Consider the following 72,089-nt stretch of genomic DNA (forward strand, 5'->3'; position numbering starts at 1 on the left):
TAATCACAGTCTGAGTATCTACACCTGGATTAATCACAGTCTGAGTATCTAAAACTGGATTAATTCCACGTTCTTTATGTACCAAAAACAGTCATAATTTATTTCACATGACCATTTTTCAACCTTCCTTGACCTCTTAGAACTGAAAAAGATGTGTTTATTTAAGTTGTTAAGACTGATGTATAAGTTCTATTCTGATTGGCTGCCCTGCACTGTGTCTTATTCAAAAAGCACTCAGTGCTATAACACTCCCGAGATTTTACGCATAAATGGGCAGATCTGAGACGTTGTCGACTTCTTAAGACTTCACAGGTACAATGGTTTCAAAACAGGCAGTTGTTGTAGTTTAATATCCACACATGGACTGTCTGCAGTGCTACGTTTAAAACTTTAACAGTGTTTCCACGTTTCTTTAAACTGCTTTATTTCGAAAAAGCAAAGAAAATGCTGTTTCCATGATTTTGACCAAGATTTTCTCAACTCTGTCTTCAAACAACGTCTCAGGCTCATTAAGCAAAGAAAACAGGTAAGGCTCAGTTTTCACAGGCATTAAAGAGAAACAATCAAGAGAATAAATTTTTCTAAATTTCTACATAATTCAAATGTAAACAAAATCAATTTATTTCCTATCCAAAACCAACAGTGAACCTACACGTGTCGGAGTTTTCACGACCCCTTTTCCAAAAGGGTTGGGATGCTGGGCAGATCGTAAATAAAAGCAGCATGCAGCGATGTACAAATCACGGAAATCATTTTTTAAAAGGAAAACACAACAAATGTTGAAACAAAAAGAAATATTGAATGATTTTGAAAAATATATGTCCTTTTTGAATTTGATTTCAGCAACACGTTCCAAAAAGGTTTACCGCTGTGTTTCATCACCTCTTCTTTTAACACTCCGTAAGCGTTTAGGAACGGAGGAGGCACTGCGGCGGTTCTGAGAGCGAAATGTTTTCCCAACATTGCAACACCTCGGGGTCTCCTTTGCCATGTTTTTCATTTCATAAATAAAGTGGAAAGAAAAAGTATGCACATTTTATGCTTTTCTGCTTTAATTTGTCATAAAATGGGATCTGATCCTCATCCAAGTCAAATATAATGTGCCTAAAATAATAACACAAAAAAAATGATAGGTCTTTATTGCACACACTCATTCAACATCCAAAGTGGTAGTGGAAAAAGTAAGTCAACCCTTGGAATTAATAGCTGGTTGAACCCCCCCAATCTTGTTGGTTGAACCCCAAACTGCTTCAAACATCAGACCTGCACTTTGTTCAGGAGGAGGAATTTTAGCCCATTCCTCCTGGCAGAACTGCTTCAGCTCTCAAGTTCCTCGGATGCCTCATGTGTACGACTCTCTTCAAGCCAGTCCATAGCATTTCTATAGGGCTGAGATCTGGGCTCTGCCTTGGCCACTCCAAAAGGCGGGTTTTGTTTCTCATAAGCCGTTCTGTTGTGGACTTGCTCCGGTGTTTTGGGTCATTGTCCTGTTGTATCACCCAGCTTCTACAGAGTTTCAGCTGATCTGCAGACTCTCTCACATTATCCTGTAATATTTTTGGATACACTTGGGAATTCCTCTCCCCCTCAATGATTGTAAGCTGGCCAGGCCCTGATGCAGCAAAGCAGGCCCAAACCATGATGCTCCCTCCACCATGCTTTACGGTTGGGATGATATTTTTCACATGGCTATGTGCAGTGCCTTTTTTCCGCCAGATGTAGTGCTCTTTCCAAATAGTTCAATCTTAGTTTCACCTGTCCACAAAACATTTCGCCAGTACCGTTGTGGAGAGTCAATGTGCTCTTTCACAAACTTCAGGCGTGCAGCAATGTTCCTCGTAGGAAGCAGCGGCTTCCTTCGTGGTGTCCTGCCATAGACACCCTGCTTGTTCAAGGTTTTACGGACTGTAGACTCATGAACACAGACGTTAGCCTGCACCAGTGACGCCTTCAAATCTTTGGCTGTCACTCAGGGTTGTTTCTTTACCTCATTGATTGTCTCTGTTGTGGTCTTGGGGTCCCAAATTGTTTCTATTTGTAGATTGTTTGCCTTAGTGTAGACTGGTGAATTCGTAAAGTCTTTGACATCACTTTGTAACCCTTTCCAGCTTTATGTAAATCAACAATTTTTGATCGTAGATCTTCTGAAAGCTCTTCTTGGTGAGTGGTTTTTATCAGTCTAAGTAGCTCTAGTCCACACCTCCAAACTCATTTTCTTAACAAGACTCCAGGTACGCCAACACCTGACCCCAATTAGCTTCATTGAGATCATTAACTTAAGGGTTCACATACTTTATCCACTAGCACTGTGAGGTTTTTATGGTTGTTCTCAATGAAGTCACGAATGATCAGAACTTTTCTGTGTTATTATTTTAGGCACGTTATATTTGTCAATACGCTTGACTTGGATGAGGATCAGATCACATTTTATGACAATTTAATGTAGAAAACCATAAAATTCCCAAAGGTTAACATACTTTTTCTTGCCACTGTGTATGTTATGTGAGTGACAGATCTGGGCTGCAGGCAGGTCAGTTTAGCACCCGGTTGTTGTAATACATGCAGAATGTGGTTTAACATTCTCCTGCTGAAATAATCAAGACCTTTCCTGAAAAAGACCTTGTCTGGACGGCAGCGTATTTGGCCAAAACATGTAAATATTGTTCAGCATTAATGGTGCCTTCACAGATGTGCACATCACCCATGCCAAGTACACTAATGCCCCCCTATACCATCATGAATACTGGCTTTAGAACTGTGCACTGATATCAAGCTGAGTGGTCTTTAGCCTGGAGGGCACAGTGTCCATGAAATTCAAATGTTGATTCGTCAGATCACAGGCCACTTTTCCACTTCCCGCAGCCCATTTTAAATGAGCTCAGGCCCAGAGAAGGTGGCAGTGTTTCTGGATCCTGTTTTTATTTGTTTTTTTCTTTGTGTTTTAGAGTTTTAATTAGCATTTGTGGATGCAGTGATGAACTGTGTTCACAGTGGGTTTTTTGGAAGTGTTTCTGAGCCCATGCAGTTATTTCACTACAGAATCATGTCTGGTTTTAATGCCATGCCATCTGAGGGCCCAAAGATCATGGCCAGCAAATACTGGTTTTCGGCCTTGTTCCTTACAGACAGAGATTTCTCCAGACTCTCTGAATCATTAAAACCCCTCCTCATCTTTATTTCTGAAAGACTCTCGCCTTTTGTTTCACCCGGTCCAACTTTTTTGGAACATATTGTTGGCATCAAATTCAAAAAATGTAACATTTCTTAGATTCAACATTTGATGCGTTGTCTTTGTACGATTTTCCATGAAATACAGGCTTTAAATGATTTGCATATCATTTAGTTTTGTTTTTATTTACATTTTGCACAGCGTCCCAACTTATTGGAAATATATGTCAACCTAGTGTTGGTAAAATAGTGGTAAACCTGAAAACCTCAAAGTTTTCTTTGGGGACTATTTTGCCTCACAGCACCCTACATGTGTCCCTCCACCACAAACAGATTTTAAGTTATGTTTTACGCCAAAATCTTCTGAAAACTATCATGAAACAATGTCTCACATCAGACAGTGTGCTCATAATTATTTCATGTAGTAACTCTCTGTGAAGAGCTTTTTAGAGCTGGACGTCTGGTTCCTATCACCACCACTGTGAACAGTTCTGACTCTGTAAGTTTCTCTAGAACAGAGCGTTTCACACCAGACCACCGGGGATGACTCTGTTTACATCATCACAATTTAAATATGCTGAAATTTAACAAAAGAAAATCAGTGGAATTCACCTTTGATATGTAATTTATGACCACCTGTTAAGTTCATCATTGGAGTGGTTATTTTAAAATCCAGCAGGCCGGTAAGCGAAACTGAATCCGGCTCTAAACTCCCAGTGTGACCAAGCACACACGCACAAGAGCTCACAATACGGTTTTTGTCTCTTTTGTATGTTCACAGTCTACCTGTACCAGTCTACCTTTTCTTCCCTCGGTGCCGCACCGCAGGGACCACGCATGAGAAATCTGCCTGGCTTTTTGTGTCTGCCTCTCTTTCTCTCCGCCCCAACCAGATCCTGCTAGCCAGAGCTGAGTGGACAATGGCCACCATGTTCCTGCAGAGGTGTGGATGGAGCATTTATCGGGGAGGTAAGTTAACCGTTCCTAAGTGCTGATGCCTGATAAGGGGTAAGGAGGCCCGGCCAAGCCCACAAAGGGTGGCTTTGTCATTCCTGCCTCCCGGAGCAAAAAAAGTGCACTTTCATCCACGGGACAAGAACAGGCTTTCCCCCTCGCGCTAATCCCTGCCTATACATTGGATACCCTGGGTGGATCTGAGAGACTTCTGTTCCCTCATGCCTTACTTACAGGAGGAGCATTACAGCTGAAACACCTCCACAAAGCCACCTGGCTTTCTACTGTATACAATACAGCATTCATTCCACACTTGAGAAGTTTTTTTTCCCTTTTTTATTTTTGATAGTGTCAGAAAAGTAAACCCAGTTTTTGCCAACCAGTATATACAGCACTGACTTACTCCTTTTCTCAAAAGAAACTAAAACTACTGCAAAGCCTACTCTGAGGTGTCCTGCATTCAGTGGTGGACAGTAACTGAGTAACTAAGTAAATGTAATTAGTTTCTGTACTTTAGTATTTTTGGTGTATCTGTACTGAAGTTTCTCCATTCTGGACTTTTTCCTTTCACTCCACTACATTTCAGAGTCTAATATCCGACTTTTTCCTCCTACATTTTGAGAAATCTGTCGTTCCTTTTGGTTTCTGTGTGTATAAAAACATAACATGTCAAAACGAAAGAAGCGCAAAGCCAGAGCACCAATCAGGGCCCAGCGGTCACTTTGTTTAGAGCTGGTTTTGACCTGTTGGTCATACCGACCCAGTGCAGCACGCGGTTCAACGTCAGCGCAGCAGCGTAAAACTTTGGGAGAGTCTGTTCAACATAAATGATGAACTAACCTAACTTTGTGTAAATAGAGCTCAATATAGAAATATGTCCACATATGCAGTCGAGACTGACGCGGCTTTTTTCTGAATTTCTACAAACACCATTTCATTTTATAGTAAATGAGTTTGGGCTGGTTTATGTTTATGAACAGACGCCTACAGATCAACATAGTAAAGGAGCTCATCTGTGATCCTGAGTTTAAAGCCAGTTTTTATTCAACTTAAACTTGGAACTAAGTTGTAAATAAATCTGAAACTGAAACTTTGCTTGTGTGTAAAAAGTGATTTCAGAGCCACTCGGTTCTCCCTGATGGAAACTGTTTACCTTCAGTGTTTTGTGCTTCTGATCATTTTAATAGACGTCAGCGTCACTAATTAATGACCTTCTATTAAAAGACTGGTTTACCAAGAGAGACGCTGGAGGACTTTCACCTGAAATGAGTTCATGAAGCCAGTCTGGTTATAAAAATGATAACAGGACATCAGAGCCAGAATTACTCTTTTAGTACTTTTACTTTATACTTAAGTACATTTGAAGGCAAATACTTTGCTTTGGCCCAGAAAGTCCCCAGTTTGACCTGTTATAGACCATCCTCTCGGGGTTTCTCCTACCATGGCTACATCATTGGTGAATCATATGTAGAACATTTGGCTATGTTCTGTTCCAGATATCATTACAAGATCACTGATAGAACCTTTGACTATGTTCCAGATGTCATTGTTCAGTCACAAATAGAACCTTCGTTTATGCTCTGATTCAGATGTCATTACAAGATCATTGATAGAACCTTTGGCTATGTTCTGTTCCAGATGTGATTACAAGATCATTAATAGAACCTTTGACTATGTTCCAGATGTCATTGTTCATTCAAAAATAGAACCCTCGGTTATGCTCTGATCCAGATGTCGTTGTTCTATCATGAATAGAACCTTCGGTTATGCTCTGTTCCAGATGTCATTGTTCTATCAGGAATAGAACCTTCGGTTATGCTCTGTTCCAGATGTCGTTGTTCTATCAGGAATAGAACCTTTGGTTATGCTCTGTTCCAGATGTTGTTCTATCAGGAATAGAACGTTCGGTTATGGTCTGTTCCAGATGTTGGTGTTCTGTCAGGAATAGAACCTTCGGTTATGCTCTGTTCCAGATGTCATTGTTCTATCATGAGTAGAACCTTCGGTTATGCTCTGTTCCAGATGTCATTGTTCTATCATGAGTAGAACCTTCGGTTATGCTCTGTTCCAGATGTTGTCGTGAATCGTCAGTGTAACCTTTGATTATTTTACATAACGACGCTGGTGAATCAAATCATGAACAGGACTTCTGTGTTCAGTTCCAGGTGTTGTGGTCAAGCAAAAAGGGATCTCTGGTTATTTGCTCTTCCAGATACCACTGCTGAATCATAAACAGGCGTTTGTTATTTATGTTCTACTCCAGATCCCAGATCAGTCAGGGGATCCGTTCCCGCTGTATCCTTTAGGAGGTGCAGGTCTGCTGACCTGGCCCACTGATGACCGTCAGGGAGATGACTGAGGAGCTCAATCCCTGGATTTCTTACCTTCTGACACCAACCACAGTTGCGCTGAGGGAGAATGAGTGAGGTTCTGTTACAGTCAGAGTGCTTGGACAGTTCTAACGGGAGGAAGCAGATTCTTGCGCAAACATCTGAGTGCGATGGATGACCAGTTTGATGAAAGTGCTCAGTGTTCAGGAGTGAGCTGATGTGATGTCATGCCTCCACTATGGGGAAGAGCCAGCTGTAAGAACAGATTAGTGGAATTCCAGGAATAGCAGTTTCTTAGGAGCATTTCCTGGCATGCCTGCGAGTGCGTGGGGGCGCATTTAGGTAACCAAAAGTTACTCACATATGGCTACAACGCCACAAGCAGCTCAAACTGACCTCACATAACGACCCATATTGATAGAGCCAGCCTTCAGTTCTAAAGCAAAGCTATTCATCCAGAACTCCAGCATAAACAAAACTCCCATTTATGATCTAATAATGACATACGGACCAGGGCAGAACCAGAAGTTCCATTTATGATTTAACAGTGACTCCTGGAAGAGAACACAACCTTGATTGACCGCGAAGTCTGGAACAGAACATTACTGAAACCTCCATTAATAATCACATAATGCGTATGGCACAAAACATAATCCAAAGTTATATTCATGACTCAGTGACGAGATCTGGAATAGGACCTAACTAAGGCTCCAGAGCGGACAGTCACACCCAGTCCCGAAACCAGTTTGGAAATGTGTTTTTTGATGATCTGTTAGGAAGTTCAGCCCCTGCCGGATACTCTACCTGCCACCTCACCCACCCACAGAAAACATTCCAGAGATTTCATCAAACATCCTGGCGAGAGATTCACGTATCAGTGTTGTGATTTTCTAACTAGAGGGTCAGATTCAGCGCTCTGGTCCACTCCGTCCACATAGAAGGATAAACAGACAATCAGAGAACGAGTGTGCAGTCTAAAAACAACATGCTCTGTCGATCACTAGACACATCACAGGCTGTGTATACATGCAAAGATTTTTGCCAATCCGATTGAACACATTCTGATTACAGATCAAGTCTGAGGTGTTTATGCTCACTCCACTCAACAATCTGATGGAAGATCTGTTTACATGCTCAGTACAAGTAATCAGGTGCAAAATGATGCGCATGCGTGGAGAACCACTTAGTGTAGATGTTACCATGACAGCGAGCATCACGTGAGTCCAGTCGGAGTGAGATGAGCAGCAGTGAGCAGTGCTTGTGTTTTTAGTGACTTTAAAATGACGTCAGCCTCAGGAAAATGTCCTTACATGTTCTGCATTGTAATCAGATACAGGCATTTACACGGCTATTATTCTTCTATTTAACAGATTGTTTACAGGAGTACCCACCTCGTTCAATCGGATAGAAACTGTGTTCCGAATGGCCTCAATCAGACTAGTCTAATCCGACTGAAATGTATTAATGGACGTATTCTATTCAGATTGAGTTATTAGTCGGATTATTAATGGATTATTAGACTGCATGTAAACGGGGCTGCTGAGTTCAGTTGGAGACGACACATTTTGGGTTAGTTTTAGCAGAGATTGTGTTACATTAGAAAACAATGCGACACAAAAAGTGTTAAAACAGCACCGGTCAGTGTATTGTTGAACACATCAATGTTTAGAGTCTAGAAGAACATCTTTGCCTGATGTCATAAAAATCGGCCCTTATTAGTACCATGTTGTTCATTTGTGGATAGCTTCATGATGAAGTGACCCTTATTAGTCCCACAACGGGGAAATTTCACCTCCGCATTTAACCCCTCCATGAAGTGAAACACCACATACACACTAGTGAATACACACACTAGGGGGCAGTGAGCACACTTGCCCGGAGCGGTGGGCAGCCCAAACCGCGGTGCCCGGGGAGCAGTTGGGGGTTAGGTGTCTTGCTCAAGGACACCTCAGTCATGTGCTGTCGGCTCTGGGGATCGAACTGGCGACCTTCCGGTCATGAGGCTGGTTCCCTAACCTCCAGCCCACGACTGCCCATCTTCATCTAAGTTTTAATAAAAAATAAATGTACATAATTTCTTAATTCATGTTTCATGCTGTTTTCTATAAACAGAATCAGAATCAGAATCAAGCTTTGTTGGGCAGGTATGCTTACACATACAAGGAATTTGGTTTTGGTTACAGGAGCTCACAGAGCTCAGTATCAGACAGACATTCACATGTAGGAAATAACATAAAATAAATATAAAATATAGCAAGATAAAATAAAATAGAATAAAACATGCATTCCTACCATCACACACTCACACCCACACACACACACACACACACACACACACACTCAGACCTGTAAACCTCACATTGTGCAAAGTATGAGTCTAAAGTTAAAGTGCTGAGTGCAGCAGCAGTTAAAGGGTGTATAGTGGCAGGGAAAGGGGTCAGTGAGGTGACAGGCAGATAGGTGGGGTAATATGGCAGGTGAGTAAAAATAGGCAAAGCCAGGCAAGCCCAGTGCTAAATTTTTATTGTCATGTCTAGAAATCACTGAGTCTTCCACAGTTTCAATTATGCTACAAAAAAAACAACAAAAAAAAACCAAACACAAATCCCAATAAAATGCGTATTTCTGTTTTCTCCAATTTGTATTTTGACGTATATTGTATGTTTTTGGCTCCTGTTAAGCTTCCAGGCTGGGTGTCACTGAGGGAAAAGCAGAAATCAGACTCACAGATAAGTTCTTTTTTCTTAAAATAAATGCGTCTATATTTTTGTATGTGATGTTTTTTGCATGTTGTGTAAATGTGGAGAAACACCGATCAGGCAGAACATTATGACCACCTCCTTGTTTCTATGCTCATTGTCCATTTTATGCCTGCAAGACATTCCAAAAAAGTTAGTCAAGAGCTTGTTTACCGCTGGGTTAAATCACCATTCGTTTTACCAACAGTTTGGGGACTGAAGACACAAACTGCTCCTCTTGTGAAAGTGGATTTTTCTTTTTGACATTCCTGTTATAGAAAAGTTTAGCTGTGCGACCCTGTAGGGCCTTCGCTGTCATATTTTGCACTTCATAATGCACCAAATGTTTTTACATTTACATTTACAGCATTTAGTAGACGCTGTTATCCACAGTGTCTTACAAGAAGTGCTTTGTCTATCTAGAGAAAGTATCTTTGTTAGTTACCAATAGGTTAGAGAGAAAGACTGTGTAAAGAGACGGTCTTCAGTCTGCGTTTGAAGAGAGTGAGAGACTCTGCTGTACAGACAGCCAGTGGGAGTTCGTTCCACGACTTGGGTGCCAGTGCAGAGAAAAGTTTGGATGCTTGTGCCCTGAAGGATGGCGGGTCAAGCTGAGCTGTACTCGAAGCTCGAATGGCTCGTGGTACAGTTTGAGATTTCACCATTGCCATCATGTTTTTATTACGAGACAAGCAGGTGAGTCCACCCCCTCACTCTCTGATTAAACTATGCTGTTGTAACACATGCCGAATGTTTCTTGCCTTCGACGTGTTGAGATGAGCATGTAAGTCCCTGAAAAAGACAAAGTCTAGAAGGCTACATATGTTGCTCCAAAATGTCTTTCAGAGTTATTGATGCTTTCAAGTATGTGCAAGTTACCCACCCCCCCCCCCGAATACACACACACACACACACACACACACACTTTTGAACTTTATGCTGGTAACATTCTAGATGGTCCTTCACCCTTTTGACTCAGAGAACACAACATCTATTATTTATATAATCTAAATAAAGGTTGACTTGTCAGAGTCATCAGTCCATGTCAGATGAGCTTGAGCCCAGAGAAGTCGGCAGTGTTTCTGGACTTTGTTGTTGATCTATTACTTCCGCAGTGAATAGTACAGAGTTAACTTTCATTTGTGGATGCTGTAGCTAAAATGTTTACTGACAACAGTTTTTTTTATTTTCCTAAGCCCATGAGGTGATATTCATTACAGAAGCATTCAGTTTTTAACACACTGCTGTCCTGTCTGAGGAGTTGAAGGTCACAAACAGTCTGCCATGCCCTTCACAGACAAACATTTCTCAGAATTCCCTGAATCTTTCAATGATCTTATGCTCCATGGAGGGTGAAATACCCCTAATCCTTGCAAAGGCTTCGTGAGGAACGTTGTTTTTAAACAGCAGAACTATTTGTTTTGGCCTTGACACTTTCACTCATAAAGGCCATTTCTGGATGCTCCTTTTATACCCAATCATGATTAGATTAATGAGAACCTCATTAAAATGTTTTCCATACATCTAACATCATTTATAGATTAAATGTTAAATATCTTGTCTACTGTTTTAATCAAATACAGGTTAGAGTGGATTTACAAATCACTGCTTTCTGTCTCTATTTGCATACGGTCCCAACTTTTTTTGAATTGGGTTTGTATTAAATGAATGCTTCATGATTATTATATTATTGTAATGGAGTGTTTCCGTACTGTTTAGTATAATCATCCATCCATCCATTTTCTAAGCCGCTTCTCCGTCAGGGTCGCGGGGGGGTGCTGGAGCCTATCCCAGCAGTCTTCGGGCGGAAGGCAGGACACACCCTGGACAGGTCGCCAGTCCATCGCAGGGCAGACAGACAAACACAGACAGTCACTCACACCCAGGGGCAATGTAGCATGTTCAATTGGCCTGACTGCATGTCTTTGGACTGTGGGAGGAAACCGGAGAACCCGGAGGAAACCCACGCAGACACGGGGAGAACATGCAAACTCCACACAGAGAGGACCCTGGTCGCCCGGCCGGGGAATCGAACCCAGGCCCTCCTTGCTGTGAGGAGACAGCGCTACCCACCACGCCGCCTTAGTATAATCAATATATCGCAAAATCTCCAATTTTGTCATTTTTCAGTTTTTGAAAAATTTGCAAGTGCCTCTTGTCCTTTACATGGTCCGTAAATTTCATGACGAATGGACCAGAAGAAACGGCCCAAAATGACATGGAAAAATATCTGGTTCCATTCACTTACATTAAAAGTAAAGTAGGTTTTTTCCTTCTCCTGTAAAGTTACCATTTTGTAAACACAAGCTTTTGATCTGAGAGCAGCAATGTTTAAGAATGAAAAATATTTTGTCTCTTAAGACATTAAATGTTGTGCATGAAAGACTGCTACTGTTTTGAGTTAGGCAGCTTGTTTGTCCATGTTTATTCAGTTTTTCATACACTGTCAGAAACAACATAATCAAGTCTGTTGGAGATCACTGACTCTGTGCTTGTGCTGTGGGGAGTTAGCATCCATCACTTGTTAGCCACATTACTCTCATAGCTCCAGTACAAAACTAAATAAGTGAAATTCAGGCTACGTTCACATTACCAGGTTGAAGTGGCACAAATCTGATTTTTTTTCAAATCTGACCTGAGCCACTTTCATATGTGGTCCTTGATCGGATACGTACCCAATTTGTGGCAATGTGACCTTAATGAGACGCTCAGATCAGAATTCATGTGCTTTTTCTCCACTGCGCATGCGCCGTCATTCAGCGTTACCATGGCAACAGCGCCGAACATACGTTAAAGCCCGTAAACGGTGGAAAAGCAGCTCATCTCACCTTTATCTCCTCCGTCTGGCTCTAATAATGAAGCTGAGCGCTGATCAGAGTTAATGATCTTCTCAGCGAAGCTCGTTCTGCTCGTTAGTTTGTACTGATGATGCAGTGATTCAGTCACGTGATGTTACTGAGTAGGACGAGCTCATGAGGGTCATTTCAGGAGCCGGTTCATCGCATTAATGACTGATTTGAGTCACTTACTTAAACAAGTGTGAACTGTTGGGTCAGAGAGATCGGATTTGCACAAATCATCAGATCTGAGCATAAAGGCTTATAACGTGAACGTAGCTTCAAACACTAAACATGTCTTGGCTGGTCTACGTTTGCAGCAAGAGGGGGTGAAACTGTGTAAATTCGATTTTTAAAGCTCCACTGAGGAGCTGCTGTAGCTGAAAGGCCAGTTTTCATTAGTGCTATAGCAAAATTTCGACTGCCAACACAACACCCACTGAAAGCACCAGGGGCCAGTGATGGGCAGCCGTGTTTCAGCAGCTCCAGAATGGGACTTTAACTGCATATTCATGGCAGCAGTGCTGCATTTTCTGGTCGTGAGGTGCTGTAACCCATGGCAGATGGTGGGTTCTAGTGTTTGTGCCATACTCACACCCAGGCTGAGTCATGGAAACTGTTGTGTGTGTATGTGTGTGTTTGTGTGAGACACTCTTAACTCTCTACCAAACAGTCTTCACTCTGTACTCTGTACACTGCACACCACACCTGCAGTGCTGGCCAGCTCTGTTGGCCAAGCTCACAGCTCACCTACACTGAGCCTCGAATGCAAAGTGTTGTGTTCTCATGCTCAAACACACTGGAGACATCCAGCAACAGAAGTACACACGGCGACTGGCCAGGGACTCCAGGGGCCAAAGACTGCATGAAAATACAAATTAAGTACACAGTGCTGTGCGAAAGACGGAGACCACCATTTGAGTTATTTAATCTCCTGCAAAACAGCCGTTATGAACAAGTTTGTCATAAAAAGAAAGCAGAAAACATTTATTTAACAGAAGATTTCACAACTAAATACCTTCATTCCAGCTTCCATTCTCTTCAGGAGACTCACTTTCAGCTCCTCGAAGAACCTGCAGACATGCCTCCAAAGTTCAGTCTTAGAAGCTGGTTGATTTTCTGAAGTAATCAAACCCATTCAGTGGTGTTGAGGTCTGGGCTCTGGGGTGGTCAGTCCATCGTTCAGCTTCTTTGTTTGATGTGTCTGTCTCCTTTTCTCAGTGAGGTTCTTCTTGATCAGCTACACGTCCTTTCAGACCCACAGCGCTGAGTGGTCTTCTCACAGTGGAAGGATGGACAGAAGCACCTGTGGATGTTTTCAGATCTGAAGCAGCTTGATCTTCTCCTCTCTCTCAGAGATCAAAGCTTTAAGTGCTGCTTATGTGATGGGGGGCAGTTTTGGTGTCAACCATGTCTTCCAGGTGGCTGTTAGGAGGCCCATTTTCTCTGCAGCTTTCAATCATTTCTTGAACTTCAGTTTTGGAAACTCCTGTTTTTTTTCCACTTATTTTGCTCCGACTTTCTCCTTCCTTATGCAAGTGGATTATTAGAGTGAGTGAACGGGTGAGTTGCAAGCAAGGTTCCTGAGATGCTTCGCATCTAACAAAACAGTGGTCTAAATATAGAGAAAGGTAAAAGGACAGTGCTCAATGAAAGTAAAAAAAAAGAAAAGGAAAAAGAAGCTTTAAAGAAAAAAAATAGCAATAAAAAAACGAAACACTGTTAAACAATTAATAAAATAAATAAGGGTAATATGTGTAATAAATACCCAACTACACCCACACACCCTGGAACAGGCAGCAGCAGTTATGAGGTCACTGAACCGGACTCTAGTGGTGAAAAGGGAGCTGAATCATAAGGTGAAGCTCTCTGTTTACCGGTCGGTCTACATCCCGACACTCAGCTATGGTCATGAGCTTTGTGTAATGCCCGAAAATGAGCTTTCTTTGCAGGGTGCCAGCTACACCACACCAGTTGAGGTGGTTTGGGCATCTGGTCCAGATGCCCCCTGGATGCCTCCCAGTGGGGGTGTACCAGGCACGGCCTACTGGGACGTGACCCCAGGGTAGTCCTAGGACCCGTTGGAGGGATTATATCTCCAAGTTGGCCTGGGAGTGGCTTGGGGTCCCTGGGAATGAGCTGGAGGAAGTTGTGGGGGACATGGTCGTCTGGGATTCTCTGCTCCCCCAACTGCTACTGCAAACGGCAGGTGCCAAACTGTTGTTGTTGGTGATTATTTTCAGTGCTGTCGAAGCAGCCCTTCAGTCCAGGCTGGGCAGTAAACACTCTTTCTTGGTACATGATGATATCACGTTACGTAATACAGTATTAAAGTAGGTGTGAATTCCGAGTCAAGAAGGGTCACATTCCTGTCTTGCTGAGAGCCCCAAAATCATTAAATCCACCCCTGGAGTTGTCTCATCAGGGATGTTCCACAAATTTCTGAGCTCTGTTCAACACCCCCATTCTCAAATGTTAGAAAACAATTACATCAGCTGTATGTCAAAATGTATGTACCCTTACCATACTCCCTAATCAATCTGCATTCCATGCTTGTATGTTTTCCCAAATGCATCCAGACACCCCCTCTGAAATGCATTGGTCAGGCCACTTCATGTACTCACAGTCAGTGAGGTATATAGAACTTTTAGAAGGCCTAGAGTGATGTTTTTCTCACAAAGTTGGTCCCACCCATTGGAAATGAAAATATGGTTCACCATGGATCACTGTGGTTGAACGTTCCCTGTTACATGGTTAGTTTGGATTTCCCTGTTACTTCCTAATTACTTTGTTAGTTACTCTAATGCTTGAGGCCTTCATTCCAGCTCCTGTAGTCCAAACCAATGGGACAGCACACATGGCTGCACGTACCCAGATACCAAGTTTGAAAGAAATCCTAATTGGATCATTTTTCATTGATCTGAAGCAGTTTTTCCACATATTTTCCTCTGACATTCTCCATCCTCATGCAAGTGGATTATTAGAGTAAGTGAAAGGATGAGTTGCAAGCAAGGTTCCTAAGGTGCTTCACATCTAACATACTTGGTTGCATGTATCCAGATACCAAGTTTGAAAGAAATCCCAACTGGATCATTTTTCATTGAGTGTTTCAAGAATTCCAAAGCTTAATAGTGAAAGTGAAGTATTATCACAATACACAAGAATTATGATTATATTAAACAAAAGTGACCTATAACGTCACACATGTAATTTTTTACATTCACAGAAATGATTAGGCCTTCTCTGAAGACCTAGAAGGCTAGGCTATGGGGATTCTCCACTGGTGTGCACTATAGGGTCAACAGTTTGTAGACACCTGCCTCTCCAGCGTTTCTTCTGAAATGAAAGGTATTAATAGTGAGTTTGTGCTGCAGTAACAGTCTCTACTCTTCTGGGAAGACTTTACACTGGATGTTGGAACATTACTGTGAGGATTTGATTGAGCATTAGTGAGGTCAGGCACTGTTTTGGATTGTCAGATCTGAAACACTCAAACTCATCCCAAAGGTACTGGATGGAGCTCCATCACTCCAGAGAGCACAGCTCCATTGCTCCACAGACCCATGCTGGGGGATTTATACCCCTCTAGCTGATGCGTGGCATTGTTCATGGTGACCTTAGGTCCACGTGCAGCTTCTCCGCAGCATCTCATTCTACTGGTCAATGCTTTTCTGTGGCGATGCATGCACTTGAACAACCGTGTCAGTAATGGGGCGTTGAACAGAGCTCAAAAATTTGTGGAACGCCCCTGATGAGACAACTCCCAGGGTGGATTTAATGATTTTGGGGCCCTCAGCAAAGATGCAATGACCAATGCATTTCAGTTAGAAGGAAAATAGGGGAAGCAGCTCTATGGAGTCACAGTAAAACTGCTACAGGGTAAGATACTTGCATGTCTACATGCTTCGAACAAAGCATTGTTTAATGTATCTGTGTTTAATCCAGAATGGCAATTAGCTTAGTGCTAACACACTACTGTAATCCCATGTAGAGGTGTTTATTCACCTCGTCTTTGACCAAATCTGGACATTTATGGCCCAAACTGAAGGCCTGGCTCTAATAGTCCCACGTGGCTTGTCACTTGTGTACACGAAGGTCCAAGAACCTTGAGGGCCCCCTCCAGCTAGAGAATCTGGATAGTCAGTTACATTATTCCCCCCGGCTGTGCAGCTCCTGCATTTCATGGAAAATAGCTTGAAGGAGAACATTTAGAAAGCTCTGAGTATGAATGATGAGAGCGTTCTAAAACAACGTGAATGAAGGAGAACGTTCTAGATCAGTGTGAATGCAGAACAGCATTCTAGAAACTCTGAACATGAATGAATGATAACATTCCTGAAAGCTCTGAGCGTGAGTGAGGAGTACTTTCTAGAACAGGGTGAATGGGGGAGAACATTTTATAACAGTGTGAATGCAGAACAGCATTCTAGAAAGCTCAGAACATGACTGAGGAGAACATTCTGGAATACGGCGAAACGGAGAACATTTTAGAACAGTGTCAATGAGGGAGGACATTTGTAAACAGGGTGAATGAAGGAGAACATTCTATCAAGCTCTGGGGGTGAATGAGGAGAACATTCTATAACAGCGTGAATGAGGAAGAACATTCTAAATCAGTGTTAACAGGGGAGAACATTGTGGAAAGTCCAGGAACCTTGAAGGCCCCTCCACCTAGGGACTCTGGGTTCCATTATCCACCCCAACTGTGCTGCTCCTGCATTTCATGGAAAAGGGCTTCATGATTACCTGATTGAAGGAGAACATTTAGAGAGCACTGAGCATGAATGAGGAGAACATTCTAAAACATGAGGAGAACATTCTAGATCAATGTGAATGCAGAACAGCATTCTATAAAGTTCTGAACATGAATGAATGAATGAATGAATGAATGAATTATAACATTCTAGAAAGCTTTGAGCATGAGTGAGGAGAACATTCCAGAACAGGGTGAATGGGGACAACGTTCTAGAACACTGTGAATAGGGGAGAACATTTTAGAACAGCATGTGCAGAACAGCATTCTAGAAAGCTCTGAACATGAATGGGAACATTTTAGATCAATGTAATAGGGGGAGAACATTCTAGACCACTGTGAATAGGGGAGAACTTTCAAAAAACAAAGTGAAAAGGGGAGAATGCCGTGGAAAATACAAGAACCTTGAGGGTCCCCTCCACCTAGGGACCCTGGTTAGGCAGTTCTGTCATCCCCTCAACTCTGCTGCTTCTGCATTTCATGGAAAATGGCTTCGTGATTACCTGACTGGGTGTAAACCATTAGATTAGATTAGATTAAGTGACCCTTATTAGTCCCACAACGGGGAAATTTCACCTCCACATTTGAACCCATCCGGCCAGTGAAACACCACATACACACTAGTGGAGACACACACTTGCCCAGAGTGGTGGGCAGCCCAATCCGCAGCACCCGGGGAGCAGTTGGGGGTTAGGTGTCTTGCTCAAGGACACCTCGGCCATGTGTTGTCGGTTCTGGGGATCGAACCGGCGACCTTCTGGTCACAGGGCTGGTTTAGTGGTGCACAGGAACCATAGAACTGAACTAAAGAGCCACCGGCTGTATATGCGTGCCATACACTGAGAGTTCTCTGGCTGTGCCTTAGCATAGATTCCTTAAATCTTCCTTAAGACTTCAACAGTGCATGTTTGCTCCTTATTACATTGGGCGAAAGGCTGGAGGGAAGCGGATTGAGCCTAATACAGCCGAGCTAAAGCAGATGAGTGGAAGATTGAGTTTTTGGAGGATTTTGAAGGGAGCATCAGCCCGGACTGTACTTATCTCTTTATCTCTCAGCCCCCATGTTAGGGCAGTAAATTTCCACCAAAGCTCATCACCCCGTTTGATTTCTCAGATAAGCAGGGACAGGCGGGCTCTAAATCACAGCCTTGTGCCTTTTCGCTTTGCTCAACCTCAGGTCAGAACTCAGGGCAGAACCTGATTCAGAAACATTTTCAATAGAAAGAAGAATAAATCAGAGTAATTTAAGATTATCCGCTTCGAGAAGAATGCCAAACAGAGGCTCCTCCACATTGTCTAAGGCACAAGAATTTCAACATTTATCATTTATTCTTCAGCATTCCCTGTTACGAAGGTACGCTCTGTTCTATGCCCTGACCTGCTGTTTTCTCTCTTGCAGGCTGGGTGCCAGATACATGCTTTCATTCACATCAGGCCACAATCTCAAAGTGCATGGGCAGGAAATTTAGAGAGACAAAGAAAAACCCACCGTTAAAAAAGCTGATGTGAAACACTGTCCCAGCATCAAACAGCATCATCCTGGAGGCCTGGCTTCAAAAACGCCAGCTAAAAGAAAATTACGGCTCAAATAAACAGAGGGGGGGGGGGGGGGGGGGGGGGGGGGGCAATCTAGATCAGTGTGACTGATGAAGAGCATTCTAGAACACTGTGAATGAACCAGAACATTCTAAATCAGAAATAATGTGTGGAATATTCTATAACAGTTAAAATAATGGAGAACATTCTAGATCACTGTGAATGGGGAAGAACATTCTAGAACACTGTGAATGGACCAGAACATTCTAAATCAGAAAGAATGGGTGGATTATTCTATAAGTTTAAATAAAGGGGAACATTCTAGATCACTATGAATGGGGAAGAACATTTTAGAACACTGTGAATGGACCAGAACGTTCTAAATCAGAAAGAATGGGTGGATTATTCTATAACAGTTTAAATAAAGGAAAACATTCTAGATCACTGTGAATGGGGAAGAACATTCTAGAACACTGTGAATGAACCAGAACATTCTAAATCAGAAAGAATGGGTGGAATATTCTATAACAGTTAAATAATGGAGAACATTCTAGATCACTGTGAATGGGGAAGAACATTCTAGAACACTGTGAATGGACCAGAACGTTCTAAATCAGAAAGAATAGGTGGATTATTCTATAACAGTTTAAATAAAGGAAAACATTCTAGATCACTGTGAATGGGGAAGAACATTCTAGAACACTGTGAATGAACCAGAACGTTCTAAATCAGAAAGAATGGGTGGAATATTCTATAACAGTTAAATAATGGAGAACATTCTAGATCACTGTGAAAGGGGAAGAACATTTTAGAACACTGTGAATGGACCAGAACGTTCTAAATCAGAAAGAATGTGTGGATTATTCTATAAGTTTAAATAAAGGGGAACATTCTAGATCACTATGAATGGGGAAGAACATTTTAGAACACTGTGAATGGACCAGAACGTTCTAAATCAGAAAGAATGGGTGGATTATTCTATAACAGTTTAAATAAAGGAAAACATTCTAGATCACTGTGAATGGGGAAGAACATTCTAGAACACTGTGAATGAACCAGAACATTCTAAATCAGAAAGAATGGGTGGAATATTCTATAACAGTTAAATAATGGAGAACATTCTAGATCACTGTGAATGGGGAAGAACATTCTAGAACACTGTGAATGGACCAGAACGTTCTAAATCAGAAAGAATAGGTGGATTATTCTATAACAGTTTAAATAAAGGAAAACATTCTAGATCACTGTGAATGGGGAAGAACATTCTAGAACACTGTGAATGGACCAGAACGTTCTAAATCAGAAAGAATAGGTGGATTATTCTATAACAGTTTAAATAAAGGAAAACATTCTAGATCACTGTGAATGGGGAAGAACATTCTAGAACACTGTGAATGAACCAGAACATTCTAAATCAGAAAGAATGTGTGGAATATTCTATAACAGTTAAATAATGGAGAACATTCTAGATCACTGTGAATGGGGAAGAACATTCTAGAACACTGTGAATGGACCAGAACGTTCTAAATCAGAAAGAATGGGTGGAATATTCTATAACAGTTAAATAATGGAGAACATTCTAGATCACTGTGAAAGGGGAAGAACATTTTAGAACACTGTGAATGGACCAGAACGTTCTAAATCAGAAAGAATGTGTGGATTATTCTATAAGTTTAAATAAAGGGGAACATTCTAGATCACTATGAATGGGGAAGAACATTTTAGAACACTGTGAATGGACCAGAACGTTCTAAATCAGAAAGAATGGGTGGATTATTCTATAAGTTTAAATAAAGGGGAACATTCTAGATCACTATGAATGGGGAAGAACATTTTAGAACACTGTGAATGGACCAGAACGTTCTAAATCAGAAAGAATAGGTGGAATACAGTTTAAATAAAGGAAAACATTCTAGATCAGTCTGAATGAAGGACAGCATTCTAGAAAACTCAGAGCCTGAATAAGGAGAGCATTATAGAACAGTGTGAATGAAGGAGAACATTTTGAAAGCTGTGAGTATGAGCTAGAACACTCAGCACAGAACACTCATTAGAATGTGAAAGAAAGAGAACATCTGTGTGAAGGACAGCATTCCAGAAAGCTCCGAGCATTAAGGGGGAGAAAATTCTAGATCAATGCAAATGAAGGAGAACATTCTAGATCAGTGTGAATGCAGAACAGCATTTAGAAAGCTCTGAACATAAATGAGGAGAACATTCAAGAACACTGTGAATGGGTTAGGACATCCTTGAACAATGTGAATAAAGAGGATCATTCTAGAAAGCTCTGAGCGACAATGAGGAGAACACTGCACATTAGTGTAAATGGGGAAGAACATTCTAGAACCCTGCGAACTGCAGACATTTAGACTTTTATATCGCTGTTTTTCAGTGAAACATATCCAGAATACATTAATTCAAGCCTGTGGAGGTGTTTAGGCTGTTGGCTCTTTTAGCCTGTAAGCCTAGTTCTAGGTAAGAACATACGTTTTCAGTCCCTCAGTTTAAACAAAAACGGGTTCTTACTTCATCAGTACACTCGGTGCTCTGTGCGATCAGCATTAGAGGCAAAGATTAATCCATTAACAGCATAAGGGATGTTGGTGCTTTGGTGCAGTAATGCAGAGCTCAGTTGTTGTGAGGCGGTCACAGTATAGTATGGTATATTGTGGATTTTACCACGGCTTCAAATTCGGCTCAGCCAATCAGATTTTAGGACCGGAACTATCTGTTTTCGAGCCTAAACGGCACTGCACTGCTCCCCCATGCTGGACCTTGTGGGTGGTGGGCCCACATGGTCTCCCCAAGTTGCCTCTTCCGGCTAAGCCCTGCCAGGATACGTGGGCTGCCCCTATCTGGACAAAGTGGTTAACAATGATGATGATGATGATGATGATGATGATGATGATGAAATATTTGTTTATAACAGTGCTAATAACACAGCACATTCGCATTGACTAACAGGAGCTAAGTAAATGCTCCAGTAAAATAACCAGTAGTCCAAATGAGACAGTGTGACTGCGGGGACAGCAATCTAGAGACTTAAAGGGCCCATATTCTAAATTTTTTGTGTAGTTTATTTTTCCCCACATGTCTACTTGTAAAGTTTAGATAGTTTTATGCACCATAAGCCATCCTAAATCATTTCAACATGACCATTTTCTAAACTCTCTGTATTGTTTAGAATTGCATAGACTGTTTTGGTTACTGTCCCTTTAAAACCGATATCTATTCTGATTGGCTGTCTGCTTCGGGCCGCATTCAAAAAGCAGTCCAGGTTGAAACACTCCTTATAACCTCAGTGTGGAACTGAACTGCTGTGGGCTGAATGGGGGGATGGATGCAAATATGTTGGTTTTCATGACATATTAGAAACACCCACCTTTTACGTCCACTCACTGGCCAATTTATTAGAAATACCTACTCTTCCTGTCCACTCACTGGCCACTTTATTAGAAATACCTACCTTTTATACCCACCTTCTGGCCACTTTATTAGAAACACCCACCTTTCACATCCACTCACTGACCACTTTATTAGAAACACCTACCTTAGACCTCTATTCACTGGCTGCTTTATAAGAAACACCAACTTTTTACTTGAACTCCCGGGGCATTGGTTACTGTCCCTTTAAAACTGATCTTTGTTCTGATTGGCTGCCCTGCATTGTGCCTTATTCAAAAAGAGCTCCAGGCTGATACACTCACTTCAGCTTGAGTGGGTGAAACTGCTGTAGGATGCAAATGTGTTGTTTTTCACGACATCAAAAAACACAGAACAGCCGGTTTTGGAAGCATATATTCTAGTTATGGACGGTATGGCCTGGGGAGTGGATGACGACAACAACAACAACAACATCAACGACAACAACAAACCCTCTTATTTTATAAAATTGAGGAAATGATGAAATTATGATTGTGATATGGACCCTTTAATGCTGGTTTCTTGAAAAAAGTTCTGGCCTAGGGCTGTGGACGCAGTCCTCCCGGCAAAGGCCTCACAGAGAAATGTTTATTTAACGCTTTTATTTTATGAAAGCTAATTCAGGTGATATAAAAACAAACTGAGATATTCATAGTCCACTGTGTTGGCCAGCAGGACGATAAGTTAAGAAGAAACACACGTAAGATATTTCAAAACGTTTCATTAATGTAGTTTATCAAACTACAAAAAGTGCCATTACTATTCGCTGGTTGAATTAGTGCTATTAATATCGGGATAAAACCTCGATGCAGATGCTTCATGGTAGTCTGAAGGCTGAGCGCCGGTATGGCAGAAATGTCCACTCTGCTCTGAGGGAGAGAAGACCAGATCCAGTCAGCTCGACTCGTTTCAGACTTTATACTTCAGTTTCCCCGTCTCACTGATCACACAGATATGCTGCACAGAGAGAAAACACACTCAGCCCGACACTCAACTGCTCAAGAGCAACTCTTCTGCTTTAACACGTCTTACTGACATCTGACACCCTGCCTGAGAATACATGTGTACACGGTTCAAAAGCTCAGAAACACTGGGCCTCATTCACCAACATCTTCCCGTTTGTCCTTTAACATGTTCTTAAGAAAGAACAGATTCATGACGTGTTCTTTAACTGCAGAACTGGTCACACCTTTGTGTTCTTGAGTGTGTGGAGATTCTGTTCTTTCCTAAGAACAAACCCCAGATAAGAAATTATTGGTGGAAGTCAGAATCTTCATGAAAACTGCGTAAGAGGGTGTCGAGAGGAAATTTCTTCTCAAGAATGGTTGATGAATGAGGCCCATTGTTCTCTGTAATATGCAGCCAATTTACCAGCGGTGGATGAAGTACTCAAACCATGAACTTGAGTTAAAGTCGAGACACCCAAGGTAAAATATTACTCCAGTAAAAGTAGAAGTTCCTCCCTTTAGACCTCCACTTGAGTAAAAGTACTAAAGTATTTACCTTCAAATGTACTTAAGTATAAAGTAAAAGTACTAAAAGAGTAATTCTGGCTCTGATGTCCTGTTATCATTTTTATAACCAGACTGGCTTCATGAACTCATTTCAGGTGAAAGTCCTCCAGCGTCTCTCTTGGTAAACCAGTCTTTTAATAGAATTGAGAAATCTGTCGCTCCTTTTGGTTTCTGTGTGTATAAAAACGTAACATGTCAAAACGAAAGAAGCGCAAAGCCAGAGCACCAATCAGGGCCCAGCGGTCACTTTGTTTAGAGCTGGTTTTGACCTGTTGGTCATACCGACCCAGTGCAGCACGCGGTTCAACATCAGCGCAGCAGCGTAAAACTTTGGGAGAGTCTGTTCAACATAAATGATGAACTAACCTAACTTTGTGTAAATAGAGCTCAATATAGAAATATGTCCACATATGCAGTCGAGACTGACGCGGCTTTTTTCTGAATTTCTACAAACACCATTTCATTTTATAGTAAATGAGTTTGGGCTGGTTTATGTTTATGAACAGACGCCTACAGATCAACATAGTAAAGGAGCTCATCTGTGATCCTGAGTTTAAAGCCAGTTTTTATTCAACTTAAACTTGGAACTAAGTTGTAAATAAATCTGAAACTGAAACTTTGCTTGTGTGTAAAAAGTGATTTCAGAGCCACTCGGTTCTCCCTGATGGAAACTGTTTACCTTCAGTGTTTTGTGCTTCTGATCATTTTAATAGACGTCAGCGTCACTAATTAATGACGTTCTATTAAAAGACTGGTTTACCAAGAGAGACGCTGGAGGACTTTCACCTGAAATGAGTTCATGAAGCCAGTCTGGTTACAAAAATGATAACAGGACATCAGAGCCAGAATTACTCTTTTAGTACTTTTACTTTATACTTAAGTACATTTGAAGGGAAATACTTTAGTACTTTTACTCAAGTGGAGGTCTAAAGGGAGGAACTTCTACTTTTACTGGAGTGATATTTTACTTTGGGGTCTCTACTTTAACTCCAGTACATGATTTGTACTCGTCCACCGCTGACTATTTCTTTAAATATGCAGAACCCCCCCCCCATCCCCCCCCGTCTGTCTCAGAGTGAAACTACATGCACTAACCAAACGACACAATGAAAGCCGGTCATTTGTATATTGAAACTGCCATTTCATTCAGCCTGTAAAAGCTGGAGCTGCGTGTATTTGCCTATGGAAAGTTGGGTGGCTGAGCTGATGGTTGAGTTATTAGCTGCTTGGTCTGTTCCCTCTAATCCACACTAGTAGCTCCAAGGCTGACCTGCACACTCATTCTAGAGCTCATAGGTCTTACGTTGAGGTCTCTGAAGTATTCGTTGTAGTCCAGCGCATATCCCACAACGAAACGATTCGGGATGACAAATCCGACATCTGCACAGAAAGACAGGAAAAACACAGCGGCTAAAAACCTTACTTACACATCTTTTGCATGTCATGATGTAGTCCAAACTTATTTGAAACACAATTCATTAGCGTCCATTAAATCTAAGATATTTTATTCCTTCCCCTAAAATTGCCCCTTTAGATGTACTTAGTTTTGTTGAAACGGTGACGGCATGTAGCTTAGACTGCTTAAAAGGGCAAAATTAGCTGATCAAGATCTTTTGTTGGTAAAATATCAGTTCAATTCAAAATGTTAATCACTCATGCAGGGTAATTATTATGTATTTCAGTGTGCACAAATAGTGAACATTGTTTAATGAAGTGCCCTGCTCAGGGCCGGGGGGGGGCTGCTATCGCCATTCATAAAAACATCATGTTTGAACCAAGAAATTCCGGTCTAGACTCTAACAGGAGTTACATCATAGTTTCAGGCTTACTTAATAACGTGCCAGTGATCCTGGCCTGTTCGCATGCTCCCACTTGGGATGATGAGGAATTTTTTAATAGGTTTTTCTCCAATCTGTGGATAGTCACTACATAATCATAGGTGGTGACTTTAACCTCGTCTAGGATGCGAGTCTTGATAGGTTGTGACTTAAGCAGGCCGCCTTGTCCAAATTGGCCAGCGCTGTGTTAAATCATCAATCTCGATTAGGTCTGTCAGACCCTTGGAGATTTAAAAATCCGCAGGACAAAGTCTTCTGTTTTTTCTCTCATGTGCACCACTCTTTCTCAAGGATGGATTTTTTTCTGCTAGATAACAGACTACTCCAACATGTTAACTCGTGTGATTATCACACCATTGTCATTTCAGACCACGCCCTGAAACAGTTGATATTAGTCTTTCTTCTGCCCCAACCTTTGCCAAACAATGGAGATTCAGTTCATTTATCTAAGTCAATAATGAGTTCAAGAACTTTTTTGACACTCAGATTAGCTTCTATTTTTCAGTTAATGATACCCCCGAGGTTGGTAGTGACATTTTATGGGACGCCTTTAAGGCTTTTATCCGTGGCCAGGTGATTTCCTATTCCTCTCAGGTGAGATGGGCGGAGAGAGCTAGGTTCTTAGAGATAACACACAAACTTTTCAAACTTGACATGGTCTATGCCTCCGCACCCTCTCCCACTCTTTACAAGAAACGCCTTCAATTACACTCGGAACATGACATCTTGACGACGTACAAAATAGTGAGACAACTGCGACAATCTAAACAATTGTTCTTTGAACAGGGAGATAAAGCAGGGAAGTTGCTTGTACACCAGGCCCATGAGGCCTATGCCTCCAGGTTGATTTCTAAGATCCTCAGACCCATCTGAAATTGAAACTTCTACAAGTCAGAATGGCCTTCCAACCCTTCAGAGTTACATGCGGTCTCGACGCACTAAATTACCCCAAAGTTAACAAGACTCTGGCCGCAGACATGGGTCCACCCTGGAGATACAGGAGACAATAGGATCACACCAAAATGGAAAATCCCCTGGACCTGATGGTTTTACAGTAGAATTCTACAAAGCATTCTCTACACAGCTTCTCCCAGTCTTGACAAGGTTATACAATGACTCGTTTGATAAAGGAAGGCTTCCAGCAACCGTATCTGCACCTATTTCTTTATTACTCAAAAAGGATAAATACTCAACCCTTTGCAGCAGTTATAGACCAAAATTCTGGCCCAAGTTCTATCTTGTCGGCTTTAGCAAATTATGCCAGACCTTATTGCCCCTGACCAAACAGGTTTTATACAGGGCAGACACTCATTCTTCAACACCAGGACATTACTTAATATTCTACAGTCCCCTTCTTCTAACTCTCCTGAAATCGTAGTGTCCCTTGATGCTGAAAAAGCCTTTGATAGGATGAAATGGGATTGCCTGTTCTTCATTTTAGACAAATTTGGTTTTGACGCTAATTTTATTTGTTGGATCCGTTTTTTATACACCGCCCCAACCGCTTCCATCTATACTAACCCTTATGAAGTCACCACCTTTTCCTTTATACCGTGGGACATGCCGGGTATGCCCGCTATCTCCCACGCTTTTCAATTTGGCAATAGAGCCTTTAGCGATTTGGCATTGTAGCCAGGAAAGATTTGAGAGCATTACATGTTACAAAGTAGTACATAAACTCTCCCTTTACGCAGACGATCTTCTTCTTTACATTTCTAAGTCCACCTCATGCCTTCCATCAATATTGGAAATTTCGGACATGTTTAGCCAGCTCTCTGGTTATAAACTGAACTTGCAAAAAAGTGAGCTATTTTTTGTTAACTCTCTGGCAAAGTCCCATCCGTAGTCAATCGTTCCCTTTAAAATAGCAGCAGGGAGATTTAAGTACTTGGGGGTATTCTTTACCAACTCATTTAATGACCTTAAAGATTTTCAGCCTCTCCTGGACGAATTTCAATTGGACATAACCAGGTGGGCCTCCCTTCCATTGTCCCTTACGGGCCGTGTCAGCTTGATTAAAATGATCACACTTCCTAGATTCTTATATACTTTTCAACATATCCCTGTGGGTCATTAGAAATTCCTTTTTGTCAACCTTGATCATCTGCTGAATATATTTTAATGGGACAACAAACCTGCACGTCTCAAAAGGTCAGTTCTTCAGCTCTCAAAGGAAGGAAGGAGGCTTGGCACTCCCTAACTTTCGTCACTACTATTGGGCTTGTAACATCCATAAATTATTCTAATGGGCCTATTGGAGAGCACCAAATGGCCTTCCACCTTGGGCTCATACTGAGATCTCGTCCTCTCGTAGCTCCCTATTTACTGTACTTTGCTCCCAGCTGCCCATATCTGTTAACAAAGCTTCTACTAATCCAGTTGTTACCAGTGCTATTAAAATTTAGGAAACATTTTGGTTTTCATAATGCCTCAATCCATTTGCCCATCCTAAAAAACCACTTGTTTCCTTTATCCTGCACTGACCTAGCTTTCCGCTTATGGTCAAGTAATGGGCTTACTACAGTCTTTGAGTTCTATAAGGATGGTGTCTTTTCATCCTTTTCAGACTTATCTACTAAATTTAACTTACCCAATAGTCACCTCTTTTGATTTTTCAGGCCCGACATTTTGTTCAAAAACTATTCGCCCACTTCCCTAATCACCTATATCGATCAATTTCTTACTCCTGATCATTCCAAAATGACTCATATCTGATATTTATAATTTAAATCAAATCACAACAGGTAAAACCTACTCAATCTCTTAGAAAATCCTGGGAGGAGAACTTAGGAATTACTATCTTAGACGACCACTGTGCTCGCATCCTGGATGGGGTACATTCTTCATCCATATGTGCTAGACATGGCCTACTGCAGTGTAAGGTGCTCCACAGAGCTCACTTTACCAAAGCTAGGCTGGCAAAGATATTTATGAATCGATGTGATGCTTGTGAGAGATGTAAGCAATCTCCAGCTGACCAAGAACATATGTTCTGGACATGCCCCCGACTTACTAGTTTCTGGTCCAATATACTTGACACTCTCAATCAAGTCCTCAACTGTAATTTAGGCCTTAATCCTTTAACAGCCCTATTTGGCATCACCCCTGATTTGTGCCTGCCTGCAACCTCACAGTGTGTTATTGCCTTCACAATCTTGCTGGCCGGACGTGCCATTCTTCTTAAATGGAAACAGGCCTCTCCACCATCACATGGTAGTTGGATCCGGGATGTCCTATTATGCATCAAGCTCGAAAAGCTAAGATTCTCCCTGAAGGGCTACTTGAGATCCTTTCACAGGACGTGGGATCCTATGCTTGATTTTATCAACAACTCTGTTTTACTTGAAGATAGCGATGCCTAAATATGTGAATTGAGAGGTATGTGTAGCCCTTATTTATCAAATTAATTTTAAAAAATCTCCTCTCTTTTTATTTAATCTCTCCCTCTAATTTTATTCATATGTTTGTACATATTGTCATTTATTATTTACATATTGATTTAGACCACTCTTGTTCTGGTAGATATTCTGTTTATATCTGTCAGATTCCCAGGAGCAGCTTTAGTGGAAATAGGTGTTCTAAGGGGGTGGGTGGGTTAAGGTTAAAGGGTAAGGGGTTGATGCAGAAACACACTTTTTGTTGTTTCACTTGAACAGTGTAATATGTCTGTGATTCTCCAAAAGGCAATAAAAAGATCTGGGGAAAAAATAAATAAAATAAAGTGCCCTGCACGCTCATTACTCACAGTCTGGAAGTGTTCCAGGTCCGTTTGGGACGCGCTTTACCAGCAGTCTGTGGAGAGAGAGAGAAAAGGCCAAACTGCTTTAATCTTACGGCACAAGCTGCTCTTTCTTAATTAGTTGTGACTCATAGCTCATTCAAACAAGTGGAGAAAATACATTTCAATCTTTACCATATTTGCATTTGCAACTTTAACAGGTGATGTTTTATGATCTGCAGCTCACGACTCCAGCTGTACACATATGTACACTCACTGAGCACATATTAGGAACAGTTGGACGCCATCTCATTCATGCAATTATGTAATCAGTCAATTGTGTGGCAGCATTTGCAGATAAAATCATGCAGGTATGGACCAGCTGCTTCAGGTAATGTTCACATCAAGCATCAGATTGAGGAAAATGTGATCTCAGTGATTTTGACTGTGGCATGATTGTTGGTGCCTGACGGGCTGGGACCTGATGGCAGTGTCATTAGCTGCTTTGTCTGTTATATATATTCAATTTCTTTAACTGCTGGTATTTTCACACACAGTAGTCTCTAGAGATACTCAGAATGATGCGTTAAAGAAAAAAAACATCCAGTGAGCATCAGTTCTGCCAATGAAACTACCTTGTTGATGACAGACATCAGCGGAGAATGGCTAGACTTGTTCAAGCTGACAAAAAGTTCTACAATAACTCAGATAACCACTCTGCATAATACATCGAACCTTGAGGTGGATGGGCTACAAGAGCAGAAGACCATGTTGGGTTCCACTTCTGCCAACCAAGAACAGAAAGCTGAGGCGGCTTGCCTGGTTTGATGAGTCTAATATCAGAGTGTACGTTGAGAATTTAGCATCAACATGAATCCATGGACCCAACTTACCTTGTGTCAGTCCAGGCTGGTGGAGGTGGTGTAACGGGTCAGGGAATTGGTTTGTTGGCACACTTTGGGCCAGTTAATGGCAATGGCTGGAGGTTAGGGAACCAGCCTTGTGACCAGAACATCACTGGTTCGATCCCCTTGGCCGACAGCACGTGACGGAAGTGCCCTTGAGCGAGGCACCTAACCCCCAACTGCTCCTTGGGCGCCATTTCGATGTTACTGCATCATTAAATTCCTACAGATTTTTCAGGTGCATTTTCCTGCTGCCAATCTACCACATCCCAAAGGTGTTCTACTGAATTCTGATCCATCACATGGTGCATTTCAAAAGTCATTAAAAAAAAGTCAGTTCATGCGTGGCTTGCCGAAACTGGACTGAAGCCTGGTTTGATTAATCTCGTCTTCTGCTGAGGCACAAAGAGTCTAGGGTCAGAATTTAGTGCCAACATGAATCCATGGACCTAACCTGCCTTGTGTCAGTCCAGACTGGTGGAGGTGGTGTAATGGGTTGGGGAAATGGTTTGTTGGCACACTTTGGGCCAGTTAATACCAATCAATCACTGCTTAAACACCACAGCCTTTTTGAGTATTGTTGCTGACCATGCGCTTCCCTTCAAGGCCACGATTTCCCATGTTCCACTACTTACAGCGTAATAATGCACCATGTCACAAAGCAAAAATCATTTCAAACTAGTTTCATGAACACGACAGTGAGTTCAGTGAGAAAAAATTTGCAGGAATTGCATGATGCAGTAACATCAACATGGCCCAGAGTTTCAAAAGAACGTTTCCAACATCTTGTGGAATCCATGCCATGAAGAGTTGAGGCTGTCTTGAGAGCAAAGGGAGGCCCTACACAGTATATCAATATAGTGTTCATAATAAAGTGCTAGGTAAGTGTACAGTACTGTGTCTTAGGCATCTGAGAAAGTGATGTGTAGAGCCTGGCTGTTCTGCATATGAGTGTGCTCCAAGGCTGTCCTTGAGGGAGTCCAGTATTTACAGTTACTGTGCAGTCCCTAGTTTATCTAATCAGTCCTTCATTAAGTTAAATCAGGTGCTGCAGATGGAATTGAACAAATCCATGTGATGGCTGAAGAGCAGCGAGAAGTCAGGAGACAAAGTTGAGTACTTCTAACTGCATCTTCTAAACATCATATTCATAACCTTACTGACAAACAATGCAGTCCTCTTACTTTTCACTGAATTGATTTTTGTTTTTATTCTATGATTCTTACATTATTTAAATAAGTACTTGAGATTAAACGCATTATATTGTGTTGTTAAGTGTGATCAATCACATTTGTCTTATTTGATGGACTGATCGCTTGAATGATTTTTTTACAGTATTCAGTCAAATATATAATTTTTTTTTCATAGGAAATGGGTGGCAGAATATGAGAAAATTCTAATCTAACTACTCAAATGATGCTACAAATGATATTTTTCACACTACCCATTGTAGACATTACATACAGACTAGCACATACTGTACATACTAGCACATATTAGCAACCACCTGAGATAGCATAAAAATGGCCTAGCAACACCTTAGCAACCACCTGGGATAACATGGCACCGGCCAAGCGACACCTTAGCAACCACCTGGGATAACATGGCACTGGCCAAGCGACACCTTAGCAACCACCTGGGATACCATAGCAGTGGCCTAGCAACACCTTAGCAAGCACTTGGGATAACGTCTTAGCAACCACCTGAGATACCATAGCAGTGGCCTGGGATACCAGAGCAACAGCCTAGCAACACCGTAGCGAGTACCTGGGATACCACATGTTCATGAACTTACCCCCATCTTTAATTATATTCTTTACTGTCTATTTGAAGAGCTTATTTCCAATATGATGCATATGACAACTTTTACCAATTTTGTTACATAATGTGTTTTACTGCATTAGGTTGCAGGTAGTTGAGTGGGTTATGGGTCTCCCATTAGGGAGAGTTGTATGGTTAGAAGTGATCTGCCTGTTTCCCGGTCCTGTTTGCTTGTTCAATAAAAGAGCATTATCCTTTAAAGTGTGTCTACTTCTTCGTTGGCACTACAACAGCAAAACAACTACAACACCTCTAGACTCCTCAGGGTTAAACAGAAACATCTGAGCCCACACACAGTCAGCAGCCTCACTATAAAGCTATTACAGTTCCTTCAATAAGCACAACAACATCGTAAACAGGAACAACAACAACAATGACCAAAGGAACAAAGACAAAAACAACAGCATGGCTTTCAGTCAGAGCCAGATCAGAGGAGAAGTGACAGTAGCAGGGTTTCTGTGCCTCATGCTAATACAGTGAACTCAGCTGCACTCACCCTGCCACTTTAACGGCCTTGGGCTGGAACATCTCCACGTGCTGCAGCAGGGCCTTCATGGTCTTCCCCGTATCCACTATAGCCTGTGCACATAGACAGGACAACATAGCATGCAGAAGCATAGCCATGCACTGCATGTGGCATTAATATAGATGCTGATCTCTTAAAGGGAAATTCAACTGATTTTTTTTTTTTTTGCGTTATTAAATGGTTAACCCCTTAAATAGCCTGTCGGTGCAGCCAAAGTTTTACGACACACTTCTATAACCAACGAGCCTTGGTATGTAATAAGCCTGCAATTCAAAGGGTTTAAGATGTAAACAAAGTCATTCAGAGTGGTTTGATGTGAGATAATCCATTCTAGAGAAACTTACTGAGTTGTTCACAGTGGTCATGATGGGAACCAGATGTCTGAAGTCTCCCTCACAGAAAGTTGCTACATTAAGTGGTTACAAATCTGCTGCCTGATGTCTGAGACACTGATTTACAATAGTTTTGAGATGAGTGTTTTGGGCTAAAATTGATCATTTAAACTTTGTAATGGTGGAGAGATACATGCAAGGCAAAAAAACAACAAGGCATAAGCAATTAGACTAAGTAGGCATAAGAATCACCAAAGAAATGTTATTTTTTAAGATTTACCACATTTGACCATCATGAATATTACATAGACAAACTCAGAAGACATGTATAGGTTCACAGTGGTGGTAAAAATGGCAATGGTTTGCATTGTATGCCCTAACAACACCTGGGATACCATAGCAATGGCCTAGGAATACTTCAGCAGTCACCTGGGGTAGCATAGCAATGCCCTAGCAACACTTTAGTAACCACCTGGGATACCATAGCAATGGACTAGCAACACTTTAGCAAGTGCCTGGGATACCATAACAATGGCCTATGAATACCTCAGCAATCACCTGGGGTACCATGGCAATGCCCTAGCAACACTTTAGCAACCACCTGGGATACCATAGCAATGGCCTAGCAACACTTTAGCAGTGCCCTGCGATATCATAGCAATGGCCTAGGAATACCTCAGCAAACACCTGGGATACTGTAGCAATGGCCTAGGAATACTTCAGCAATCACCTGAGGTACCATAGCAATGCTCTAGCAACACCTGAAGAACCACATGGGACACCAAAACATGGCCTAGCAACACTTTAGCAGCCAACTGGGAAAACTAGCAATACTTCAGCAACCAAATGGGTTTAGAAAGCAATGGCCTAACAAATATCTGTGATACCATAGCTTTATTTGCCCTTTAGACATTGTGACCCCTGGTTCCTATCACCACCACTGTAAAGAAATCGTAGTCTGTAAGTTTCTCTACAGTGAGCCATTTCACACCAAACCACTCTTGATTGAATTAGGTTAGATTCTTTGGGAAAAGCGGCTTAAGAAAGGAAAAAGAAATTGGTGCAAACATAAAGGAAGAAAATCACTTATAACAGTAAAAAAGCAGCACTGCCACCACCATGTTACTGTTTACTGGGGTAATAACTGCTTTAACATCTTCATATCTTTATGCTTCATCACTAATAAGTGATATTCGTGTGATTAACGACCCAGATGCCATTAAAAAAGTGACTGGAGGGATCCTCATCTGTGACTCCCTCATTGGTCAGAGGCCAATTGGTCCATCAGCTGTTCAGCTGGGTTAGCCTCGTTTTTAAGGCAGTCTGCTGCAGTTGCTTCACATCAAGCAGTCTGTGTGTCTTTGAACATGCCAGTGATTTCTCTAACATTCTCTTTTCAAAAGAAAGAAGAGCTTTTATAAGCAGTATGAATTTTATAGACGGCCTGGCTAACATAGAGCAGCTTTCTGCTTTTTTCAGACGTCACAGCAGAACCGCAAGGCTAAGGCACAAGTTAGCTCGGAGCCGCGTTTTTGACTGGCCGGCCCAAAGTGGATGTTACCCGAAGTACTGCTTCAAAAATCGCCACGAAACTATAAGAGCGATGCTGTTTGGCAGATCACTAACACAGCTAGCCAGCTAGCTTTAAAGTCTGCTACTCATATGAAGCTGGTGTTCCTCAAACTGCTAACGGTAGGCCAGCTACTTAGCAGCTGTAGCCTGCTAGCCTACCATAAGCTAAAAGAGAGTTTAAAGGAGGTGTCAAATAAACTTTACACATAAAAGTTTTGCGTCTATTTGCGTTTGTGTCACAGAGGTCGGCTAGTGCCGGCTGCTAATGAATGCTGGCTTCTTTGTTTGGGAATACAGTTAGAGCTAGAAATGGCTTCTAGCGAAGCTAGCTAGCTACAGCTAAACAGCGTCTACCAAATTCATGCGACACAGAAGAACTTTTATTTCTTCTGAAAACAGAAATAACGCAGAGATCGCTGCACAGAGGGAGCAGCTGCGGCAGAGGTAAGCAGGGCTACATCACATACACAGCATTTTAGCCGTGTTTACAGTCAAATCTTTTTGTCATGATAGTGCACGAAAACTAACATATGACTGCTGTAGCTCAGTGTTCGGGCATCATAGTTCACTACTAGACTACTTCACTACTTGGGATAGTGTAGTGGTTAACACCTCTGCCTTCTACGCTGTAGACTGGGGTTCAACCCCCACCAGGGCAAACACCCCACACTATACCAATAAGAGTCCTTGGGCAAGACTCCCAACACCTCCTGGCCTACCTGTGTAAAATGATCAAATTGTAAGTCGCTCTGGATAAGAGCGTCTGCCAAATGTCGGAAATGTACTACAACAGTTTGTGATCATTTCTGCAGTAGTTGTATGGAGCAGTTGTTTTACCCTGCTAACGCTTAAACTGCAAGTAATCGCGACTCTGTAAAAAAGGCCCATAACCAGTTAAACTACCTCTCCAGCTCCACTCATAGGTTAGCATGGTCCTTTTTCAGCAGGGTGCTTAAACCTCCCAACACTGCTGCATATTTTAGCGCTAATATGTCAGCGTCTGGCATTTAAGTTCATGTGTGTTCAGTTTTAATCTGTTTTTTCTTCCTGTTTAACTCACTCCGTCTCTTTTCTCTGGAACCCGTCAGTACGGCTGCAGCGCCAGGCTCTGGGAGATGTATGAAGTGTGGGTGTCTGCTAATCAGGGGAAGAAGTGTTTAAGAGCCCTGAGTGAGAGAACAGTACGCCGCTCACATGGATAGAGGAATGGAGGGGTTTCACACCACGGACCTCAGACTGAAAACAGGTCAGAGAGGAAACCTCGACAGACACCTCACAGTTTCACATCAGCATGAGTTAAACAACAAAGAGAGGAAGAAAACACAGAGGCCTCGACTCAGAGAGCCAACCACAGCTGGCAAAGAAGAAAAGTATGAGTATCTCTCTCTCTCTCTTTCTATTTCTCTGTCTCTCCCTCTCTCTTTCTATTTCTCTCTCTCCCTCTTTCTTCCTCTCTCTCTCCCTCTCTTCCTATTTTTTTCTCTCTCCCCCTCTCTCTCACACACTTTCCCTCTCTTTCTATTTCTCTCTCTCTCCCTCTCTCTCACTTTCCCTCTTTCTATTTCTCTCCCCCTCACTCTCTTTCTTTCTCTCTCTCCCCCCCACACACACTCTGTCTCTTTCTCTCTCTCTATTTCTCTCTCTCTCTCTCTCTCCCCCCTCACTATTTCTCTCTCTCTCTCTCTCTCTTTCCCCCCTCTTCCATTCTGTCTTTCTGCCTGAAGTGTCTTCTTCACTTACCTCAACAATCAAGACGTTCTGGAAGTGGAAGAAAGAGACAAATGGGAAACAGGTTAGCTGTTCAGAAAATCCACAAAATCCCACATAAACACCTACACCTGTAAAGGATTCCAACCTGCATGAATAAAACTGAATCTACACATTGATTATTTATTGTAGAAAATCATCACCAAGGGTTTAGTCTGGTTTCGTGTCACGTGAGGCAGATTCAGTTACATACAGGTGGAGTCATTCAGACAAAACAAAAAAGAGCCAGAATAACTGCTCTAGATCTCCTCTGCCTTAGACGCCTTATCGCTAAGAGAGATGTGTGTAGGGCTGAACGATTTGAGGAAAACATCTCATTGTGATTTTTCCAACTAATATTGCAACTGCAATTTATTTAAATTGTGATTATTTTTTGATAAATTGAGCTTCAGGTCTGATTTATTTGGAGCAATAAGACCAGAATAGCCACCTTTCCTGGTTTGAGGCTCGACCCCTGAACGGTCAGTAAGCTGTGGTTGCGATGGAGGTTTGGCAGCCTCTGATTGGTCTAACTCATCTTCAGGCACGTTCAACAAGCTCTGTGTTATTGGGTTCAATTTCCCCTCTTAAAACTTAAAATCTTAATCTTTCAGCCCTAGATGTGTGTACATACATATACACAAACCAGTCACTTTAATAAGTCCACCTCCTTGTTTCTGCGCTCCTTGTCCACTTTATCAGCTCCACTTACTGTATAGCTGCACTCTGTAGTTCTACAGTTACAGACTGTAGTCCATCTGTTTCTCTGATACTCTGTTACCCTGTTCTTCAGTGCTCAGGACCCCCATGGACCCTCACAGAGCAGGTACCATTTGGGTGGTGGATCATTCTCAGCACTGCAGTAACACTGACATGGTGGTGGTGTGTTAGTGTGTGTTGTGCTGGAACGAGTGGATCAGACGCAGCATCTTTAAACACACCATCACCAATTCAGTGTCACTGTGGAGCTGAAATTGCTGCATGTATGATACGGGAGAAGGTTGTTGTTCATATATGTATTACAAGCATTATATGATAAATTATTGACCATGTGTGCGTTGTATGCATGCATAATTGATGTTGGGATGAAACCTTGAACCCTGAAATTTTCAGAGGAACAAAAACATTTGAACTTTGAAAAGAAGTCAGTGGAACTTACAGCATTTAATTTTCTGCAGAAACCATGAAATTTTAGCACAATTTAAAGAGCATCTGGTTTCAAATTTGACAAAAGTATTCGCTCGTCTGCTTTCACACTCATATGAACTTATGTGACACCCCATTCTTAATCCACAGGGTTTAATGTGATGTCGGCCCACCCTTTGCAGCTGTAACAGCTTCAACTCTTCTGGGAAGGCTTTCCACAAGGGTTAGGAGTGTTTATGGGAATTTTTGACCGTTCTTCCAGAAGCGCATCTGTGAGGTCAGACACTGGTGTTGGACGAGAAGGCCTGGCTCACAGTCTCCACTCTAATTCATCCCAAAGGTGTTCTATTGGGTTGAGGTCAGGACTCTGTGCAGGCCAGTCAAGTTCTTCCACACCAAACTGGCTCATTCACGTCTTTATGGACCTACTTTGTGCACTGGTGTGCAGTCATGTTGGAACAGGAAGGGACCGAATTGAAATGGTCCAAAATCTTTTACTTAGTTCCTTTCACTGGAAGAGTGAAACAGCCAGCCAGACAAGTACCGTTGTCCTGGCAACTGCCAAACCCAGACTCGTCCATCAGATTGCCAGATGGAGAAGCGTGATTGGTCACTCCAGAGAACACGTCTCCACTGCTCTAGAGTCCAGTGGCGGCGCTTTACACCACTGCATTCAACACTTTGCACTGCGCTTGGTGATGTAAGGCTTGGATGCAGCTGCTCAGCCATGGAAACCCATTCCATGAAGCTCTCTACGCTGTTCTTGAGCTGATCTGAAGGCCACATGAAGTTTGGAGGTCTGTAGTGATTGACTCTGCAGAAAGTCGGTGACCTCTGCTCACTATGCCCCTCAGCATCCGCTGACCCCACTCTGTCATTTTACATGGCCGACCACTTCGTGGCTGAGTTGCTGTCGTTCCCAATCACTTCCACTTTGTTATAATCCCACTGACAGTGGACTGTGGAATATTTAGTAGTGAAGACTTTTGGCAGTGTAGTGTAAGTTTTGTTCTGACAGTGATATGATATTCTATCATTGCCTGTGTGGTACTATGTGCATGTATCATATGTTGTATGACAGTAGGTCATGGGTCAGGCTGGTGAAAGAGCACTTCAGTCCTGCCAGTGCTCCAATACCTCCACCTAAACTGAGTTACATAACAAACTGAGAGAGAGAGGGTGAGAAATTCACAAGCAGAACAACCTCCCAGCACAAACAACCTGCTCCACCACATGCCCGAAAAACAGACAGCGACTCCGCGTGCCATCTGAGAGATTTCTGCATGAGCTCATCTTCTGCCACAGCGTCTTAGGAATGCCACACATACTGATGAGTCCAGATGGGGGCTGAGCTCTTAAACCCTGGGCAGGAGTTTCTGAAATGCTGCCATACCAGGACTAACTCTGAGTTACAGGGATGGTTCAGAGAAAAAGGTTGAATTGCATAACTGCTTTGTATTAACAGACTTACTTATGTGGTTTCTGTCTCTATCGGTCTCATATTTTACACTGTTTTCACAGTTTTCTGCTAACATTTTCTGACAAATGTATCTTTATTCAACTCGTTTGTTGTCACACTGTGACAAGTGCATCAAATTATATATGTGGTCAGCATTTTTGTAGGGATACAAGCCCTCTGTTACTTTCCACCTGTTATACTGGCCATCAGGAAAAGAGAATAACAGAAAACAGAGGCGCTCAATGTGTATGTGTGCCACAATCAGAGCAACAGTAATCTGCTTTGTCATGAGATTAGATTAGATTAGATTAAATTAAATTACAGTGTCCAAGTACAGAGTCAATGAAATGCAGTTAGCATCTAACCAGAAGTGCAAAATACAGTATTATTTACACATAAAGTGCAGGGTAGTAACCATGGTAAGTGATGCTGTGGTTACAATATGTATAATTAAGGATGGCAGAGTGGTAAACAAAATATAGATATGCAAGCATTAATAACATAATATATAATATATGCAAATATAATATAATATAAATGCAAATTAGGTGAAAGGAGCATATCGCTACTGTCAGAACAAAACCTCATATCTCCATTTTTTGCTGTTTTTCAGTTTTTGACATGACATGAAAATGCATCTCTACATTGTGTATAAGTTTTGTGAGAAATAAACCAAAAGAAGCAACCCAAAACGAAACGAAAAAATCTTTCATTAAAAGTAAAGTATGTTTTTTTCCTTCTCCTCTGAAATTACTATTTTGAAGATATGATGTTTTGTTCTGACAACAATGTCTGTGTTTACACGCAAAGATTTTTGCCAATCTGATTGAATACATTCTGATTACAGAGTTAGACTGGGGTATTTATCCGTTCACTCTACTTAACAATCTGATAAACATCTTTGTTTACATGCTCATTACAAGTAATACGGTCCTAAATGATGCGCATGCGTAGAGAACCGGATGTGTTAGAGTAAACGTTACCATGACAGCCAGCATCACGTGAGTCCAGTCAGAGTGAGATGAGCAGCAGTGAGCAGTGATTGTGTTTTTAACTGCTTTAAAATGACGTCAGACTCAGGAAAACGTCCTTCACACGTCCTTATTAAAGAAGGCCGAGAGGAAGACGTCGTGTTCAGAGACACATAAGCTGGACGTCCGTCCCACCGCCGTCTTTTGAAGATCAGAGCATGAACTTCGTCTCCTCTGCAGACCAGTTTCTGCTCCGTCATTATAACTCTCTTTATGAACGGTATAAACTCTCACTGTGACGTGACGCACATGCAGAACTGACTTAAACTTTCCGATAGGGAATGTAATCGGATACAGGCGTTTACACGGATATTAATCTTCTATTAAACTGAGTAGTTACAGCATTACCCACCTCAATCAATTGGATAGAAACTGTATTCAGAACGGCCTCAATCAGAATAGTCTAGTTTGATTGAAGTGTGTACATGTAGGTATTCTATTCAGATTAAGATATTAGTTGGATTATTAATGGATTATTAGGCTGTATGTAAACATGGCTAATGAAATGTAGAATGATATAAGTGTGCAACTGTGCAGATCCTCACTACTATTTTATTGTTCATACACTGAGATCCAATACCTAGTTCAAAACTATTCTATACATAAAAATATCTTTAAAAAAACAAACAAAAAAACCTCTTTCTAAACATCTTCCTTTATCTCACACACACAAATGCACACGCGGAATTCTGTCTTTGTAGCAGTGATAATTTTCATGTCACAGACACTACTGGTGTTTGTCATGTTTGCTTCTCATTAAGTTCTTTACTCTTTTCATTATTATTTTTATTATTATTGTTATTAAATAGTATCATATTATATATCATATTATATATAGTATATATTATCATTATCTGTCTGTCTGTTTGTTTATGCTTAAATGTCCTTCCTCAAGTATACATTACAAATACAGTAAAGCAGGGCTGCACAACTTTTTTTGATAGTTTGATAGTTTCACAAGTCAAACACACCCACTAAACCTGGCAGTTAGTGGATGAATAGTTGAATCAGGTGTGTTTGAGCAGGCAAATCACCAAATTGTGCTGGACATCAGCCTTACAGGACCTAAATTGTGCCCAACCTTCAGTAAGAGTTGGTATAGTGTAAAGCACAGGTCACTAATAGGTGGACTGCGGACCGGCTCTGGACCCAGACGTTGTCCTATTTTAATCAGCGCAGCTTTTCTGGCCTTTACAGTAGCTTTTAGCGGTCTACGAAACTCAAGACCAATCACATGCGTTGTAAATATCACACGTGACTCTACTCAGCCAATCAGATCTGTGCATTATGATGAGCAATGAGACTCGAATGAGTGACGCACCCACAGGGCAGGGACAAGGTGAGAAACAGCGGTCAGAGAAGAAAGTGAGCCAGATTTTTTTACATGGTTTGCTCTAAAAAGAGAACACTGATGATAAATGTTGAAATATGACTGAATTGTTCTTCATTTCATTTGACATTAAGTTGTGAAATACACAGTTTAGAGTATTTGGCACTGAGTCATAAGGCAAGTTAGACATAATGATGTGCTGGACCTTTACTTGGGGAAACTTTCTCTAACTGGACCTAATCAAATTTTAATTAAACACCCCTGGTGTAGTGGTTAACACCTCTGCCTTCTACGCTGCAGACTTGTGGTTCAATCCCCCACCTGGGTAAGAACCCTACACTATACCAATAAGAGTCCTTGGGCAAGACTCCAAACACTGCCTTTGCCTACCTGTCTGAAGTGATCAAATTATAAGTAGGTCTGGATAAGAGCTTCTGCCAAATGCAAGTGTAAATGTAAATGTGTTAATAGTCCTCCGATGAGGGGCAGTGGTGATGCTATTAGCATCATCCTGTGAGCACCTGTAAAGAGTCAGATGTTAAAACTTCTTGATTAATATATATGGTTGTATATATACTCTTTTGTATTTTTTAATGTTATTCTTATATATAAAGTTATATGGCATTCTTAAGCGAGGAGCAAAGTAAGCTTTTCATTGTATATAAGGAAACTTGAACTTGAAAACAGGCAAGTTAAGCCCACAGCTCAGTGCTGATGTATAGTGGTGTAGTGTAGAGCAGAGTACAGTACAGGTGGAGTGTTCACACCTGTCAAAATAAACCGAATTAAACACTAAAGCTCCACCAGTCTGCACCAAACAAGGTAACACCCTTAAGGCTCATTTACGCTCAACAAACCGATAAGGATGGGATCTTTTGAGGGCACTCTGTTTTCATTTGATCTATATTTATGTATGCATATGGACAAAATGGAGTTTTACCCCCGGAAACCATGGGGACAGTGTAGCCAGCAGTTGAAGCGAGACATGATCAGTTTCTCTCATCAGTAAAATAAGTGAAAAGAATTCTTTGTCCTCATGTTGTGAGGTATTTAATGGCCTCCCAGACCACTACAGTCTACAATACTGCTTCTTTCGTAGCAGGTATATTATTATGACCTTCTCCACTGTCACCATATTTGCTGTTGTCATAAACTTTTGACTCCGGACTGCCCTCTAGTGGCATCTAGTGGGCAGAGCAGAATCAAACGTTTCTGACAACAACAAACATGGCATGCTAAACATCCATGCCAAGAAAAGGAACATGTGGAAGTATGTGGGCAGTGATGGGTACATCATTTGAAATGGGCTTTTTTTTTGTATGTTAAGACTGTGAATGACCCTTGACAGCGCTTTCACACCTACTTGTTTATGCCAGACCTATGATAACTTTTCTTTAATTCGGTTTGTTTCGACAGGTGTGAACACTCTCCACATGCACTCAGGTCTGCACCAACAGAACCTGGATCTGAGCAGAGGTGGACAGTAACTAAGTAAATGTAATTAGTTGCTATACTTAAGTCGTTTTTTGTATATCCGCTTCCCTGAGCAGATGAATCTGACGATTGTGTGGCGTTAAAAGAGGATTCAAAGAGCTCAGTCAAAACTTGGTGAAGGACGTGTCGACTGCAGATGTGAGTTAATTATCTATTATTGTCATCATACCTTCATCAGCATAATGTTGATTTTACATTTGAGGCCTTAAACATCAAGCAGGAGCTCCTTTTGGAGTCTCTGCGTGTGACTTTGATGCATAAAGATGCGCGAGGAGGCCAGATTTGAACTAATCTCTCTGAATTTAGATGATTATTTCAGGCTTTACCGGGTACAGAGCGCAGCTTTCAGAGTACGATTTAATGTGTCACAGCATTTATGTTCTTCTACTTCTAGAGTTATTGAAAAATGATGTCACAGACCATCATTGCACTGGCCATCAGCACTACTGAGGTACAGGAGACACACATATAAACAGCTGTATGATCGGTTTATAAAGATTTGATCATCCAGTCCAGCACACAGTCGTTTGCAGTGATTAAATATAACGATTCTCAGCTCTGCCAACGATGACATTCTGGCTGAAATAAACAGAAGAAAGCTCTCTCAGCACAGCCAGTGCGCACGAGCCGCACAAACTGTGTCCTGCAACCTTTAGCCAGCTGGCTCGCTAACAACACCACACCCAAACACACTGGCACCAATAACAGCCATCCAGCAAGAAGAGAGTTCAACCTGCAACCGTTAATGAGCAGCACATTATTCTACAGACTGATGAAGACGAGTCACATCTAACACTTCTAACTCTCTTTGGTGAAAAATTACATTTAAACTTGAAATTGTACCTGTATCTCTTTCACCGAATAGTTTAGTTATTATATGGAAAATTAAAATAAGTCGCAATGTAGAATTAAAACTAAAAAGCCCGGGTTCGCTTGCATGTGTGAGCGTGTGATGGGAATTTCGGCTCTTTTGGCGAACCAAGCTCATTTGGCTCGGCTCATCCAGAAGTGCCGACTATTTCGGCTCCCAAACAGAAAGAAAGAAAGTAGCCGGCTCCCACTGTTCATTTAAAACAGGGATTGGCAACATGCGGCTCTTTTACTGCCCTGTTGCGGCTCCACAGCAGAATTAGGTTTGTAGGTAAAACTAAAATAATCCTCCTTTACAGTAAAATAAAGCTCTGCTGATCGTTCAACACAGTAAATGGTCTTAAACGCTGGAGTTAATGTAGAACTGCTGATTCACCCTTTAACCCTGAAGGTTGGCGGGCAGACTGTTGGTTACCATTGCAATGCAGACAACAAGTCTCGTTTAGCTTGTAGCTAACGACATGGCAAAGAGAAAGATTTAAGACGAACACCGATAGTTTGGAGATGTATGGACTTACTTGCGTTTATAATCACTCCAGCTGGTTTCCTGACACGTTTAGTCTGCAATAAGAGACTGTCACTGAAAATGCTAAACGTCGCAAAGCTGATGTCAGATTGTTGTTCGACCTGTCTTGTTCCACCTTAAATGGGGCGGCTCCTCAGACACCATTTAAGGTGGAACGGTAAAATGCGAACGAGAAGTGACTTCAGCCTCATAACCAGCGTACGCTAAGAGACTGTATAAGAAAGTGTTCTACTTCTGTTGAAAAGTTTCCTGCCAGAGATGCGAGAAAAGTAGCTATAGCTGAGCTTTCGCTAAAGCAAAGTAAGCCTATGCTGTATATTATATATGTTTTAGTGTATACTAGTACTTTAGCACATGCTCGGTGAAATTTACAGCCAAGGTGTTAAAATGGACACGAAATATTGTGGCTCACAAGGTGTTTTTTTTTTTTTTTGAAGGAACAAAATGGCTCTTCGTAACATTTCGGGTTGTGGACCGCTGACTTACCCTGGCTCAAAGAGCTTGTTTGCAACCAATACTCCACTAGCTAGTTAACTAGTGTGTGACTGCGACTGGCCAGTCTGGTTTCAAGTTGTAACTAGCCAACATTCCTATTGTTTTTATTTGCACAATACTGGAAAAGGGTTATATAGATGATTGACTGCCTACCTCAAAGGTGAATGTTGCTATATTTGACATTATTGGTAAGGAATTGACTGGAACGTGGTGGAACTGGTGGCGTGGTGGGTAGCGCTGTCGCCTCACAGCAAGGAGGGCCTGGGTTCGATTCCCCGGCCAGGTGACCAGGGTCCTCTCTGTGTGGAGTTTGCATGTTCTCCCCGTGTCTCCGTGGGTTTCCTCCGGGTTCTCCGGTTTCCTCCCACAGTCCAAAGACATGCAGTCAGGCCAATTGGACATGCTAAATTGCCCCTAGGTGTGACTGTCTGTCTCTCTGCGATGGACTGGCGACCTGTCCAGGGTGTATCCTGCCTTCCGCCTGATGACCGCTGGGATAGGCTCCAGCACCCCCCCGCGACCCTGACGGAGAAGCGGCTTAGAAAATGGATGGATGATTTATTTATTTTTTTTTTGGGGTAATTGTTTTATCTTGACTCAGCCAGGGTAAATCTACTTACAAACAGGAGACCCATTTTAAAACATAAAGCATGTGTTTTTCTTTCATTTCTTATCCTTCTGCTATTACCAAACACATTTCTGGTTGTTTATAGCATAATACCATCTCTTATAAAGTGATCAATTATTTTGAGCATGTATTTGTATAAATACATAATATACTACAGCTGTAAGGCGCTGGAAAAGCTTGAAAACTGACCTTGAAAGTGCTAGAAAAGTGCTTGAGTTTAACCTTGGAAAAGGCGTATGGACCCTGTTACTCTGTTTGTTTCGTGATAAGTTATTTTCTTTTATTGTCTTGAGATTTTGAGTTGTTTGCATCAATATCACGACACTCAAGATCCCGGGATGGTCATGCCATTATCATGACATAACAAATGTCTATCTCAATAAAACAATGTCTGTTATGTCATTAATCTGACTCTTGGAGCTGTTAAACAATAGGAGGGATTGCTTAGCTGTATCTACCTAGATACGGAAGAAAAAAACACAGCACTGCTGGGTCTGATCCACTCAGACCAGCACAACACACACTAACGCGCCACCACCACGTCGGTGTTACTGCAGTGCTGAGAATGATCCACCACCCAATTAGGACCTGCTCTGTGAGGGTCCATGGGGGTCCTGACCACTGAAGAACAGGGTAACAGAGTATCAGAGAAACAGATGGACTACAGTCTGTAACTGTAGAACTACAGAGAGCAGCTATACAGTAAGTGGAGCTGATAAAGTGGACAATGAGCGTAGAAACAAGGAGGTGGTCATAATGTTAGGCCTGGTCGGTCTATGTTTGTAGTCTGTGTGCTTGGGTGCTAAAGACTCGCCTGACACATAAATGGAAATACAGATGCAAAACCCCCCCCAGCCTCTTTGAATATGCAAGAAAAGTGTGAGTCCTAAGGGACGAGAGAATGGAGTCTGACAAGCAGAGCTGAGTCAGAGTGCAGGGATCAGTCATGCTGACTTTAGCGGCTTTAGTGCTGTAATACAGGCCCACTCCTGACCTCCCCTCACTCACTGTTAATAACACTCAGACAGGTTAGGTAAGAGGAGTTTTGCTAATTCAGATATTTTGTGTCTGGGATGATGTACAAACACTGAGTTATTTCTGTCTCTCAGGGTCTGTGTGTGTGTGTGTGTGTGTGTGTGTGCCTGCACTTTGAAGACTTTTGAAGACTCCTGTAGGTTCTCTGGTGGTTCTGCATAGTAAGTAAAATGTCTATATTAGTGTTGTAGTCATGGTGACATCTGGTTCCCATCACCACCACTGTAAAGACATCTGAGTCTGGAAGCATCTCTACAGCGGACCATTTCACACCAAACCACTCTGAATGACTGTGTTCACATCTCAAACACTGAATTATGCAGACTTGTTTTTAAAAATCTGTGGAATTTCCCTTTACATTACAAAATGCACCTTCAAAGCTTTAGTTGTCATGAAACAGCTACACCAATCAGACGTAACATGATGACCACCTCCTGGTTTCTACGCTCATTGTCCATTTTATCAGCTCCACTTACTGTATAGCTGCACTCTGTAGTTCTACAGTTACAGACTGTAGTCCATCTGTTTCTCTGATACTCTGTTACCCTGTTCTTCAGTGGTCAGGACCCCCATGGACCCTCACAGAGCAGGTACTGTTTGGGTGGTGGATCATTCTCAGCACTGCAGTAACACTGACGTGGTGGTGGTGTGTTCGTGTGTGTTGCGCTGGTATGAGTGGATCAGACACAGCAGTGCTGCTGGAGTTTTCAAACACCTCAGTGTCTCTGCTGGACTGAGAATAGTCCACCAACCAAAAATATCCAGCCAACAGCGTCCTGTGACCACTGATGAAGGACTAGAGGATGACCAACACAAACTGTGCAGCAGCAGATGAGCTGTCGTCTCTGACTTCACATCTACTAGGTGGACTCACAATGTAGGAGTGTCTAATAGAGTGGACAGTGAGTGGACACAGTGTTTAAAAGCTCCAGCAGCACTGCTGTGTCTGATCCACTCAGACCAGCACAACACACACTAACACACCACCACCACGTCAGTGTTACTGCAGTGCTGAGAATGATCCACCACCCAAACAGTACCTGCTCTGTGAGGGTCCATGGGTGTCCTGACCACTGAAGAACAGGGTAACAAAGTATCAGAGAAACAGATGGACTACAGTCTGTAACTGTAGAACTACAAAGTGCAGCTATACAGTAAGTGGAGCTGATCAAATGGACAATGAGCGCAGAAACAAGGAGGTGGTCATGATGTTACGCCTGATCGTTGTGTATATACACACACACACAGTACACTTGTTTGGCTTTGTCTCCTGACGGGGTCATTGTGTAATGTAATTAGATTTGTTTGTGTGAGTGTGGTTTGTGTATCTGTGTGGGCTTTAAGAAAGTCTACAGGACAATGTAAGATTGCCATCACACTCAAATATCAAAAAGCAGAGGAAGTTCACAAACAGTACAGGCCGTCTTTTCACAGAACCTGCCGGCACTTCTTGTGAAAGCCAAGTCTCTGGGGCAGACTCATTAGTTTCCCTGAATTTACTGGGAGACGATGAAAAGACAAATTAAGCCCAGGACACGCTGCAAATTACACAGCATCTACAGCTTAAACAACAACAGGTCCCGCATGACTATCAACAAAACCCACAGCAGAGACCCTCACGCTTACATTTACTATTCTCCATTGAGCCGTCAGCCAGCATCCCCCTCTGCTTTCACTCCACCGATTCTGACAGTGTTATGAAATTCTATAAATCTAAACCTGAAAAGAAACCCTCAGCTGACGAGGATAAAAGCCAGTGTTTAAGTTCATTAAAGCCAGGTCACGTTAGATCAGTGCAAGCTGCATCCTATTAACTCACATCCATCACTTGCAGTGTTAGCATTTTGGTTTTGTTAGCATTGTTTTCTTTGGCAATATGTGACTAGTGGTTAACTTCGACAGTTCACAGGCTGTGTTTACACACAAAGATTTTAGCCAATCTGATTAAACACATTCTGATTACAGATTAAGACCGAGGTGTTTATATACACACTCTATTCAACAATGATGGAAAATCTCAGTTTACATGCTCACTACAAGTAATCAGATCCAAAATGCCATGTATGCGTGGATAACCTATTAGTGTAGATGTTACCATGACAACCAGCATCACGTGAGTCCAGTCAGAGTGAGATGAGCAGCAGTGAGCAGTGATTGTGTTTTTAATTACTTTAAAATGACGTCAGACTCAGGAAATCGTCCTTCACACGTCCTTATTAAAGAAGGCCGAGAGGAAGACGTCGTGCTCTGAGATACATAAGCTGGACGTCCGTCCCGCCGCCGTCTTTTAAAGATCAGAGCGTAAACTTCGTCTCCTCTGCAGACCAGTTTCTGCTCCGCCGTGTTGAGCAGTATAAACTCTCACTATGAAGCGACGCACATGCAGAACAGACTTAAACTTTCTGATAGGGAATGTAAACGGATACAGTCGTTTACACGGATATTATTCTTCTATTTAACAGATTATTTACAGGATTACCCACCTCATTCAATAAGATAGAAATTTTTTCTGTTTTCCGAATGGCCTCAATTGGACTAGGCTATTCCGATTGAAGTGTATACATGGACGTGTTCTATTCAGATTGAGCTATTAGTCAGATTATTAACAGAATAATAGGCTGAATGTAAACGTGGCTAATGAGAGTACAGCTACCACTAGTAAAAATATCTTGAGTAAATTTCTGCATTAGAAATGCTTAAAGGGTAACACCAACATTTTTCAAAAGTTCCACATAATTAAATGATTATAGATGTAAAGAGTTATTCAGAGCGTTTTGGTGTGAAACGCTCTGTTCTAGAGAAACCTACAGTCAGAGCTGTTCACAGTGGTGGTGATAGGAACCAGACGTCCACCTCTAAAAGCTCCCTCGCAGACAGTTACTACATGCCATGGGTATGAACACATTGGCTGAAGTTTGATATTTTTGTGATAGATTTGCCTGAAACCGTCTTGATATTCCATTTGTTATAATCCAGTGATGGGTGGAGATGTCCCCTAGAAATGATGTATTTTTCCAGATTTTCCATTATTTTCATCGAACCACTCTGAATGACTGTTTACACTGCATTGACCGAATTATGGAAAATTCTTAAAAATCTGTGGGAGTGCTTAAAGAACACTTCCACTCAAAAGTTTGGGGTCACTTCTTTGAAGAAACATGCATGAAACGACTCCACTGTGAAACTAACTTCTTCCAAGCTTCGAACAGTTTACAGGAACCTGTAAAAATGAAGACGTTATTGATTCTAAACAGAGCTGTAAGTGTTTTCACGATAACTGAGAAATCTGCACGGCTATGATAATGAACTTAGAAAGAAACTGCCACACGCAGTGCCTCACATTTGAAAACTGGTAACCAAGCATTCCTAATTAAACAGCTATTCATGGTATTTTTGTGGCAACAACTTATTGAATGACACTTCCATGTAGGTATAACATTTCCATAAGGAATAGGTTTATGAGTTATTATTGAATAACAATTATTATCATGACAAGCGACCCCAAACTTTTGAGCGGTACTGTAGCTGTGAGGTTATAATTAGCGTTCTTGCTCCTACACGGGCGCAACAGGTCAGTTAGAGGGTTGCTATGCTTTGACTGGTTTGCTTCCGTTTGAAGGTGCATCATATTCCTTCAGATATTTTGGAAAATCTAGGATGTTTTATTTTCAAAGTCCCAAAAACGAGAATGGAATAAATTACAGGTAGTTGGAAAAGTAGTCAATGCTGTAGTCAATGTCCACCACAGTATGTGACCGTAATAATGGCCTGTGTGCTAATGGTCTTACTTTTCCTTTCAGCATGGAGAGGTCCTCAGGCCCAATGATGTGCAGGTCCTCAGTGGAGTGGTCATTCTGTAGAAGGGACAGATTGAAACAGAGAGAAAGACACACAGAAGCTTAAAGGAATGATGAATATAAAACGCCCAGAACGGTGAGTTAATTCAGCAAAACAGAGTTTGAAGTCTGAACTACATATAGACAATACAGTGAGACATACAGTGTCAGAATCTACATAATCAGGTCTATTAGAACTACTGAGCTCCACATGGACTGAGGCCACTGTCGGCGTGTAGTTAGCACTATGCAAATTGGTGGGTATATAAGCTTCCATGTATTGTAGGCTGCATTAGCTCCGTAGCTCAAGTGCTAAAACAGCAAATTTCAGACAGCAGGTACAGTATGTCTTGGCTGATTGGCTACATTTGGGGTAAGAGGGGCAAACCATGCAGACCTGATTTGTCACCACAAATATTCCCTTAAAGTCCCTCGCTCAACAATACAGTGCTTTAGCCACATGACGCATTGTTTTAGCAACGCCGTATGCTCTCAGGGAAAGGTGTGGGAGTGCACATTACATTGCAGTGCATGCTGGGGAATGTAGTGCAGCGCACTGTGAAATGTTAGTAGGATCCATTGCCAAACATTTGTTTGTTTGACACTTGGTCTAATATTAGTACTATTTATATGTTCCTACGTGTATATAATATTTTTAGGACATCTTATATAATACATATATGACATTGTTATGTACAGATACATACACATATCACAAATTGGGATTTATTATTATTACTATTACATATACATACTTCATATATATATATATATACAGCTGATGTTTGAACAAAACCTTTATTTTTCTTGTCGTTTTTCAGTTTTTGACATAATTTGAAAATGCCTGTCACACTTTACATTGTGTGTAAATTTCATGATGAATGGACCAACAGAAATGACCTAAAGTGACTTGGAAAAAATTCTGGTTCCATTGAATTCCATTAAAGTGAAGTAGGTTTTTCCCTTCTCCTGTAAAGATACCATTTTGGAGATACGAGGTTTTCTTCCGACAACAGCGACATGTTGTTGTGTATTATCTGACACACTCACAAGGTTTTGCCGCTTTGTGTGAACACCTGGTTATTAAATTGTCAGTTATGATCTGATGCTTACAGGCGAGTGAACGCTGCTAAAAGCCTTAAGTGTTATTCTTATACATTTTGCCCAAGAAAGCAGCTGAAATTGGATTGGTGAATTGGTTCCTCAGATCAATGGAGAATGTGCTGAATATGGTTCTCTATAGCACCTTTTTGAAAATAGCTCTGTATAGCACCATACTGGGTTCTTCTGTTGTAACAAGCTGGAGATCGCAACAATAACAGAACCCATTTTGGTGCTATATAGAACCACATGCAACACGTTCTCCATCGATCTGAATAACCATTTCACCACGCAAACATCTGTTTAAGCAAGTAGAACCACTTACTTTGCTAAAGAACCCTTGAAGAATCATCAGCGTTTCAGAAACAGAGATGATTCACAGAACCGTCCCTGTTCCATTACATTACATTACATTTAGCAGACGCTTTTATCCAAAGCTACTTACAAATAATGAAGTACATAGAACAAACATAGTCAGGCCTTAAAGGAGGCCAAAGGGTAATAGCGGGGTAGAGAAGGGAAGGAGGGCAAGAAGGAGATGAGGTTGGTAGTGGTTAGATTACAAGAGGCGATTAGAGCAAGTGCTCCCTGAAGAGCTCCGTCTTCAGGAGTTTCTTAAAAATAGCGAGGGACGCCCCTGCTCTGACATTGGAAGGTAGCTTGTTCCACCATTGGGGAATCAAATATGAGCGTTCCCACTGTAGCTCGAGCTGCCTGGGCTCTATAACGCTGGTTTTCAGCTGGACATAACGCTGAAGATGTCCTTGAGACATGTGTCCTGTCTAAGAGGCTCACATGCAGCAACATCGCCATCTTCTGGAGAGTGATGGGTATTCTGGCTCTTTACAGTGAGTTAGCAACGCCCTTGAAAAGGCGGTTCAAGGGTTCTTTAGGATGTGTGAACTCATTTGTGATCCTGAGTTTGAAGCCAGTTTTTATTCAATTTAAACTTGTAACTAAGTTGCATTAGGTTAATTACTCTTTTAGTACTTTTACTTTTGATACTTAAGTACACTTGAAGGCAAATACTTTAGTAATTAACAGATAAGTAATTAATTGAACTAATTAATGACATTCTATTAAAAGACTGGTTTACCAAGAGAGACGCTGGAGGACTTTCACCTGAAATGAGTTCATGAAGCCAGTCTGGTTATAAAAATGATAACAGGACATCAGAGCCAGAATTACTCTTTTAGTACTTTTACTTTATACTTAAGTACATTGGAAGGTAAATACTTTAGTACTTTTACTCAAGTGGAGGTCTAAAGGGAGGAACTTCTACTTTTACTGGAGGAATATTTTACCTTGGGGTTCTCAACTTTAACTCAGGTACATGATTTGTGTACTTCGTCCACAGCGGTTATGTGGTTCTTCTTCTTTTTCTATTACTTCCTCTTCTTTTTATTATTATTAAAATTGTCATTGCAAAAAAAATTACCAATTTAAACTTTGTGTTACATTATTTGGCAAGTTATTACATTATTGAGTTTCATTACATGAGTTAAGTGCAAATTATACAACACAGAGAACAGCTGGTTCCGGCCACGCAAGCTGATTGTTTGATAGACGTTCTAACTGTGCTGTTATTTCATGGCATCGGCTGTGCAGCTCGAGCCATCTGAACGTTTTTTACTTCTTACTTCACCACAAACAGAAAACAGACACTGTTAAGATCAGATTTGATCGACAGCCGATTTGGTCCAACTCTGAGGATGAGAAGACACTAAATTCCCAAACTGTCGTCTCCACTGAGCAGCTTTTCGGCAGCTGTGGCAGAAGAACAGCTGAATAACCTGGAATCAGCCAGAAATGAACCCAACACCATTCGCCAGACGTGTCTGATCTTCAGAGTCGGACCAAATCAGACTGAGCCGTAAAACTGACCCAATAAAACACAGAAAAGCTGCTCAGTGGTGACGACAGTTTGGGAATTTAGTGTAAGGAGCTGGAGAACGAACTGCCGGCTGAGCAGCGAGTGGGAGGAGCTCGTTACTCTGACGAGCAGCTCGTTAAGGAGCTATAATTAGGAGGAAGGAGCTGAACATTAAAAACATATTAAACGCCGCGTTCACGGCCAGTTTATTCATTTCTTACCTTATTTATTAAACTGCTGTATAAAAGCAGTAGAGCACTCGAGGAGTGGTTGACTAGTGTAGTGGGTAAAATCTCTGCCGTCTACATTGTAGACTGGAGTTCAATCTCCCACCAGGGCGAGCACCCTACACTATACCAATAAGAGTCCTTGGGCAAGACTCCTAACACCACCTTTGCCTACCTGTGTAAAATGATCAAATCTTAAGTCGCTGTGGATAAGAGCGTCTGCCAAAATGCCGTAAATGAGTGTGCTATTGCCAGTAACATCACGGCTGTGATTTGGTCGCAGGCACGAGCCGAGATAACACACTCCCTCTCTTGTTCTATTGCTTAAATATTACTACATTTCTGGTCATGATTACATTGATGGGAAACTATTGCAATACTGGGTTCTACAGGACTCTCTGGGCACATGCCTCCTGACACACCTGCTTTTTCCCAACAGTGTTCCAAAACACTTCCAATACTGAGTGTTTCCAGTTTAAGGTTAGGACGCCTCTCTTCTGCTGATGTTTCCTGAAGGCTGGAGAATCGTTTGTAAACGTGATTTGCGGCAGGGGGATCTTTTCTCTGGCGGCTGGCTAACGTAGAAGGAAGCCTGACAGCTACTGTTACTGCTAGGAAGGCGAATATCTCATCTGCATGAATTGGCCTCTAGATCAGTGCATTTATTTACCACTGGTGGTGGTGTTAAAGCTGCTGGTGCTCTCCGAACAATGGATTGACCACCCCAGAGTCCAGACCTCAAAAACACTGAATGCGCTAGGATTACTTCAGAAAATGATCAACCAGCTTCTAAGACTGAAGGTGTGGAGACTGGAGGTGTGGAGACAGGGAAACCATCCCTGAAGATTCTTTGAGAAACTGAAAGTGAGTCTCCTGAAAAGAATGGAAGCTGTAATGAAGGCAGATGGTGGACACACGAAAACTGCTGGTGAGAGAACATGGATAAAGTGATGAAACAAGGTCAGGAATTCTGTCAAACCCATTTAAGGCTGGGTCACAGGATACTGCATAACACAACATTGACATAATACAGGATAGTTTTAGGCTGGATCGACCTCTTCAAGGTCTTACCAGGTAGCTCTTGAGGCGGATGAACTCCACTCTGGTGGTGAGTTTGCTGTTGGTGCTGTGACTTTGTGCTTTAATGGAGTCGACCAGATCAGCACAGAACTTATAACCTCCTTTCAGCACGCACAGAACCATGAGGGTGTGATGGCCGATTTCCTCCAGGATATCTCTCGCTAAACACTCGATCCTAAAAACAAAACACATTATATAATCCTTTATTCGTCCCACAGTGGGGGAATTCTCAGTGCTACAGCAGCAAAGGAAGATCAAGGCAATCAAGAAAAAGAAAAATGTAAAAAGGTGTGTTAGTGTGTGTTGTACTGGTCTGAGTGGATCAGATAGAGTTTTTAAACTCTGTGTGCACTCACTGTCCACTCTATAAGACACTTCTATCTTGTCAGTCACACTTGTAGATGTAAAGTCAGAGAGGACAGCTCATCTGCTGCTGCACAGTTTGTGTTGGTCATCCTCTAGACCATCATCAGTGGTCACAGGACGCTGTTGGCTGGATATTTTTGGTTGGTGGGCTATTCTCAGTCCAGCAGCGACACTGAGGTGTTTAAAAACTCCAGCAGCACTGCTGTGTCTGATCCACGCAGACCAGCGCAACACACACTAACACACCACCACCACGTCAGTGTTACTGCAGTGCTGAGAATGACCCACCATCCAAGTAAAAGGGGGATAACCAGAGGTGGACGAAGTACACAAATCATGTACTCGAGTTAAAGTAGAGACGCCCAAGGTAAAATATCACTCCAGTAAAAGTAGAAGTTCCTCCCTTTAGACCTCCACTTGAGTAAAAGTACTAAAGTATTTACCTTCAAATGTACTTAAGTATAAAGTAAAAGTACTAAAAGAGGAATTCTGGCTCTGATGTCCTGTTATCATTTTTATAACCAGACTGGCTTCATGAACTCATTTCAGGTGAAAGTCCTCCAGCGTCTCTCTTGGTAAACCAGTCTTTTAATAGAACGTCATTAATTAGTGACGCTGACGTCTATTAAAATGATCAGAAGCACAAAACACTGAAGGTAAACAGTTTCCATCAGGGAGAACCGAGTGGCTCTGAAATCACTTTTTACACACAAGCAAAGTTTCAGTTTCAGATTTATTTACAACTTAGTTCCAAGTTTAAGTTTAATAAAAACTGGCTTTAAACTCAGGATCACAGATGAGCTCCTTTACTATGTTGATCTGTAGGCGTCTGTTCATAAACATAAACCAGCCCAAACTCATTTACTATAAAATGAAATGGTGTTTGTAGAAATTCAGAAAAAAGCCGCGTCAGTCTCGACTGCATATGTGGACATATTTCTATATTGAGCTCTATTTACACAAAGTTAGGTTAGTTCATCATTTATGTTGAACAGACTCTCCCAAAGTTTTACGCTGCTGCGCTGACGTTGAACCGCGTGCTGCACTGGGTCGGTCTGACCAACAGGTCAAAACCAGCTCTAAACAAAGTGACCGCTGGGCCATGATTGGTGCTCTGGCTTTGCGCTTCTTTCGTTTTGACATGTTATGTTTTTATACACACAGAAACCAAAAGGAACGACAGATTTCTCACAATGTAGGAGGAAAAAGTCGGATATTAGACTCTGAAATGTAGTGGAGTGAAAGGAGAAAGACGCCCAGAACGGAGAAACTTCAGTACAGATACACCAAAAATACTAAAGTACAGAAACTAATTACAGTTACTCAGTTACTCAGTTACTGTCCACTACTGGGGATAACAGAGTATCAGAGAAACAGATGGACTACAGTCTGTAACTGTAGAACTACAGAGTGCAGCTATACAGTAAGTGGAGCTGATAAGATGGACAATGAGCGGAGAAACAAGGAGGTGGTCATCATGTTATGCCTGACCGGTATATTTAATTAATAATTTAATTAATAACTCAAAGAAAAACTCTATTTCTCACAAAAATGAACAGTATAAAGGATTATAAGTAAATAAAAGATCAAATATTTACACTGTAAGGATATTTTACCCAAATTTCACATACAGTATTGCAGGAGGTACTGATCTGTTGCCCACGGGATGGTGAGGAGTTGTAAAGACTAAGAATAGAAAAGCAAAACATCTTTACACTATAGAGATATTTTAGAAGTGTTCCACATGGGGTATTGATTATATTGCACTCGAGAAGTTGTGATGAATTCTGCAGTTTATGCTCTGTAGGTGTGTGAGGTCTAATGGGGGTGGAGGAGGGTCCTACTGGGAGCGGTGGGAAGGAAGCTTAAACACGCTGTGAGCTTGTTCCACCACCTGAGTGCCAGTATGGAGAACAGTCTCGACGCTTGTCTTCCACGCGCCTTGAAGGACGGCGGGTCAAGCCGAGCTGTACTGGGAGCTCGAAGGGCTCATGGTACAGTTCGAGATTTCACCACTGCCATCAAGTCGGTAGGGGCTGGTCCATTTTTGGCTTTGTAGGCATTAGGGTTCTAAATCTGATGTGTGCGGCTACAGGAAGCCAGAGGAGGGAGCGCAGCAGTGGGGAGGCGTGGCTGAACTTGGGGAGATTGAAGACGAGATTTACCGGTTCATGATGACGCCATGTGGGATGAGCACGCTGTCAATGTCGCCGCGGTAATGCTCCGGGTAGTTGAACAGCTCTAAGTCATAGCCTGGCCAGCCTTCCTCAATCTACCGGACAAAGAGCAACAAACACGGACAGAGCCTTCGAAGGGGCAGCTGAGCTGATAGCCAAACTAACACAGTAATACCTAGAACATCCATACACTTTACCAGATGGCTCTTCAAGGGTTCTTTAGTAAAAAGATTCTATATAGAATCAATAACATTCAAAGAACTCTTTCCATGATTAAAGGGCTCTTTGCATCAAGAAAAGGTTCTTCTGATTGATGGAGAATGTGCTGTAGATGGTTCTGTATAGAACCTTTTTTGAAAAGAGTTTGGTATCGCTTTCTATGAATGCCATGTTTGTAAGCATTCATAAGGCATTATAAACATGGTTATACATATTTATAAAAAGGAATTACTCGATTACACTTTAGCCATGTTTATCATACATTTTGCATTGTTATTATAACACATTATAAGTAGTGTTAATAACACTCTATAACCTTTACACTGTAACACTACACTACAGTACAGTAATGCTGATTTCTGCTGCCGCTCTATTGGATATGCAGTGTTAAGTCAGTGCCAGGCTAACGGTGGTGCACATTAACGGTGGTGAACACTGACTTTCCCTCATTGGGTGAAACTCTGATGTTGCTCTAGTTTAAACTCTGACATCTGAAGCCTGTAATGAGCTTTATTGTGTTTTAGTGTTTCAGTAAATCCTTCAGTAAATACTCCAACCTGAAGCCTCAGTCTGAACCCTGGAGGAGGCTTTAGTCCAGCACGCTTCACTTTACTTAGAGCGGACTAATACAGCTTATGAGCTCTTATAATCTGTTATGAACAGTACTTATAACGCATTATATTAACAATTCATACCTATAAGCATAGCTGTAACATGTAATGCATTTTTCTAAATATTTATAGCCATGTTTATGATGCCTTATGCATGCATTATAACGTTATGAATGTGTTTATAGATGCATACAAATGTGACATTCATAGAAAGTGTTACCAAGAGTTCTATGTAGCACCAGAAAGGGTTCTACTATTATTACGATGTCAGGCTTGTGTACAACAGAAGAACCCCTTTTGGTGCTGTATAGAACCATTTTCAAAAAGGTTCTATATAGAACCATATATAGCACATCACATCAGAACCATATACTCCCCATCAGTCTGAAGAACCATTTCACCATGCATAGAACCCTTTAATCATGCAAAGGGTTCTTTAACTGTTCACGGTTGTATACAAAGCCATTTTCTTTGCGAAGAACCATTGAAGAACCATGTTCTAAGAGTGTGCTGATGAAAAGCTGATTATGCGTTAGGGTTTGAATTAGGATGAGGTTTAAGTTTAGGTTTGCGTTAGATATTAGTGATTAGGGTTTAGGACTGAGCTTCAGATTGAAGATTTCCTACAATTTCCTCATAATTCAATGACTGAGATGTAAAGAGAGTCGTTCTGAGTGGTCTGGTGAGAAACGCTCTGCTCTAGGGAAACTAACAGAGTCAGAGCTGTTCACAGTGGGGGTGATAGGAACCAGACGTCCGCCTCTAAAAGCTCCTCACAGAACGTTTTTGCCAAGATTCTGAAATCTGGCATTTGTTCTTAGGTAAGAATAGAATCTACACACAATCAAGAGCATAAAGATGAGAACGGTTCTATGGTTTAAGAACACAGTGTTGATGAACGAGGCCCTGTGTTTTTAGAATAATAAATTCATGGTGGAGAGATACATGTAGGCCTGCTAAGGTTCTCAGATTAATCACCAGGCGAAGGTGGTGTTAGGAGTCTTGCCCAAGGACCCTTATTGGTATAGTGTAGGGTGTTTGCCCAGGTGGGGATTGAACCCCAGTCCACAGCATAGAAGGCAGAGGAGTTACCCACTACACTAACCAACCAATATTAGTGTTTAGACATTGTGACCCCTGGTTCCTATCACCCTCACTGTAGTCCGTAAGGTTCTCTACAGTGAACCGTTCCACACCAAGCCACTCTGAGTGACTCTGTTTGCATAGCAATGATGGATGCAAAAATTTGAAAAGAATTTGTGGAATACCCCTTTAACCTGTTCCTTAGTTATAGTACTGAAAAGGGGGTTCTTTGACTTGTAACGATAGTGGAACCCTTATGAAAGATATAAATATACAACTGGTTTTCCATCACAGAAAGAAAAAAAAAACATTCGAATTCGCAAAGAATCATTTATGCATTCAAATGGTTCTGTGAGTGTTCATAGCTCTGTATAGAACCATTGCTTCTACTAAAGAACCCTTTAGCCATTTTAGAGTGGATGCCTGTGCCTTACAACCAACATTAAAAGGACAAGCACTTGAAAATCTCTGCATAATTCAGTCACTCAGAGTGGTTTGGTGTGAAACGGTTCACTGTAGAGAAACTTACAGACTACAGTGGTGGTGATGGGAACTAGACGTCACCATGACTACAACACTAATATAGACATTTTATTTACTATCTAGAACCACCAGAGAACCTACAGGAGTCTTCTGAGTTTTATATAGCTAATGTTAATGAAGGTAAAATGATGCTAAATCTGGAAAAAAAAGTCCTTTTCTTTGTGGACTATTTTGCCTCTCAGCACCCTGAACGTACCCCTCCACCTTGAATGGACGGATTAAAATAAATGGATTAACAAGAAAAAACGTTATCACAAAACTATATGAAACAGTGTCTCAGTCATCAGTAAATTCGTAACCGTTTCGTGTAAAAACTTTCTGTGAGGGAGCTTTTAGAGGCGGACGTCTGGTTCCTATCACCACCACTGTGAACAGTCCTAACCCTGTTAGTTTCTCTAGAGCAGAGCGTTTCACGCCAAACCGCTCTGAACGACTCTGTTTCCGTGTATAATCATTTAATGATGTGGAACTTGACCCGCACAGTTGCAGGAATTCATCAGGAGCTGCATATTTACCACGACACCTTGCTCTTTCCTCCCAGATCCGACCAGACTGTGTGTCATCTTCGCTCCTGAAGTGGACAAACGAATGAGAAAGCAGCAGAAGACTCGGGGAAACTTCAGGAAAAAGAGCAGTGACCCTTGGTCCTCTATTTTGTCCTCAGTCTACTGAGCAATGCTGATCCCTGCTGAGCCCAAACGCCTTTAGACGTTATATACCGGTCAAGCTTTCAAGCTCACGCCCACAGACACGGGCGGAGTTGGTGTAAAAACCTCCGTCAGGTCCAGTGAAAGTTCAACAGAGCTGCATATGCAGTTCATGGGCACACACTCTAACACGAGGCACAGCGGTCACCAGTTACTACGTTCCTACCAAACAGTACGATTAGAGGTTCATTCTGAAGCACATGCTCGGCCTTGTTAACTGGTCACTGGATCAGCACGCACCACAAGTCATGCTGAAGTCATTACACACAATAGAGCACAGACACGCGGTGGATGGACACGTCCGGCTGGGCACTTTATTACAGCCTTCACTTTAGAGACCCTCACATGAACTGTTCTTACACGTATATCACAGCTTGGACGTTTCATATTCATAAGCGTTGATATTGTATTCACTGATAACAAACACTGTACACTAAGATAACAGACACTGAAAGGGTTCTTTATGGTCAATATCAGGAACAATATCTCTCATGTTGAGCTTTTGAGAGGATTTTCTGACTTATTTCTAGACATTTTTACTTGTGTTATCATTTTTAAGTGAAATTAGATTAAGAGACCCTTATTAGTCCCACAACGGGGAAATCTGACCTCCACATTTAACCCATCCGTGAAGTGAAACACCACATACACACTAGTGAGCACACACACACAAACACACACAGACGCACACAATCAAAAACACACACACACACACACACACACACACACACACACAAACACACACAAGCACACACAAGCACGCACACAAACACGCACACACACACAGACGCACACAATCAAAAACACACACACAAACATGCGCACACACACACACACACACAAACACACACAAACACACACACACACAAACACACACAAGCACGCACACAAACACGCACACACAGACGCACACAATCAAAAACACACACACAAACATGCGCACACACACACACACACAAACACACACAAGCACGCACACACACACAAACACACGTGCACACATACACAAACACACGCACACGCACACACAAATACACACACAAACATACACACACATACATGCACACGCACACACAAACACGCACACACACACATACACACACAAGCACACAGGCACACAAAACACGTGTACGCACACACAAACACACAAGGTAAGATGTTAATCTGTGAGAGAAAGTATTTGTACAAATGTTTACATTTCTGTTTACTTCTTTTTACAATATATAAATACCAGTGGTGGACAGTAACGAAGTAAATTTAATTTGGGTTAAAGTGTTCAAGCAGGTAAACGGTGCCGCTGCCTGTTGCGTAACACCTACTGTAGCTCAAAATTATGGGTTTAAACAAAGAGTCACATTTTTTTCTGTGTTGGTAATTCAGCTCCTGGAGAACAGAACCTCGGTTTGTCAGAGCACTGCCAAGAGTGGCTCACAGTAACTGAGTAACTGAGTAAATGTAATTAGTTTCTGTACTTTAGTATTTTTGGTGTATCTGTACTGAAGTTTCTCCATTCTGGACTTTTTCCATTCACTCCACTACATCTCAGAGTCTAATATCCGACTTTTTCCTCCTACATTTTGAGAAATCTGTCGTTCCTTTTGGTTTCTGTGTGTATAAAAACGTAACATGTCAAAACGAAAGAAGCGCAAAGCCAGAGCACCAATCAGGGCCCAGCGGTCACTTTATTTAGAGCTGGTTCTGACCTGTTGGTCATACCGACCCAGTGCAGCACGCGGTTCAACGTCAGCGCAGCAGCGTAAAACTTTGGGAGAGTCTGTTCAACATAAATGATGAACTAACCTAACTTTGTGTAAATAGAGTGTAGAATGTAATTATATACAGTGGTGCTTGAAAGTTTGTGAAGCCTTTAGAATTTTCTATATTTATCACCTAAAACATCATCAGATTTTCACACGTCTTAGAGAACCCGGTTAAACAAATTCGGTATGGCCTGTGGTACCCGGCAGAACTGAGGATAACGCTGGGGAATGGCGAGTGTTCACGCTTCAAGGATCCTAAACTAGCTGAAGACTTCATTCAGAAGAACCTGAAACTCAAACCGTGACTATGCGTGCGTTTCACGAGGGGCTACATCTAAATCACAGCAGTATGTTGGATTAGTGCCAGGTAGACTTTCACCCTTACCTGAGTTTGATGTACAATTTTAGTTTAGTTTTCCAGTTCTCATTTAATAAGGGTGGATTTATCTAAATGGACTCCTTTTCTGAGATGACTGATTTATTAGTGCATTAATAAGGCGAGCAACCTCAGGAGGGATGTTAAATATAATCACGGTTATCATGCACAAGAATATACAAGTCACCCACGGAAAAGTGTAGAATCTGGACTGTTCACTCATAGAGCTAGAAAAGTGTGGGATAATATTTGAATTTAGCTGAGTTACCTTTTACTCAGTTATTTACATCGTTCCAGTGTGGCTCAGTTTCACAGGGTAAGCTTTGATGGTAACTAGTATGTGTTGGGGGGGATACGCAACCTCTCATTCGGGGAGAGGCCAGCGGGGTGGGATAGCAAATTATACGTGTGTGTATATATGTGTTTTTTGTTGTTGCTTTCTTTTCCCTTTCTCTTTTCTACTTCGCAATCCAGCAGAGACTTGTTAGTATTTAATATATATTACAGTTATGATATTAACAAATTGGAATGTTAGAGGACTTAACCACCCAGTTAAACGGAAAAAAGTGTTCTCACAATTATTAAAACTGCAAACTGACATAGCATTCCTGAACGAAGCTCATCTGCTCAATAAAGACCCCAGTCGACTTAATAGAGGGGGCTTCCTCCAGATCTTTCACTCTGGACTGAGTGCTAAATTTCAGGGCACAGCCATTCTCATTCGTAGAGGGATACAGTTTGTGCAATCTAAGGTCATTTCTGATAAAGACGGTCGTTATATTATTGTCCAAGGATGTCTTTTTAATTTGCCAGTGGTACTTGCATGCGTCTATGGTCCCAATTGGGATAATGCAAACTTTTTTAACACGCTTTTTTCTTTGCTTCCTGATTTGAATACTCATCAACTGATTCTAGGGGGAGACTTAAATTGTGTTTTAGACCCCAGCTAAGACCATAAATACCTTTCTTCAGGCATACGGGTTGGTGGATTCCTGGAGATATAGAAATCCGAAGTCCAGACAATATTCTTTCTTCTCTGCTGCACACCAGTCATACTCTAGAATAGACAGTTTTTTGTTAGACAGGTAGCTCCTCCCCCTCCTGAGGTCTAGCACCTATGAAGGCATCACAGTTTCTGATCACAGCCCAATGACCATGGCACTTAGCTCTCCAAACACTGAATCTTCACATCACACCTGGCGACTCAATCCACGCCTTCTGTCTGAGAAGGATTTTGTAAATTTCATTCCTGCTCAAATTGATTTCTTCCTAGAAATGAATCAGTCACCTGATACTAGTTTTGGCAACCTCTGGGAAACAATGAAAGCGTATCTACACGGTCAGATAATATCTTATGCCAGTGCGATGGCATTCACGTCTCAAAAGACGGCAGTCACGTCTCAAAGAATTGACTACTTTGATAAACGATGTAGGTTGCAGAAACTCAGTAGCCCCCTCTGCCGGCTTGTATAGGAATAGAGTGGCTTTATTAACAGAGTTTGACATTCTTTCCACTGGAGAAGCTGAAGATCTATATCTTAGATCTCATCAAGAATTTTATGAATATGGGGAGTGGGCTAGTAAATTGCTTTGCCATCAGTTAAGGCAGTCTGCACAGTTGGGTCTTATATCAGAGATTGACACACCAGAAGGGATAATTACGGACCAGATAGGCATTAATAATCAGTTTAGGAAATTCTATGAAGACTTCTACACCTCTGAAAATTGCGATGAGATACAGTTGGCTGCGTGTTTTTGACAACCTCGAGATGCCAACCACAGAATCACAAGATAAAGTACACCTCGATGATGACATTTCAATAGATGACATCGATCAGGCAATTAAAAAAATGAAGAGCGGTAAAGCCCCTGGACCAGACGGCTTCCCAATTGAGTTTTTAAAAAACAAAATCTCAACTAAACTAGCCCCTCTGTTGCAGGAAGTATATATGGAGGCACTAGAGCGAAAATCTTTACCGCCTACAATGACTCAGGCCACGAATCTCAGTCATTCTTAAAAAAGGAAAAGACCCTTTAAAATGCGAGTCATATTGGCCGGTGACATTGACCTGCTGCGATTATAGATATTAACCAAAGTCTTAGCTAGTAGATTGGAGTCAGCAATACATACGGTGATGCACCCTGACCAGACCGGGTTTATTTTATGGCAGCAACTTTTTAGTAATCTATGTAGACTGTTTAACGTGATATATCCATCAAAATCTATACTTACAGCAGAGGTTCTCCTATCTTTGGACACACACAAAGCTTTTGATCGGATAGAGTATAAATACCTCTTTACAACTTTGGAAAGGTTTGGATTTGGCCCCAATTTTTGTTCTTGGATCAAAATATTGTATACTACAGCCCAGGCCTCAGTCCGCACAAATTATTATATTTATCAATACTTTCATATTCATAGGGGTACCAGGCAGGGATGCCCATTAAGCCCTCTTTTGTTCAATCTGGCCCTTGAACCACTAGCAGTGGCCCTAAGAGGTGCAGGCAAAGTCATAGGGATAGACAGGGGAGGCCAAACACACAAATTATCGCTGTATGTGGATGATCTTATGCTTTATTTGGCTAACCCTAATGTCTCCCATCCCTAAAGCACTAGGAATCATATCAGAATTTGGTAAGATCTCGGACTACAAAATAAACCTCACTAAGAGTGTGCTTTTTCCTATTAATTATCAATGATCAATTTTTCCTATTAATTATTAATTATATATATATATTATAAAAGATGTCATTTGATGCCTACCCACTGAAAATAAGTCAGGACACTTTTAAGTATCTTGGAGTGACAGTAACCTGCAGATATAAGGATCTGTTTGACTATAATTTCAAACCAGCTTTGGAGCAAGGTAAACAAGACTTAAATCGCTGGTCATCGCTTCCTATATCATTAGCAGGCAGGATTAACTCAATCAAGATGACCGTTTTGTCTAGGCTGTTGTTCCTATTCCAAACAATACCAGTTTTCATCCCCAAGTCTTTTTTCAAGAGCTAGATAAGCACATATCTGGCTTTGTTTGGAATAAAACTGTCCCTCGGATAAGAAAGGCATTTCCATAAAATAATATATTGTGTCTCTACTTTCTCGGATAGAGATAGACCAGTATGGGTGGAGATGGAACAATGGTCTGCGTATCCGGTGTCCTTATCATCATTAGTATGTGCCCCATTGCCACTTAGTAAACAGCATTTTACCAATAATCCCCTGGTGTCCCACACATGGTCAATGGGTAAGGGACACAATGTCCTTCTTAAAGTTGGAGAAACTGAAATATTCAATTAGAGGATCTGTTCAGAGATTTTACAAGGTGTGGCAGCCATTTTTGAATTATATCCACTTGGAATTCCCCGCCAAAGACACTGGAGTACACCTAGGTACGGAATAACTGTCAGTCTCTGTATAGATATAACAATTAATTAATTTGTCTGTTGTTTTTAGTATTATTATTATGTATGTATTATTATAAGTATGATGTTGCTGTGCGGGTTGCTGGTAATGTTATTATCGTCTTTAAGATGTCCTTTTGTTTTCTTCTTATTAATTTTTTTTTCTTTCTTGAGGATGTCTTGTTGAATATATGATGTTTGCATTTAATACAAAAACCCAACAGAAATATTTGAATTATTCTTACACCACACCAGTCGACACTTGGCATTGTACATAGTGATCTTAGGCTACTGTGGAGCTGCTCAGTCGTATCTCATCTGTCCCATTCAATTCCTACTCCATTATGGGACCATCAGGTTCTACCTCTCACAAGTGGAACCCTGCTTTACAGGGGCCGGGCGTTATTGGTTGGGTTAGCCTGCGTCTTACTACTGTTTTGTCTGAAGTGGCTTATTGCTTTATCGTTTTACTTTCTCCACGTGGACTCACCTCTGGTTTCATGTTATAGTCTCATTATATGAAGACATGAGAACGCTGGGTTACAGTAAATCTGTCTTTATGTCTGTAAATGTCCTCCTGATTTGATGTGCTTTGTGTTTACTGCTATAAAATAAAAACAATAAAGAAACGCAATAAAAAAGTTCCACTCTGGGATGAAATTCTAATCTACTCTAAACTAATCTAATCTAATCTAATCTAGGTTAATCTAATCAATCTGCGTGCCCCTCTCAGATGATAATCCACCAACTGAGGACATGCATGTAGAGTTCTGGGCAGGTCAACTACACGCCCAAACATTCAAATATGACTGAACATCATTGCATGATTTAAGGTTATTATATTACATTACATCTAGAGCAAAATACAGATATAGTTTTAAACCACAATATTATTAATTTGGTAGCTGTTTTTTCAATGTTTGATTCATTTCCTTCATAGTTTTGTTTATGAGGAGAAAGAGTTTATTGGTTTTATTTGACGTTTGTTTGTGTTCTGACGTACCGTGAGTTGTTTTTCCTGGATTTCTTCTGCTCAGGATCTTTTGTGAGGCTCCAGATTGTGTGATTGTGTCTCCAGTGAATCGTCAGAGCTACACCAGCTGGGAGCTCAGGAACTTTGTTCACCTGTGTTTGTAAAACAAGCTTCAATTAAATCTGGGTTTTGTTAAATATGACATTTATGTTCTAAAATTAATTAAAGAAAGGCTGTAAATATATTGAGTTAGTTCTTACCTTCTGAGGTCAGGGGGACTAGGTTGTTGGTTGTTTTGCCTGGCAAACAGTAAATGCCATATCGGACCAGCAGGGAACTGCCCTCTTACTGTGGGGCATCATATACTGTATATATACAAAAAGAAGAAAATGCCTGAGAGGAGTCGGCAAAATTGACTAGTGTGTATTTGACGTCTGCATACCTCTGAGAGGTGTTAATGCTGAAGGGAGCATGGAGGTCAATGGTGTTACTGCTGAAGGAAGTGTGGAGGTCAATGGTGTTACTGCTGAAGAAAGTGTGGAGGTCAATGGTGTTACTGCTGAAGGAAGTGTGGAGGTCAATGGTGTTACTGCTAAAGAAAGTTTGGAGGTCAATGGTGTTACTGCTAAAGAAAGTGTGGAGGTCAATGATGTTACTGCTAAAGAAAGTGTGGAGGTCAATTGTGTTAGTGCTAAAGAAAGTGTGGAGGTCAATGATGTTACTGCTAAAGAAAGTGTGGAGGTCAATGGTGTTACTGCTGAAGAAAGTGTGGAGGTCAATGGTGTTACTGCTGAAGAAAGTGTGGAGGTCAATGGTGTTACTGCTAAAGAAAGTATGGAGGTCAATGGTGTTACTGCTGAAGGAAGTGTGGAGGTCAATGATGTTACTGCTGAAGGACGTGTGGAGGTCAATGGTGTTACTGCTAAAGAAAGTGTGGAGGTCAGTGGTGTTACTGCTAAAGAAAGTGTGGAGGTCAGTGATGTTACTGCTGAGGAAAGTGTGGAGGTCAATGGTGTTACCGCTGGTGCAGTGGTATGGGTCAGTGGTGTTACCGCTGGAAGAAATGCAGATGTCAGTGGTGTGACCACTGAAGGAGATGCACAGGTCAGTGGTGTTACCGCTGGAGGAGATGCAGAGGTCAGTGGTGTTCCTGCTGGAAGGAGGTGTGCAGGTAGCTGCTGTTATCGCTGGAGGAGGTATAGAGGTCAGTTGTTTTTACAGCTGGAAGAGATGTGGAAGTCAAAAGTGTTACCACGAAAGGAGTTGTAGAGGTCAATGGTCTTATAACTGAAGGAGATTCAGAGAGAGGTCAGTGGTGTTCTACTGGACGAGGTTTGCAGGTCAGTGGTATTACTGTTGGAGGACATGCAAAGGTAAGTGGTGTTACTGCTGGAGTAGTTGTTTAAGTCTCCACCATCTTACCACTAGAGGAGATGTGAAGGTGAAGATGGTGGAGGTGTAGAGGTCAGTGGTGTTACTGCTGGAGGAGATGAAAAGGTGAGTGGTCTTACTTCTGGAGGAGATGCAATGGTAACTAGTGGTTACTGGAGAAGGTGTAGAGGTCATTGGTATTACATTTACATTTACCTTTACAGCATTTAGCAGACGCTCTTATCCAGAGCGACTTGCAAGAAGTGCTTTGTCTATCTAGAGAAAGTCTCTTTGCTAGTTACCCATAGGTTAAAGAAAAGGTCCTGAGCTCAGATACTGCTAGATACAAAAGTCAGTATTACTGCTGGAGGTGCTGTGGAGGTTAATGGTGTTACTGCTGAAGGAGATGTAGAGGTCAGTGGTGTTACTGTTGGAGGAGGCGCTGAGGTCAGTGCTGTTACAGCTGGTGACACTGCAGAGGTTAGTGGTGTTACTGCTGAAGAAGATGCAGATAGAGGAGATGTTAGGTAAAAGATGAGAAAAAAACATTACATTGTAGAACCATAAATGTCAGAATTGCACCTACTTTTTTGATCAGCAGGCCACTGCAAAGGTCAGTAACGGTGCTTGAAGAGGTGTGGTGTTCAGTGGTGTTAATGCTGGTGGCACTGCAGAGGATAGTGTTGTTACCACTGGAGGAAATGCAGATAGAAGAGATGTTAGATAAAAGTCAAGTCAAGAGGCTTTTATTGTCATTCCATCTATGTACAAGTACACAGTGGAGTGAAATTACGTTCCTCCAGGAGCAACACGATGCAACAAGGAACAAAAGTACAACGTCCAAACGTGCAAACATCGTGTGGAAACAAAAAATTAAGCTAGAAACAATAAATACGATAAATTAAACAGACATTAGACACAGTAAACAGACAGGACAGTGCAGCACCGACACAGCACTCATTCTGCACCTTGAGAATGTAGGTCCATCTTTAGGGTGGTCAGTCTGGGTGGGTGAAGCCTGTTCAGTTGCTTCGTTGAGAGCCTCTTTTGATTGTGGTTCAGTGAAACCGTCAGGCTTGAGGACGGCTTCCTCCACCACAGAGCTTCTATCTCCAGCAACAATGTCCTCGTGAGAGGGTCAGTGGTGGGGTCAGTTGGAGAGGGTTCAGATGGTTCAGGCTCCTCCAGGACTGGGTTGCAAGTTTTCACGTAGATGAGTAGCGGTCCTCTGTTTGGAGAAACAGGCCAGCTGGATCTCTGAGGCTCCTCTTGTCCTTCAACCTTGGCCTGCACCTCCTCATTGTTTGAGGTTTCCTGTTTTCTGCGCTAAACCCGGTTCTCTGTCCTGAACATGTTCACTCCTGGAGAAAACATCCTCTTCATCGGTTCTTTCCTCCTCTTCATTACCCTCTCCATGTGTTGACGCCTCGTCTCCTTGATCCTTTCGATCTCCAGTGCTCTCTCTCTGCTCTCCTTCTGATGTTGCTCCTCCTCTCTCTGGTCCTCTGTTTCCTCCTTCTCCATCTTTCTGTGGTTCTCCATATGTAGAACTTGTTCTCGTTCTCCCTCTCTGTTCACAGCTGTCCTCCACTCTCCTTCAAAAACAGACTCCATATCGCTCTGTTTATCTTCTTTGCCCTCCGTTGTTCTCTCCATCTATGTATCTCCTCCAAACTTATCGTCTTCTCCCAAGCTGCTCCTGCAGGTGGGATCTCCCTGCCCGTTCTTCTCTTCCTCCTCTGTCTTCCTCTCTTCATCCTGTTCTCTCTCCTACTCCAGCTGTCTTTTCATCGCTCTTAGCTTTTCCTCCTTCTCTTTCTTCTTTTCTGCTATCCTCCTTTTCTTTTCTTCCAGCTTCTCTTCTTTCTCCTTTATCTTTCTTAGCTTTTCCATCTTTCTTCCTTCAAGCTTTTTCTCCAGCTTGTCTTTTTCTTGCCTTTCCTTCTGCATGTCCTTCACTGATCTCCTCCCTGCATCTCTCCTCGATAGCCATTCGTTCCTTTACTTTCTCTATCTCTCTTTTCAGAGCCTCCTCTCTCTCTCCTTCTCAACTCCTCCATCTCTCTCTCTTTCAGGAGGAGCAGTCTTTCTCCCTCAGCGTCTGGATGATTCCTCTCTTCCTCTGCTATTTTCTCCTTCATCCTCTGCACCTCTCTTTTCATCTGGTTGCATCTCTCTCTGCATTTCAGGATCTCCATCTCCTGCTCTCTGATGATCTCCTCCATCCCTCTGATCTCTCCCTCCTTGACGCTCCCTCTAAGGGCCTTTAGACACACAACACACACAGTCTGTGAAGAACAGCTTCCTGACTGAGACCATCAACTCTGGGCTTTTACACTCAGACTGAACGAGAGAAACAGCAGAAAGAGTGGAGAGAGGAGGAGAGACGGAAAGAAAGAAAGAAAGAAAGAAAGAAAGAAAGAAAGAAAGAAAGAAAGAAAGAAAGAAAGAAAGAAAGAAAGAAAGAAGAGGAAAAACCGACGGACACGGATAAAGAAAAAGAAGGAAAAGAAATAGAAACTGGAGCGAAGACTTGAAGAGATGAAGAAGTGAAAGCTGTTATTCATCTTTGGAGGTTTTACACACTGTAGTTCACGTCACCGTGTCTGTCTGTTATTCATGCATTAGGATTATTATTCATTATTCATTTTTACTGATCAACAAACCTGCTGATGTAATAATCATAGAAACCGTATAAAGTCTCTGCTGGGTTTGGGTTTGAGGAGTGAAACATGCCTTGGAGAAAAAGTTCTGCTGTATTTCAGTCTCAGTCACTCTGCCCACTATAGAGCACTGACACTGACGCTCTATACACTGATATAAACACTAAAATCACCTCAGCCATCTGTCTGTCTGTCTGTCTGTCTATCTGTCTGTCTATCTGTCTGTCTTTCTGTGTCTTTCTGTCTATCTATCTGTGTCTTTCTGTCTGTCTTTCTGTCTGTCTATCTGTCTGTCTGTCTTCCTGTTTGTCTGTCTGTCTTCCTGCCTGTCTGTCTGTCTTCCTGTCTGTCTGTCTTCCTGTCTGTCTGTCTATCTGTCTGTCTTTCTGCCTGTCTGTGTATCTGTCTGTCTTCCTGTCTGTCCTCATTCTCATTCTGTCCAGTCCAGTAGTTCAGAGCTGAGGCCGAATCTCCACCCTCACTGTCAGATACGTCACTAATATAACTAATAAACTGTCACTGATCAATAACAGAACCTTTCACTGAGGACCAAACCGGCTCAAACACTGTGATGAGTGAGGTCATGTGTCCTACCTTTCTAGTGGACGGCTGGCGCTCTCTCTCTCCTTCCTCTCCTTCTCTATGTAAACAGTGCTGCTCACTAGCACAGCATCTCACCTGTCTATCCTGTCTATACGATTATGAGCTTCCATGGCTGCACTGCTGGGTGAGACAGCTGTCCAGATGGGAAGCTGGGCAGTCACTGTGTTTACAGTGCACTGCTGGGGTGAGACAGCTGTGCAGATGGGAAGCTGGGCGGTCACTGTGTTTACAGTGCACTGCTGGGGTGAGACAGCTGTGCAGATGGGAAGCTGGGCAGTCACTGTGTTTACAGTGCACTGCTGGGGTGAGACAGCTGTGCAGATGGGAAGCTGGGCGGTCACTGTGTTTACAGTGCACTGCTGGGGTGAGACAGCTGTACAGATGGGAAGCTGGGCGGTCACTGTGTTTACAGTGCACTGCTGGGGTGAGACAGCTGTGCAGATGGGAAGCTGGGCGGTCACTGTGTTTACACTGCGTTGCTGGGATGAGACAGCTGTCCAGATGGGAAGCTGGGCAGTCACTGTGTTTACAGTGCGCTGATGGATGAGACAGCTGTCCAGATGGGAAGCTGGGCAGTCACTGTGTTTACAGTGCACTGCTGGGGTGAGACAGCTGTGCAGATGGGAAGCTGGGCAGTCACTGTGTTTACATTGCTGCTGGGTGAGACAGCTGTCCAGATGGGAAGCTGGGCGGTCACTGTGTTTACAGTGCACTGCTGGGGTGAGACAGCTGTGCAGATGGGAAGCTGGGCGGTCAGTGTGTTTACAGTGTGCTGCTGGGTGAGACAGCTGTACAGATGGGAAGCTGGGCGGTCACTGTGTTTACAGTGCACTGCTGGGGTGAGACAGCTGTGCAGATGAGAAGCTGGGCAGTCACTGTGTTTACAGTGCACTGCTGGGTGAGACAGCTGTGCAGATGAGAAGCTGGGCAGTCACTGTGTTTACAGTGCACTGCTGGGTGAGACAGCTGTGCAGATGAGAAGCTGGGCAGTCACTGTGTTTACAGTGCACTGCTGGGTGAGACAGCTGTCCAGATGGGAAGCTGGGCGGTCACTGTGTTTACAGTGCACTGCTGGGGTGAGACAGCAGTCCAGATGGATAGCTGGGCGGTCACCATGGTTACAGTGCGCTGCTGGGAGCGGTTGCTAAGCGACATCTGACGCAGCCGCGAGGCATAAACAGACAAGCCGCTTAGCCGCTAGCTAACTAGCTAGCTAACTACATACGCTAACGTAGCGCTGGTGCCGCCACTCAGCAGGTCGACCCAGAAACGTTCACCCCAACTGTCAGTAAGTGAGGCTGCTTATCTCATTTTATCGCTTCTCACCTTTTAATAGCAGATTCTGAGCCTTGCACTCGGAACTGCAGTCGCCGCTCCACTCGATCCAGTC

At 42.1% G+C, this 72,089-nt stretch overlaps 1 protein-coding gene and 1 long non-coding RNA gene across 3 annotated transcripts; both read right to left on the reverse strand.

Moving 5' to 3' along the window:
- Nucleotides 1-22,243: 22,243 nt before the first annotated feature.
- On the reverse strand, nucleotides 22,244-59,618 carry prtfdc1a (phosphoribosyl transferase domain containing 1a). 2 transcript variants are annotated; one of them, XM_017704139.2, is made up of 9 exons: nucleotides 59,357-59,618; nucleotides 56,374-56,480; nucleotides 53,834-54,017; nucleotides 49,514-49,579; nucleotides 35,706-35,723; nucleotides 32,032-32,114; nucleotides 28,837-28,883; nucleotides 24,557-24,633; nucleotides 22,244-22,696 (listed from the first exon to the last, which is right to left on the reverse strand). In XM_017704139.2, the coding sequence occupies exons 1-9, from the start codon at nucleotides 59,402-59,404 to the stop codon at nucleotides 22,649-22,651; spliced, it is 678 nt and encodes a 225-aa protein (XP_017559628.1). In that variant the 5' UTR covers nucleotides 59,405-59,618; the 3' UTR covers nucleotides 22,244-22,648. The 2 variants fall into 2 exon arrangements, with proteins under 2 accessions (XP_017559628.1, XP_017559637.1); XM_017704148.2 differs by lacking the exon at nucleotides 35,706-35,723.
- A 6,528-nt stretch (nucleotides 59,619-66,146) lies between these two features.
- On the reverse strand, nucleotides 66,147-66,529 carry LOC108431169. Its single transcript, XR_001858124.1, has 3 exons — nucleotides 66,505-66,529; nucleotides 66,323-66,427; nucleotides 66,147-66,214 (listed from the first exon to the last, which is right to left on the reverse strand). It is a non-coding gene; the product is annotated as an uncharacterized LOC108431169 (long non-coding RNA).
- Between the last annotated feature and the right edge of the window lie 5,560 nt (nucleotides 66,530-72,089).

This window comes from Pygocentrus nattereri, chromosome 3, assembly GCF_015220715.1.
Source record: "Pygocentrus nattereri isolate fPygNat1 chromosome 3, fPygNat1.pri, whole genome shotgun sequence".
Lineage (NCBI taxonomy): Eukaryota > Metazoa > Chordata > Actinopteri > Characiformes > Serrasalmidae > Pygocentrus > Pygocentrus nattereri.

What these genes read in the sequence shown, in the direction of transcription:
- prtfdc1a (XM_017704139.2), bottom strand. Translation starts at nt 59,404, where the DNA reads ATGACACACAGTCTGGTCGGATCTGGGAGGAAAGAGCAAGGTGTCGTG. An exon ending in AAGGCCGTTAAAGTGGCAGG is followed by an intron (nt 28,884 to 32,031) that starts GTGAGTGCAGCT and finishes CTCTCTCCACAG; the next exon opens with ACTGCTGGTAAAGCGCGTCC. An exon ending in ACCTGGAACACTTCCAGACT is followed by an intron (nt 24,634 to 28,836) that starts GTGAGTAATGAG and finishes CTTTCTGTGCAG; the next exon opens with ATGTCGGATTTGTCATCCCG.